The sequence below is a fragment of the Eurytemora carolleeae genome, unplaced genomic scaffold (genome assembly GCF_000591075.1).
Source record: "Eurytemora carolleeae unplaced genomic scaffold, Eaff_2.0 scaffold701, whole genome shotgun sequence".
NCBI lineage: Eukaryota > Metazoa > Arthropoda > Copepoda > Calanoida > Temoridae > Eurytemora > Eurytemora carolleeae.
Genome location: NW_019396597.1, coordinates 18,740 through 90,828, shown reverse-complemented (window position 1 = coordinate 90,828; position 72,089 = coordinate 18,740). Strand labels below are relative to the sequence as shown.

General features: G+C 31.5%; 3 protein-coding genes and 1 pseudogene across 6 annotated transcripts; 3 read left to right on the top strand and 1 right to left on the bottom strand.

The window, feature by feature from the left end:
* Positions 1–12,262: 12,262 nt before the first annotated feature.
* Positions 12,263–20,851, top strand: LOC111706087 (uncharacterized). Its single transcript, XM_023478852.1, has 12 exons — positions 12,263–12,461; positions 14,345–14,456; positions 15,201–15,334; positions 15,773–15,821; positions 16,468–16,555; positions 17,353–17,425; positions 17,928–18,078; positions 18,327–18,400; positions 19,086–19,198; positions 19,665–19,734; positions 20,085–20,128; positions 20,289–20,851. The coding sequence occupies exons 1-12, from the start codon at positions 12,300–12,302 to the stop codon at positions 20,845–20,847; spliced, it is 1,629 nt and encodes a 542-aa protein (XP_023334620.1). The 5' UTR covers positions 12,263–12,299; the 3' UTR covers positions 20,848–20,851.
* A 923-nt stretch (positions 20,852–21,774) lies between these two features.
* Positions 21,775–30,904, top strand: LOC111706085 (uncharacterized). Its single transcript, XM_023478851.1, has 11 exons — positions 21,775–21,981; positions 23,304–23,366; positions 23,937–23,984; positions 24,250–24,309; positions 24,904–25,000; positions 25,465–25,691; positions 26,641–26,713; positions 28,098–28,180; positions 29,033–29,139; positions 30,164–30,211; positions 30,795–30,904. The coding sequence occupies exons 2-11, from the start codon at positions 23,344–23,346 to the stop codon at positions 30,839–30,841; spliced, it is 813 nt and encodes a 270-aa protein (XP_023334619.1). The 5' UTR covers positions 21,775–21,981; positions 23,304–23,343; the 3' UTR covers positions 30,842–30,904.
* A 1,959-nt stretch (positions 30,905–32,863) lies between these two features.
* LOC111706084 (serine/threonine-protein kinase PAK 2) lies at positions 32,864–46,210 on the bottom strand. 4 transcript variants are annotated; one of them, XM_023478847.1, is made up of 25 exons: positions 46,130–46,210; positions 43,631–43,709; positions 43,470–43,538; positions 42,697–42,794; positions 42,586–42,619; positions 40,688–40,767; positions 40,523–40,618; positions 40,271–40,369; positions 39,845–39,945; positions 39,659–39,715; positions 39,554–39,600; positions 39,430–39,491; positions 39,298–39,370; positions 39,001–39,066; positions 38,826–38,891; positions 38,461–38,553; positions 38,206–38,277; positions 37,908–37,956; positions 37,436–37,543; positions 37,175–37,228; positions 37,026–37,072; positions 35,992–36,027; positions 35,663–35,722; positions 33,122–33,228; positions 32,864–32,979 (listed from the first exon to the last, which is right to left on the bottom strand). In XM_023478847.1, exons 1-25 carry the CDS (start codon positions 46,141–46,143, stop codon positions 32,889–32,891), a joined length of 1,758 nt encoding a protein of 585 aa, XP_023334615.1. In that variant the 5' UTR covers positions 46,144–46,210; the 3' UTR covers positions 32,864–32,888. The 4 variants fall into 4 exon arrangements, with proteins under 4 accessions (XP_023334615.1, XP_023334616.1, XP_023334617.1 ...); XM_023478848.1 differs by having other exon boundaries at positions 40,688–40,746; XM_023478849.1 differs by having other exon boundaries at positions 40,688–40,734.
* LOC111706090 (uncharacterized) lies at positions 41,926–42,081 on the top strand (annotated as a pseudogene).
* Positions 46,211–72,089: the final 25,879 nt, after the last annotated feature.

Sequence of the window (72,089 nt, the reverse complement as noted above, 5' to 3'; positions counted from 1 at the left end):
TTTGGCCGGCTATACGCAATATATATGAATGTCTTGTTTTGCTATATAGATTTATTTATAGTTTTAACTTAGTTTGTGAAGCTGAAACTTTGTTAGAAGTTTTATCTGTTAAATATGGAAACAGATATAGTTCGGTTCTAATCAATAAAATTCAAATTCATTTTGTCAAAAGAACTAATTTAACTAAGTTTTTGTCAGAATGAGAAAAACATTAAATTAAATTTCTTAATACTAAGACACAAAACAAAAGCAAAAATTACATTTGAGAGATGCAAAAAGAAGGAGGGACAGGCCATACGTTTTTTTATTTTTACTGAATCTCCTTCATAAAGGACTTATATTTTGGCCACAAATATATCCCATTATCCTTGCACAATAGTATCAAAGGAACCTATATTTAAATTTGGCGGCTAAATTGATATGTCATTACATTTTACCTTCTAAACCACTACGGTTAAACCTAGCATTAAAGGACCCTTTATACAGAGAAACAGTAACAAAGTAAAGACGAAAAAACTGTAAAAAATAGTTAAAGTTAAAGTATTTATTTTCAAACACAACATACACAAAATACTAATGTTTGATTGGTTCAGCTAAAAACAAAACTAAATATCAGCCAATTGAAAATATAATGTTTGATAATTTTGTTTTGCTCTGTAGTTGTTGAAACAAACTATTCATATGAAAATCTCAACTGAATATACATTCATTGTGCATTTTCAGGAATGCATTCATTGAACTTGTGAATTCATTGATTCAGCAAAAGTATGCAATGTATTCTTGTTGATTGTATGTAGTAGACTTTGACATCTCCATTTACAATGGGTTTGAACACAATCTCTTGTTGACTGTAGTAGACTTTGACAACTACCATTAGCCAAGGGTGTGAACCCATAATCGTTGACTGTAGTAGACTTTGACATCCATCATTAGCAAAGGGTTTGAACCCAATCTTGTTGACTGTAGTAGACTTTGACATCCATCATAAGCAAAGAGTTTGAACCCATTCTTGTTGACTGTAGTAGACTTTGACACCCATCATTAGCAAAGGGTTTGAACCCAATCTTGTTGACTGTAGTAGACTTTGACATCCATCATTTGCATTATTTTTGTAAATTAACTTCAATCTCTAAATCTTGCCTCTGTAGGTTAATTACTAGTCCTAACCATTCAGATTTGTAGTCTGTATAAAACTGATATATTTTAGTAAAAACACACAGGTAGCAATATAAACTGACCTAAAATCAAATCAATACAACATATACAACAGATTACAAAGATGATAACAATATGACAGTGTATAAATTACAAGTATAAAACCTACTGAAATTTTAAAAAGTTTGCAAATATTTCATCTGTTTGAAATTGATACAGTTTCTACATGTATATATATATATATATAAGAAATATAGAAACAGATATAGTTTGGTTTTAATTAGTAAAATTCCAATTCATATGAAAACTGAGAAGCTGTTCTGATTATTGCTTTATAGTTATACATATATATCTATTTATATATACATACATACATATATATATATATATATATATATGTTACTTATATATTTATATAATATATATTATTAACAAATAATACTTGAATATATAAAGGATTATGCCCTCAAATCCTTAATAAAGCTTTAATGTTTTTTTTATTTTACGGAAATTCTAGCAAATACGCAAAATATTTGGTAATATTAAAAATAAAGAATCCGATTTTTCTCTTAATTGTTTTTTCCGTAATGAATACAATGCAAAACTCCGATTCATTCCAAGTACCGGGCCCACTTTTCAGCAGAAAGTTGTGTACAGCACACACATACAGATTAAATAAGGAAAAACGGCACATTACGCCAAATCAATGATCTCCTTATAGTAAAAATGTATGGGAATATGTGACTATATATTTTTAGTCAGTATTTGAAATCTTTGTTAGTCCAGCTTTTAAACTATGGTTTCTGTGTTTCAGATTCTAATACGTCATTCCAACCATAAACAAACCTCATTTTGTAAACAACGTCAAAATTTTTTTTTAAAAATGACCATAAAAATTTTCTTTTAAAAATTAGTCCTCTACATAATAAAGCTCTTCGCTCCTTTTATTTATATATATATACATAAATTTTGAGGAAACCCCTGGGCCTGGGAGCCTGGGAGTAATATAGGCCCTAGCAGAAACCAAAACGACGGTATCGTTATGAATAATAAAACCAAATATTAATAAAACTGTGTTTTACGAATGTGGTATAAAGGCATTTTGTAGATAGCTCAATTTTTTTAATAAAAAATTTAATTTTAAATGGTAAGTTCTTATTTAGTTTTTAATTATATTTTTAATGTTTTATTATTAATGTAAATCTACACAAATGTAAATACCCCAAAAAGGAAACTCGAGGGGTTTTTGTAAAACTATAATCTTTCAAAGGATTTGAGTCTTTGCCACAAACTCTGATTTTCTAACCGCTATATCTTTGCTACCCAATGTCTGAGACCTTTGATATTCCAAACAATGAATTATGTTAAATTAAATAGATTAAATGCTGAAAGCCTTTGAAATAATTTATTGTATTACAGTGCTAAGGCCGACTGAACTTTGTTAATATTCCTCCCAGAGTAGAGTAAGTTCTGAAAAATTAGGAACCTATCTGTGTTACCTCCCCTCCCCACCCGGGGAGGGGAGGTAAAAGTATATTGTCTAATTCCATAAAATAAAAATGCAAAAATGAAAATTTATTTTCTAAGAATTTGTAAATATGTTATCCCTTGACAGAGTACTGCAGTATTGTTGGTAAACCCTACACCTTTTATTTCCCCTGCCGGTTTTATTTCAGCAAAAAGAAAACTAACTTTTCAATTTAAATAAACTTTTCTTGTTTACATTTACACTATTGTGGAAAGTGTGCCCTCAAGATAAAATCCTTTAATATTGTTTTAACTTGAAACTTTGTATTAAGTATTTCATTCAGATTAAATCTACAGAGTTGGACACAACAATTCCATCACTGCAATTTAGGGTGGTGTATTTTTCGACCTACGCAAATCCGCTATACTCCACTTTTGACCTACGCCAAATCCGTTATATTACATATCTGACCTAATAGCACGTGGTTTTGCAGCTGCTATATGGACTTGTGGCCGCAGCGCCCGGTCCCCTAGCCTATCCTAGCCGCGGTGCTCGACCCCTTAGCCTGTCCTAGCCGCAGCGCTCGGCCTAAACCCTCAAATAATACAAAAATAAACAGTTGGCGTAAGTCCAATATTGCAGTAGGTCGGAAAGTTAGTAGGTCAGAAGTTCAGTGGGGCGGATGTTGCGTATAGACGATGTAACATTACCCAATTTAGACAGTAGGAGAAGGTCAAACTTCTTGACCTCTTGGCTCCTCTAGTTGTGAATTTACGCCAAATTTTGGGAAAAGCTAATTTGTCCGCCGTTACATTTCAGAAATTCAAAACATTTTTTTTCTCCGTAATAAGCGAAGTTATAATTTAAAACATATAAGATTTCAAACTTACGCGAAATTTACTAAATATTTCAACATGCAATAGGAATATATTGTGCATTGGGTTTATGTTTTTTGTAGAATAGGATTCCGAGACGTGTCACGCCCCTGCTTCTCTCGCTAATTTAAGATTTTTATGTTTTTACCAGAAAGCATTTTTTTATTAGTACTTTATAAAAAAGTAACCCTATTATAAAGATTTTCTATTTCATTGCAGACAATTCTGTTTTCATTGTAGATTTTCCTGTTTTCAATTAAGACTTTCCTGTTTCAAACAGGTATTCCTGTTTTCATTGTAGATTTTCCTGTTTTCATTGCATATTTTCCTGTTTTCTTTTAAGGTTTTCTTGTATTCATTACAGGTTTTCCTGTTTTCATTGTAGATTTTCCTGTTTTCTCTGTAGATTTTCCTGTTTTAATGCAGATTTTCCTGTTTTCATTCAATATTTTCTTGTTTTCATTACAGGTTTTCCTGTTTTCGTTGTAGGCTTTCCTGTTTTTATTACAGGTTTTCCTGTTTTCCTGTTTTATTACTGATTTTCCTGTTTTCATTTTAGGTTTTCCTATTTTCACTGTAGATTTTCCTGTTTTCATTTTAGGTTTTCCATGTTTTCAAAGCAGATTTACCTGTTTTCATTTCAGATTTTCCTGTATATATTTCAGATTTTCCTGCTTATTTTTCAGATCTTCCTGTTTTCCTTTCAGATTTTCATATTATGTTTACCAATAAATGCCAAAAATTATTTCACAGATCAAAGACGACCTTCACGTCGTTTTTTTACATGTATCGTTAGTCACCCTGTATTTCTTATACAAACCTAAATAAACTTATAAACCTGATTGTAATACATACCTTTCTTTTACAGTTGGAAAGAAAATAAAAGAGAAAATAAAAGCTTCCCACCGCTTCATAAAACTCTGAGCTTTGAGTGGATTTAAAGTATTCTTTAAATCTTTTTACAGCTGAATTAAAACCAAAAAAATAACAAAACTCAGACTGACTCCTGTTTATCTGTTTATAACTGTTTATTCTCTATATTTCTGTTTATCTGTTTCAGCTGTTATAGATGAGAGCTCTATGAATTTAGTTAAAATTTCATGATAAAATTCAGGTTTGTTTTTGACAGAATAGAAGGATATCATGGAAAGGGGAAATGATATAAAAAAGGTTTGAATAGGACAGGATAAGGGGCAGGGATTGGGTGCATGGGGAGGGGATTGAAGATTGATTTTAAGTTAAAGGTGGTTGAATTAGAAATTTGTTATTCTACTTAAAAACACAATTTTAAAACGAAAAATTTATTTTTTTCCAAAAACATTTGTTAATAAAGCTCATAAGATTTGTGAAATTAGCGTTTTTCTTAACTTCTTCTATTGATTATGTTCGAATATGAAAGCAAAAGGTTATGAGGGGGGATGGAAGAATAAATGTCAAGGTTGGTAAAAGTATCAATAATTTAACAATTGAAACATGAAACCATTTCAACTATTCAAATTAATTTTTAAAGAATTAAATTCGATTAACTCAAAACAAAAATTCCAAAAAAGTTGTATTTAAATTTAAACGAATATTACCTTAAAAAATACGTAGCTAAGTCAGAAAATCAACTGAATCGTCATTGTTTCGATTCAAAATTATGGAGAAGAAAAGAACCTTTTTTATATACATACATAATTACACTCGGTTTTTAAACACTGCACACTAGACAATACTGAATGGTACAACTTAGTGACCTCATAGCGCCTTTAGTTTTGATTTTTCGCAAAATCTACAGAGCTGTAATCTTGTCTTTCTTTGTCAAAGGAATTGAGTATTTACCACAAACTCTATCCCTTTTACCTTTTAACCCGATTTCGAAGACCTGATTCTGAATGACGATTCAAACTTTTAATTCTGGTCATCTGGTCATATTCTGGTCTGGTCATCTGGTCATATTCTGGTCTGGTCATCTGGTCATATTCATATAGTGTAAGTTTCAAAATCTTAAAGGTTTACAAAATCAGGTTGTAAAGATTTAGGGGATATGAAAGTTAATGTTTGTGGCAAAAGCGTTAAAAACTATTATTTAGGCACAAAAATAACCTTATCATCATAATTGAGTTTTAGGTCGTCTTTAAAGTATCACCTTTTGTTGATAACCCTGTTTGTTGTTAATCACATCAAATAAGACTCTAGAGTAAGTCCGTATCTCTGGAAACTTTAAAATCCCAGTTTTAGATAAAATGGTTGATTTTATGTAAAATATGTGTTAAAAAATAGAACACTGTGAACAATTATCCCTTCAAATATCAAATTTTAAAAGAAAACAGGAACCTTGAACATTTTATTTTTCATGTATTAATATTTTATTACTTCTTCTCAAATCTTGATACTTCTCCATCCAGCTTTTGTATATTTTTACCAATAACAAAAAAGACTTTTCGAAAAATAGAAAAATTTTCCATTTAAAGGATTCCTTTTTAAACCATTTTCAAGGCCGAATAGAACATTTTGTTACCATTAAAAATTGAAAAAAAAATATTTTTGCGGCAAAAAGTGAATTAAACCATGTATCTGGTTTATGCCCAAAGATATTCATAATCAAACCTGGAAGAGTAAACTATAGGAGTACATTGCGCTAGTGAGGGGGTAATTGGGGAGGCACAAAGGGGGGTTGAGGGTGTCGGGAATTAAGAATATTGAAAAGCTAATATCTAATTGTATAAACTTTGACTATGATTATCTTTGGACATAAACAAGATACATGGAAGTGTTAATTCACTTTTTGACGCTAAATTTAATTTTCTTTCTGTTTGTACAGGTAACACAATGTTCTAGCTGGCCTCATAACACGGTTTATATAGGGAAAAACTAAAGCATTTTGAATTTATACAAGTAGATCTATAAAACATGAGTTTTCTCAAAAAGATCTCAATGAAAAAAGTTTGGATAGTCATTTTTCTCAATGAGTTTACTTATATTTTTAAACCTCCAACAATTTTTTTTGAGGCATTTCAGAAGTGTTGATTTTGTTCAGGCGAACTGTGAAGCATTAGTTAATATATTTTTACATTAAGATCTATATTTAGTATACTCTTTTATTTTAAATAAAATTCTTAAAAGAAAATTGGTCAAATATTTTCTCTTGAAAAAAATAAAGATAGCATATTTTTGTTTGTTTTTGTTGAACAGACAAGTTTACTTAATGATCTATTTTTAAGATCTAACAATTTCTATGAACGTATTGTTAATTGGAGCGAAGGAATTTCTTTCTAAAAGATTTTACTGAACGATCGAAATTTTTGTGTTAATTTGAATTCGAATAACGAACAAAAAACAAGTGAAATTAACGAATTCACAGTGAACAGTGAACAAACGAAAATAAATTGGAACTTGTTCGAAATCTTTAGAGGATGCATGCGATATCGATATTTATGATATATAAATATTATAAATCCTTAAACTTTTCTCTCTTTTCGCAGATATTTATAGAAACTATATTTGAATATGAATATCATTGATTCATCCTGACTCCTCCTGAGTCCTGACTACTGAGCCGATTTGACAAAAGGAATTGAGTCTTTGCCACATAGTCAAATCTCCATATCTTTGCAAACTAATGGTGTAAACGCTTTGATATCTCAAACTTAGAATATTTGATATCTATAAATAGAATTTAATTCCTTTCTTTGTGGGTCCGCAGTCGAGCACAGATAGCCAAGAAAAAGTTTATGAAAAACGTTTTAATCATAAATCAAAACCACCATTGAAAACAGAAAACCCTGCGAAATCTTTAATTGTTATGTTTTAATAAAAGCAAAGAAAAATTTTAAAGTTACAAGTTTAAGAAGCGCAAAGTGCCCTGGACGCCTATTAACAACGCGTTTTACGATATAAAACAAAATCAATTATTTTCTGTTCCTTGAAAATATTTCTAGAATTCCCCAGTCCTTGATGGATTAGTAAAGTTCGAGGACCAAACTTTAAACTTTTTCTGTCCAAAGCTTGATCCTTGATCCTAACTTTCAGGTTTACATTTTCATTTATATTTCTTTCCTTCCATATTATTCAATCCATGCACAGATTTAACAAAACGGTTCTTATCACATCAAACTGGGACGTTAGAAAAATTAAACTACAGTGTTTCGCCTTTTTTCTTCTTTACTTCTAATCGGCAAATGCGTTTTAAATGAAAATGTGAAAGATCTGAGTTTTTACTTTTTTTCCACAAACTGATTTTCATAATCCATTTATCTTTCCAACCCAATGCATGCCGTAGATCTCAGATATTTCAAACAAGAAATCGCATAAGCTAGTTTGTAGTTTGAAATAATCTAAGTTTGAAACATGACAGGTTTACACCATCAGGTTGCAAAAATATATGGTCTAGATTTAGAAAATTTGAGTTTTGACTAAGACTCAATTCCTTTAAAGGTGGTTGAATTATAGACCAATGCGTGATTGCTACTCAAATTCAGGCTGTACAAAGCAAAAATAAGATTACAAATTACCTTTTAGGGGCCGGGGGGGAGGGAGGGTATGCAGTTAATTTAACACAGTTAAATAAAGTTATTATAGGGGTAGGCAGAAAAGAGGAATATTGGAAATAATGATTTTCTGCAATATAAATATGTATCAATTACTAGTACAGTCGCTTAAAATTGTAATTTGTAAAAATGATAAAAAAACGCGATCAGATAAAAAAAACTAAACGCTGCAATTATAGCTCCTGGGTGAATATGAACCCGGAGAGAACTTCCTCATAATTTGTCTTTATTATCTTATCCCTCCTAATTTGACTTAATCACTTTATCTTCAGATAACAAATTGGCGTCAATAGGATCCCCCCCTTCCCCGTCGTCCAATAGTCCTCCATGCATATATATCATAGGACTCATCAGTTCTTTTTGAGAAATTTGCAGAAAGGTTCAACAAAAATTGTTTTAATATGCAAAAATATATTTCATATTCAAGAAAGAAAATGTGCAAAATTTCTTCAAAGTTTAAAGCTTTTTTTGTTATATGGTTTACCGAAATTTTACAAATTGTTGAAATCTAAATAAATGGTACACTATTAATATGAATGTTTAGACAGGGTGTCCGGGTCCCACGAAACAGCAGGAATGACAGCATGACAATTTGAAAAACGTCGTGATCTTAGAATTTATTTGGGATATTTGCAGCACTTAAGCAGTCGTAAACTCCGTAAACCGCCTTTCTTACGTATGATACTCTTGAAACAATAATCACAAAATTTTCCTGGTCGACCGGGCTATTCAAAATATGGTCTGCCTTTTATGTGCTGTCAATATTACAGAAGATATTGAAAATTTCGTTCACACTTGAATTTTATGAAATAAAAACACTATTGTCGAAATCTGAACAATTCAATCATATCTCCAGTAATTTTGAAAGCAGACCACATTTTGGTTATGCGCCAAGACTTTAAGGCTATTCAGTTCAGTGACCAATTATAAATCTCGAACTTCAGATCTACTAACTTTCCGACCTATTGCAATATCGGACCTTCGCCAATTGTTTATTTTTTATTATTTGATGGTTAGGTTAGGTTAAGACAATTCTGGGCCGAGCGCTGCAGCTAGGATAGTGGCCAGACGCCGTGGCTGGGGGCCAGGCGCTGCAGCCACAGTCCTGCATATAGGAGCTGTAAAATCACGTGCTTGTAGGTCGGATGTGTAGTATATACCGGATTCTCCAACAGGGTGACTTTCTTTGAAGAATTTCCGAGGAATTTCTCGAGAATCATTTCCTGTAACTGGTTCCTTGGAAATTTTCAAAAAATTCCCCAGAATTGGACCCTAAGATGAGAGAATTTTGGGGGATCACATTTTTGAGATTCAGTTTTGAGAAATTCTTTGTAACTTTTTCCCCACGAAATTCCTCAGTATTTCTCTGAAATACTTCTCCGGAAATTCATGAGAAATTCTTAGGACTTGGTCACCATGTTGACGGATTTTTAGGGGAATTTATTGAGAGAATAAGTTTCGAGAAATTCCTGGGAATTTCTACAGAATTTTACCTCAAGAAAATCCTGAGAATTTCTCCTGATTACTACTCCGGAAATTCCTGGGAAATTCTTAGTACTTGGTCACCAAGTTTACCAATAAGTAGGGGAATTATATAAGAAGTGTCTGTAAAAATCGATGTGAGTACAAATGAACATAGTTTAGTGGAAATGAACAAAAAAAGTTTAATCTAACTAAAATCGAAAATTTCACCATTGCCCATTAAATATTATTAGTACAAATGTACATATTTTAGTGTAAATGAACACAATAAAGTTCAATCGAGTTAAAATAAAAAATTTCACCAATCTCTCATAAAATATTATTGGTATCATACTAACCCAAAAACTTAAAAATATGTATTACATACGTATACAGGTATTTTTAGGTTTAGGAATATGTAAACATACATATTTTCCATATGTATGACATCCAGATTTTTGTAATCATTTCCTTGGTAAAAATACGTATTTTATATCCATAAAAATCTGTATTTGACAAACGTAAAAATGCGTATGTAAAAAACCTAAAAAATCCAATGAATCAGAAATTAGGTTTTTCCTATACATGACTTAGGTTTGAAAAAATCCTAACATTTCTTAATTTTTGAAATTTTTAGGTTTTACCTATATAATTTTTCAAGTTCTAAAACCAAAATGTTAAGAAGGGACTATAATTTTGCATGGGCATTGTTCAGAGGCGAATTCATATATGCATTTTGACTGTATTTTCAACAATTATGTAATCAGTATGTGTTATATTTAATACAATTACCATTATACCTGTTACAAGACTGTCAAAGTAAAACTTCTATAGCAATTTTGAAACATTGCATTTTCCAAAATGTATGCATTAAATTTCTTACAGAACAATTCTCTTAAAAAAAGTACAACATATTTTCAAATTCTAACTTAAAAATGCATTTTTGCTCAGTTGAGGTTTCGTGAATATATTGACACTTAGAAAAATCACTTGGTATGAAATTTACGAAAATATATGTATTTTTAAGTTTGCCTCAAACCTTCTAACTCTAAAAAAAAATTAAGGTAAGAAAAACACGTAAAAATTCATATAGTAAAAACCTAAAAACTTAAAAAAATTACTTGGTATGAAATTTACAAAAATATACTTATTGTGCATCAAATTTTTTAAAAATACAATTTTTTAAGTAAAGAAAAAAACCTAAAAAATACATAAAAATTCGTAAAGTCAAAACATATAAACCTTGAAAAATTTCTTGGTATGAAATTTACGAAATTATACGTATTTTTAGGATTGCATCAAACTTTTAAACTCTTTAAAAAATGCAATTTTTTAAGCAAAGAAAAAACCCAAAAAAATATTTAAAAATAAGTTAAATAAAAATCGAAAAACGTTGAAAAATTTATTGGTATGAAATTTACGAAAATATACGTATTGGTTTGCATCAAACTTTTAAACTTGAAAAAATACAATTTTTTAAGAAAAGTAAAAACCTAAAATATGCGTAAAAATACGTAAAATAAAAACCTACAAATTTAGAAAAATTATTTGGTAAAAAGTATACGTAATTTTTCGTATAAATACATTTCTTGAAAACCAAAGCATTTAAAAAAAATTGTTGGTATGATAAATACATAAAATACGTAAGTTCTTTACCCAAAAGTTTAGCATACATATTTACTATTTATACGTAAAAATACCTAGTAATACTTATACCTATATAGAGACTTTAGTATTTTTAGGTTTTCGGGTTAGTAGGGTACAAATGAACATATTTTAGTGCAAATGAACAAAAAAATGTTCAATCGAACTAAAAAAATCGAAAATTTCACCATACCCGGAAATTATAATTATAATATAATGAACATATATTCCAACAAAATTTTTTTGGAGATGTTCATTTGCACTAACGTTTAATTGGACAATGTTACAGAAAAAAATAGTCTGAACACATTTTTGTTGGATCCATGTTCATTTGCACTAACGTTCAAATGAACTTCCAGAAAAAAATTAGTCCGGGTTTGAACAAATTTTTTGTTGGAGATGTTCATTTGCACTAACGTTCAATTGGACTAATATTTACAGAAAAAAATTAGTGCGTTTGAACAAATATTCTTAGTATTCCAGATCAATTGCACTATAATGATCATGCATAGTAAAATATTCCTGCAATGCATGGCGCGAAAATAAATTATTCCTAACGGGAAAATAAAAATTTAGTCCAATTAAACAAAGCAAAGCTTGAATTTGTCCATTTGCATTAATGTTGATCGTACTAGAAACCGGTTACTGATCACCTGACTTTACAAGTGCAAATGTACGTTAGTTCAATCGGACATTAGTGCAGACGATATAGCATCTATAAAATATAACAAATTGGTCGTCTTTTTTTTGTGTTGAAAACAATTCTTCTCAAACGCGGCATTAATACATATGTTTCACGAATTGCGGGGCGCGGATATCCGATATATATTATTATGAAGAAGTATCTTTCGACCTACGCAAATCTGCTTTACTCCGGACTTCTGATCTATAACGCCAAATCCGCTATACTACACATCCGACTTACTTGCAAGTTGTTTACAGCTGCTTGATGGCAGGCCGGCCCCGGTATATTCCTAGAGAACGATTTTTGGACCCTCCATCAAGCGTTCAATTGGAAATTAACCATTATTACATATCATTACCGAAATGTTGAAATTTTTCAATATTAACAATTTGACGTACCAAAAACCTGTATCACAAAGCCTATAGGTTTAAAACACATAAATGAAAGTATTGTTACTTTTTCAGTTCTGAAAATTGTTTATAATGTTGGTCCTACGGACTGGTGTGGCCGAGCTGCACTATTTGGACGAGGATGGAACGGTTGTAGGGGATCCTGTTGACGTCTTCATGGTTCAAGATCAGATCCCGACAGCGCCAGAAGATGTCAAAATATTTTTCCAGAAAGACGCAATTACAAAAAAGCAGGTAGGGGGATTCTAAAAACTAGAACTTTGGATCCGGATCCGTCGGATCTGCAAGACTTTGGCTTCATGGATCCAGATGCGGATCCACGTATCCGGATCCTAGATGCAAAATATCGGTGTTGTGTCATTTCATAGATAGGTAATTCACAGACAGGACATTTCATTAACAGGGCATTTCATAGACAGGACTTTTCATTAATAGGACATTTCATTAATAAGACATTTCATTGATAGGACATTTCATTAACAGGGCATTTCATAGACAGGACTTTTCATTAATAAGACATTTCATTGATAGGACATTTCATTGATAGGACATTTCATTAACAGGACATTTCATTAACAGGGCATTTCATAGACAGGACTTTTCATTAATAAGACATTTCATTGATAGGACATTTCATTGATAGGACATTTCATTAACAGGACATTTCATTAACAGGGCATTTTATAGACAGGACTTTTCATTAATAAGACATTTCATGGACAGGACATTTCATTAACAGGACATTTCATTGACAGGACATTTCATTAACAGGACATTTCATAGACAGGACTTTTCATTAATAGGACATTTCATTAACAGGGCATTTTATAGACAGGACTTTTCATTAATAAGACATTTCATGGACAGGACATTTCATTAACAGGACATTTCAGTGACAATAAATTTCATTGACGGGACATTTCATTGACAGGACATTTCATTGACGGGACATTTCATTGACAGGACATTTCATTGACAGGACATTTCATAGATTGGACAACTTCGTATTTATCTATTTCGTTAATCAGAGGTAAACATTAATAAATAGCGAGATGTACTTGACCCTGCACGGATAGGAGAACCAGAGGATAATTTAAACATGGGAATTAAGTGACTATTTCTATATCGTCTTTGTTTTGCGAAGTATCATTACGTTTGCACATTTTTTGTAGTTAAGGCAGTTAAGAATCAAAACTTCTAGTCTTAGGAATTCCAAATGAGATATTAATAAATCTGTCCAAATTCTAATTTATTAAATCACAACGAAATCTTTTAAACGTGCTCCGTCCATTTGAAGATACAAAGAAGGCAGACCACATTTTCAAAAGCTCATAAAACGCGCGCTGAGTCTTTATTTTGCCAACTCTTTGACATATCAACTATTGGAAATTGAAGACGATTTTCAACTCGTCTCTTAATTCCCGTGTTTATTGGGACACCCTGTAGACAAGTTGAAGAGTAATTTCTAATATTTATTTCAGTTCTTGGCATACAATATTTTAGAATTGGAAATTATAAGAAACTTATAAGAACAAAACATTTGCATAATATAAACTTTTAAATCTACATACCATACCATACATGCTCTGGTGAGTCATTAGCTCCTCCATCAAGGGATCCAATACAACTGAATTTACAACTGTGGTAGGCGATAATACCACGACCACGAAGTCGACTTCTTCTTAAAGTTTTTATTGTTAAAAAGCTTTTTCGAATTAGAAATGAAAAAAATAATGAACTTCACTTCCAGCTCAATCATTTTCAATTATGATAATAGGGATTTCTTCATAGTCGAAAACTAGACAAATAATTAGAAGGTACCGTTGTAAATATTGTAAATCGAATATACCGATCGGGCCCAAATTTTCTGTGGGACCTTACATGATCCCAGGGAAGGTTTATGGATGCTCAAAATTACAAAAATCCGCGAATTTTTTGTCATTGTTTTATATTCTACAAAGAGAATATGTTTTCATATAGGGCCTAAATGTCTTGTATATTAAATTTTGATTAACACTAATAACTTTCCATCAACAAACCTTTCCGCTACATATCTCTTGACTTTTTTGTATTTCTATTAGAAAAGATATGTTTGATGAAAGTATTTATATATTTAGGCTAGTTTCTACTGCCTGCTTTGCCAGACTTACATCAATAATCTGTACGGTATGAAAGATCACTGTGCAGGAAGAAAACACAAAAACAATCTGGGGAAACTCGAGCAGTCCGGTAAGATTTTTGGAAACCAAGTTTTGTCACAATTTTTGTGGACTCTTGATTTTTAGGGTTTCATTATTAATTCACAACCATGCCCAGTTAAATTGATAATGTTTTTTTTCTACACTGGTAGGCGATTATATATTAATAAAATGAAAACAACTTTTTTATTCAAGTTTTAATTGTTAATAAGCTTTTTTTAGAATAATAAGTTACAAGTAAATAAAAAGAAGCTTTTTAAATTTTCTTTGTTTCCATGTTTTTGTGTATCCACGCTTTTTAAAAGCTTAATATAAATCAAAATTGAAATAAAAAGTAGTCTTCATTATATCTATATATAAATTTGGCTTGTCTGTCTGTTTGTTTGTCTGTCTGTCTGTTTGTATCCAATAAACGTCAAAACGGCTGAACCGATCGGGCCCAAATTTTTTGTGGGACATCTAGGGACCCCAGGGAAGGTTTATGAAAAATCAAAATTTCAAATATTTGTCTCCATCAAAATTCGATCGTCATTAAATTTTTAAAAATTTTGAAAATCCGCGAAATTTTTGTGAAAATCCGCGAATTATTTTTGTTTTGTTTTACGATGTACACAAAGAGAACATGTTCACAACTAATTTAGAAGATGGGCGCGAAGCGCCCTCTAAGGCTAGAAAGAAGGGCGCGAAGCGCCTTGAATTTCTAGTATTGATATAGTCGCCTACCAACGTATAGTCTACAGATTTGTTATCTCTCAGGTTACATGTGTGTGTTTAGATAAGCTAGAATATGATGGGTTGGTTCCTTCTACTTCAATATCAAGACTAGATACACCCTCCCCCTCAACCATAGAGCCCTCAACCTCCTCCTTACCCAGCTCTAAACCTCTGGAGATTAATCCCTACCACCAGGTATAGAACCCCCCCCCCCTCCTCCCTACCGAGATATAATCCTCTAGAGATTAATCCGTACCACCAGGTGTAGAACCCCCTTCCTTCCTGACCAAGATCTAATCCTCTAGAGATTAATTCATACCACCAGGTATAGACCCCTCCTCATCCCTACCGAGATATAATCCTCTAGAGATTAATTCATACCACCAGGTATAGAACCCCCCTCATCCCTACCGAGATATAATCCTTTAGAGATTTTATCCTTACCACCAGGTATAGAACCCCCCTCCTCCATCCCGAGATATAATCCTCTAGAGATTAATCCCTAGTGTTTTTTGGGTAATAATTATTAAAACCTTCCGTCCCAATTAAAGTCACTTTTTTTCAAATTTTCCTCCAAATTATTCTCCTGAGAATATACTCCTGGCTGTAGCTATATTTTGATGCTATTTTCAGGCATGGGCTGGAACTGCTGAGGATTGTTTGACCCTTGTATCTGGTCCTGGTAAGTGAAAATTAAAAATCTAAACTAGGCATTTAGGGCTTCACGCTTCGCGCCCATCCTCTATTAAACTTTTAATTATGGCTCTAACTGTGAGCAATTTTTTTTCACTGATAATTCAGTATAAAGGGTTGGATATTTTATTGACAAATAATTTCTCTTTAAATTACAGTTAAATATTGATAATTCAGTATAAAGGGTTGGATATTTTCTTGACAAATAATTTCTCTTTAAATTACAGTTAAATATTGATAATTCAGTATAAAGGGTTGGATATTTTCTTGACAAATAATTTCTCTTTAAATTACAGTTAAATATTGATAATTCAGTATAAAGGGTTGGATATTTTCTTGACAAATAATTTCTCTTTAAATTACAGTTAAATATTGATAATTCAGTATAAAGGGTTGGATATTTTCTTGACAAATAATTTCTCTTTAAATTACGTTAAATATTGATATGAAAAAATTAATTTTTATCGGTAAGCTTAAAAGAAAAATACGCCTAAATCTTTTCAAAGCTGTGCGATCAACTTAAGAAAAATTATCATTATTGCTTAAACATTTTTGTTTGGCAATCTAATCTACAACCGCTGAATTTATTGATGTAATACTTTTTTAATATTATTTTATTTTTTTGTTGTTGAAAGGAGTAGCCGAGTTTCGAGTAGAGAATAAAACTGTAGATGCGTATGATTTCCAGCAAGTGCATAAAGTTATTCCATTCGGATTTTTCAGGTAAGGTTCTAAGTAAAATATGTTAAAATAGTAGCATTTTATTTAGCAATGTAAGTGGTTTATTGCTACATACTGTTACAGTTTACTTTTACTACACTTTCCAAGCACTTAGCGTCCCTATTCTAGTAACAATTCTAGCTGTAAACTGTTGCTCTTCAAGCAGCCATTTTCTTTGTAAATGGTATTGCGCGGATTTTTCTGGTTAAATTTGCGCATTTTCTAAAAAAAAAATGTCGATATTTTTTCAGGGAGAAATGTTTCATCTGACACTGTTCAAATGTTTTGACTTATTAACTAACACATTTTCAGTCTTTCTTAAATACACATTTAGATTTTAAAAATGTTGCAAATATCTATGCATTTTTTAATTTTCTGGGTTCAGGGCTTTTCAAAAAAGTTTAATTTGTAATATTTGGCGCACTTTTTGTGTTTGCACATTTTTTGTTAAGTTGGATTTTGCATTAAATATTTATATTTTTTGAAAATTTTCTTTTTTTTTGCAGATTATTAAATTTTATGCATCAAACGTTATAGATTTTTATCACAATAAAGACTAGTTTTAGTAAAGTAAAAGGGTTAAACAATAACCATCCACAAACCTTCACTTGGGTCATGTAAGTTGCGATGATCTGTTTAGCCGTTTTTATTGGATAAAAAGCAAATAGACATGTAAGAAGGCAAATCTTATATACTGATACTCTGGATAACATCTCTGTAATTTCGTGAATAAAATATCTGAAATTTTAAGTTTGTGCAATTTTAGGATTGCTAAGATATTTAAATATGGACTGTTCTAGGAAATCAAGTTCTGGTTTCAACAGCAGCTTCCACTGTATCGTCTGTGATATATCTCTTACTGATCCTATTCAGGTTGAAAATATGTTTAACATGAGACAAAACAGGGGTGTTTACTTTTATAGAATTACCCCTCCCCCCCCCGTGAATGATTTTTGATGAATAGGGGGAAAAAATGAAAAATTGGCCATCGAAAGGCAATTTTTAACTATTTTTGATACATTTTAACAAAAAAATCATTTATTTTTCATGAAAAATTATTTATTTCCCCCAATTCAGCGAAAACTCAAAAAATTTATAATTTCTGGGGGAAAACAATGATTTTATCTAAGGGGGGGGGGGGGATAATTTTGAAGGAAAAAATACACCGATGGGACAAAATGCATCTTTAGAGACACACAAATAACAACAACTCCAGCATTTGGATGATTTTTTTCTAATTTTTTCCTTAAATATGGGGAAAGATACACATTTGGAAAATGACTAAAAAAGAAAAAAAATCATTTATTTTTTTTCCGAAAATTCGATAAAGAATAATATTAATAATAATAATAAAGGAAACATATTTGTTGTTTAGATAAAGATTCACTGTGCGGGACGGGAACACTTGAAGAATGGTATGGATTATTCCCGCAGGAAACTTGGTGTCGTTCCCGCTAAAGTTAAAGATGTTCCAGCGTTCCAGTCACTGGTGTCCGTGATGCAGTCTGCCAAGGAACCATGCATAGGTAGAATACTAGGGTATATTCATATGTTCCAGTCACACTATCTGTTATATTAGGTATGTTTTTAAGGGTTTAATTCGCTGAATTGGGGTGAATAATTGATTTTCTTTAAATATCAAAAAGGATTAAAATCTTTTGACGTCAAATTTTTTATTTTTTTACCAAGAGCATCAGAAAATGTTGAAAAATCTATTCTTGGAAAAAAAATGAATAAAATCTATTATTTGATAAATTGAATTATGTTATTCTAGGACTAGAGCATCTGGAAGAGTGGTGGGAAAGTAGTGGAAACGAGCCTCCTATATACACCTGTAAACTATGTGAGGTAGAGTTGGGGTTGTATTTATCTAGATAATAACGAAAACTTGAGAAAGTGCCCGGCAAAAAATAAAAAAGTGAGAAAAAATATTTTTTTCCCCTTTTTCCACATTTTTCCATGTTTTTTAAAGCTTTTTCACCAAAACGTCTGAGTCAAATACCAACTAGGTGCTTTAAACACCTGCTTGTTAGTCAACAATCTCATTACTAACATCAGAACGATGTTTAAGGTTTTTCAGATCCTTTTCCCCCTATTTTTCCCTTATTTTATCATATTTTCCACTTTGATAATATTTTCAGATTTTCCTGATTCATAAATTAATTTTTTTAACGAAAATAAAATTTTTTTTGCAAGCTTAAGTGCCCTGTGTGGCCCGTAGAATTAAAAAAAATCGACTTTTCAATAGAAGATTTTAAAATAGTAACCTTTCAAATATTTAATTTGAAGAAAAGCAACAATTTAATAAATATTTCAAAATGTATCTAAAGTTTATTCTTATCGTTTCCTGTCCTTACACTAATCCAAATGTTGACCCTCAGAATAGATATATATGCGAAAACGATCCAATTTCATAGTAAATCAATCAATTTTGACGCTGTTGCACATTTTATAGAAATAATGCATTCTACCTTGTTCATTTCCGTCTAAAGATACGGCAATTTGATACCTATTGTAGTATAAAATCTCGTAGGTTTGGGGTCCGTGTGCTGTGATTTACGCGCACACGATAAACGAGACGCATCGCCGGAAGCAGCTGATTTTCCGGTTTCCAGTCTTAGCAAAGATGATTTCCGCCATGGATAGGTATTCTTAGTAACTAACTATACAGGATGTCCCCAATTCTTAGTAACTAAATATAATACGGGGTGTCCTCAAAAAAGGCTTTTTAGGTTCTACGGCTCTTATCGAAATAATTATATTCCTCCAATATTATGTAAAACTATAAAATAGTTTTGCTTCGCAAATATATCCTTCTAAAGTTTTCGTTGGCTAAATAGTAAATATAAAGAGTGTCCTCAAAAAAAGTTTTAAGGTTCTACGGCTCTTTTTAAGTTTTCAAAATTTACGCAATATTTTCGATCAATATACACACTACACAGTCCAATAAGAGGTATGAAGCCGGAAAAATTAAGAAAATTTTGACAGTTTGAAAGATTAAATAAAATTTGTAATTGTTTTTAATGATTTTATGATTTATAATGTTTAAAATTTGATTTGATTTATTAATTGAAAAATGGAGGATGATTGATTGATTGTTATGTTTGTGTAGAATTGAGTTGTTAGAACGAGCAAAGGAGGAAGAGGATAAACATGGTGGATGGGAGAACAGAAACTACAAGGGACACATTTGTAAAATCAAAAACTAAAAGGATTTTCATGTTTATTTTCTATGCTTATTCAAAATTATTTGTCTAGAAACTAGATTTCTGAAGTTTTTTCTTTCAATTTTAATTTTAATTTTTGATTCATTGAATGCCATTGTAAGAGCCATTTATTTACCCCTTTTTAAACTTAAGATATCTTGGGTATTAAACCATTTTTTTTACAGTTTTGAGATGTTCCGTTGTGAATCCTTATTGACAGTATTAAATTGAATTTGAAGTTTATGTCTCCGTCAAAACAACATAACAATGACAAGTTTAAAAAAATACTGAAACATATTTGATTTTGAATTGTAACGTCTGTTAAGGATATAAAGAATAGAACAGATGATATTAAATATGCTGCTCTCAAGTAAGCATAATCTTATTTTAAATGATTTTAATATGAAACAATTACCAATCTTAACTCTTCCAGTTTATAAATGAAAAGTTTCCTGTACCATCAATGAGAAGGGTTGGGTCAAAATCATTAATTATAATTAATACGATAAAAATGATATTTTTTTTCACAGGAGAATGATTTCTGGAAGTTGTAACCCTGTTGGGAACCCATTCAGTGCTGAGGAATTAGAGGACGAGGTTGCAGACCTAGCTCAGGCTAAACGATCCTCCGAGCACATCCATTCAACCTCCGAGGTCGGCTTGGGCAATCCTGGGCCTTGGGAGGACAGAGGTCCTCGAGGTCGGGGGTTTTCAGACCGAGGTAGAGGAGGTTTTGTGGACAGAGGCAGAGGTTTTGGAGACCGAGGTCGGTGGTTTGGAAATAGAGGTCGAGGATTAGGACGGGGAGATTTTGGTCCAAGGGGATGGAGAGGAGGTCATCCTCGGGAAGTTCCACGTCATCCTGAACCTGGATTTAGTCGGGGAGGTCGAGGGTTTGTTCGTGGAGGAGCTGGACATATCTCTGGAACAGGTGAGGGTCCTCTGTATGGTAGAAAGATGAATGGAGAGTTTGAGAAGTATAACGAGGACACCAGGATACCGTCCTTGCAGGACAGGGACATGTTCGTTCAAGACAACTTCAGACACAGGGTAAATATTATTTATACAGAACTGTCAAAAATAGTTTAAAATTATCATTCTAAACTGGCGTTTAAATTTAAATATCGTGGCGTTGAATATTAAGATTTGAAAATATTAATCTCAATAAAATGTTATTGATGAGAGGGAATGGAAGGGGGTTATTTATTTTTAAGAGAAACTCCAGTCTGTTTAAAATTAAATTGAAATTTTTTTATTAACTGGTGAGCCCCCTCCCCCCCCCCCCCCNTTCCGTTTTGAAAAATCGCTATGGTCAATTATCTGATCCGAGTAAAATTTTAGCTTTGAGTAAAACAAACTTGTCTAATTTTAAACAAAAATTGATTGAATCTTAGATTCTTTTGAAGCCTTTAAAAGCCTAAAACCTTTAAATGATTAAAAAAGGGCCTCAAAACAATTCCTCTCAGTTTCTCTCTTTACATAAAACAAGTTGATAAAAGTATCGTTTGAAGTAACAAATTGATTTAACTCTTCTATTTGAAGAACATGTAGATTTTTAAGCCACTTAACTGAATTCTCTTTCCTTTTCATTTTTTTGGGGGAAGAGAATTTACTCATGGAACTTATTGAAAAAATTCTTTTTCCGAGACAATTTCCTTCATTTGTTTTTAAGAAACCTTAAGGGAAGAAAATTTAAGCAAAAAGAAATTCTTTCTTTTTTAAGTCTAGTTTTGGGGAAGAAAATTCAAACCGAATTTTTTTCTTTTTTCCTCTCTTCTTTCAAACTTTTTCACTCCACGTGTAAAGAAAGAACGTTTATTTCCGTTTTGATTAAAGTGTGTAGTTTCTTTTCAGGTTTGAGCAATAGCTTCCTTTTGTCATTTTGATACGGATCCATGGATAAAGAACAATATGTTTACGAATCCAGATCCAAGAAGTTTAAATTTTTTATCTCAATCCCCTGGGCCTTGATTTCAAGTTTTTAAATGCGGATAAAGATAAAAAAATTGAAAACTTTTAAAGATTGGTTAATTTTTAGGGCGTGAAAGAGTCCGAACGGTTAGACATTCAAATCGAACAAAATTCTTATTCTGAAGGGGACCCTCATCAGAGAGACGATTTTAGATCTGGAGATAGAAGTGAATTTAGGAGTGATTTTAGGAGTGATTTTAGAGGCGGTTTTAGGGGAGGTTTTAGAGGAGACTTCTCATATGGTGATTCTAGGTTAGAACATTTCTTTTGGTGGATTTTGAATATTACTTTAACACTGGTTCGCAAATATATTTTACCATTCAAATATTTCAATTTTCTCTTGAGTTTCTATTAATTTTGAAGGTATTCTGGTTTATATTCAAATATTTCATTTTACTCTTGAGTTTCTAATAATGTTTAAGGTATTCTGGTTCATTTTCAAATATTTCATTTTACTCTTGAGTTTCTAATAATGTTTCAGGTATTCTGGTTCATATTCAAATATTTCATTTTACTCTTGAGTTTCTAATAATTTTTAAGGTATTCTGGTTCATATTCAAATATTTCAATTTACTCTTGAGTTTCTAATAATTTTTAAGGTATTCTGGTTCATATTAGGCTCGGAGACGAAGGGGGTCTGTATGTGTGTATATGGTGTATTAAGTGCTATATGGATTGAACTATAAGCTCAATAATCTAACGTTCAATTATATTTTTTTATTTTACGAAAAGAGCTCTTAAATTTCCTCTGGGTCAGGAATCATGAATTGCTAAATTGCAAAACAGGGTGGACTTCGTCATTTCTTGCCCCCCTCTACAGGGAGGGGCATGCCCCCCCCTTAATCAGGCTAGGGGGGGCCTGCCCCCCCTCTAGTTGCGCGCCTGAGTCAAATATTTCATTTCACTCTTGAGTTTCTAATAATTTTTAAGGTATTCTGGTTCATATTCAAATATTTCAATTTACTCTTGAGTTTCTAATAATGTTTAAGGTATTCTGGTTCACGTTCAAATATTTCATTTTACTCTTGAGTTTCTAATAATGTTTAAGGTATTCTGGTTCAAATTCAAATATTTCAATTTACTCTTGAGTTTCTAATAATTTTTAAGGTATTCTGGTTCATACAAATATTTCAATTTAATCTTAAGTTTCTAATAATTTTTAAGGTATTCTGGTTCATATTCAAATATTTCATTTTACTCTTCAGTTTCTAATTTTTAAGGTATTCTGGTTCATATTCAAATATTTCAATTTAATCTTAAGTTTCTAATAATTTTTAAGGTATTCTGGTTCATATTCAAATATTTCATTTTACTCTTCAGTTTCTAATAATGTTTAAGGTATTCTGGTTCTTGTACAAATATTTCATTTTACTCTTGAGTTTCTAATAATTTTTAAGGTATTCTGGTTCATATTCAAATATTTCATTTTACACTCGAGTTTCTAATGATGTTTAAGGTATTCTGGTTCATGTTCAAATATTTCATTTTACTCTTGAGTTTCTAATAATGTTTAAGGTATTCTGGTTCATTTTCAAATATTTCAATTTACTATTGAGTTTCTAATAATGTTTAAGGTATTCTGGTTCATATTCAAATAGAAATATTGAGGTTCGGATGAGGAAACATTATGCAGATAGGTAAATATCTCAATAGTATCACAAAAGTTTACATTTTAAGACCCCCCCCCGCTCACGTTTTTCGACTTAATAAACTGTTTACTTTTCCAAAAGGCAGTACACTTCATAGCTTTTGAGAGCATAAATAATAAATTTAGCTTAAAACCTTTTTTTCTTTCCATTTTTTACTTTATACTTGCACAATTAATGATGAACTATCCTTACATAATTTCATAGTTTTGTTTTCCCAGAGTTGAAATATTCAGCGATACCAAACTTGAAAAATAAATTGTGAAATAATTCATCCGCCGAAAGATGGTTAAAAAAATTACATTTTTATCTGTAATTTAATAATCGTACGCCCATCTTCTATTTCAACTTTTGGCTCGATCGGTTCAGCTGTTTTGACATTTATTGGATGCAAACAAACAGGCAGACAGACAAGAAACGCAAAGTATATATACAGTAGTAAAACCATAGATTTTCTCATAAATACTTGGATCAAAACAAAAATAATATCTAAGAACTTGAGATTCTATTAGGATTTGTATTCCTCCCTCCCCTCCCGGCCCTAAACTTCAGTTATTCCAGGTATTACGGCCCTGAAGAGGGGGATAGTCAGTATATTCGGGAACAAAGGTAAATTCAACATCTAAAATTGAATTGCTGGTTGATTGGTTGGTTTGTTGACTGACTGACGGATTGATTGATTAATTGATTGATTGATTGATTGATTGATTGATTGATTGATTGAGTACATTATGCATAAAAAAACTAGATAAATGTAGAAATTTACGCTTCTAGTGTAAGCCGNCCCACCAACGTGTTAGGATTAACTCGTTGAATCAATGACACTGGATTATTTGGTAGAAATTATTCGGATTAATAAACTAATGTATTGCAGAGTGGACAGTGGATCATTTGGAAGAGATTATATTCTTCATAGAGGAAAAAGACCAGACAGGTCAGAGTACTTTAAATGTTGGTGTATTTTTCGACCTACGCAAATCCGCTATACTCCACTTGTGACCTACGCCAAGTCCGCTATACTACACATGACCTACTAGCACGTGGTTTTACAGCTGCTTTATTGATTTTTTTAACAATTCAATTAAGTTTATGGTTGTCAGTATGTAAATTTAACATTAACATTGACTTTAAAAAAAATTGATGTTTATTTATATGTTAATATATGTATATATATGTATATATGCAGCAGGTCGGAAAGGTCTAAAAGTATCAAAAATAATAAAAATAAAGTAACCATTTGCAGGTGTCAAATTTTTCAGTTTTGCCCCTTTTTCATCAAAGCTCATTCGGACCCAGGATCTGTTAAAAATTTTAATTAATTTATTTATTGAAAATTCTTCTTCTTCTCAGCATTTTAAGTATCAGTATTATAAATCAACACTATTGTAAATGATTTGCGACAGTTTGTGAAGAGAAAATATCTCGTAATAGAATCATTTCCTATCTATTATAGTTCTGAGCTGAACAGAAAAAAATAGTGAATAAAAAATCACAATTTTCGTAACATTCATTTATATTTTGTTATCAGATATTTTGGACCTGAGTCTGGGATTAAGGAGAAGAGGTTTAGAGCAGTACATGATGGAGATGATCAACCCTACCAGGGACCAACTATATTCGATAAGGTAGGGGAGGGGGGGATAGGGTTTAGAGCAGTAGGTTTAGAGCATGACATGATGAAGATAATCAACCCTAGCAGGGACCAACTATATTCGATAAGGTTTAAACATTTTTCAACTGTTAATAAATATATACTTAACTAGTCTGTTTGTTTGTGTCCAATGAACACCATAACAGCAGAACCGATCGGAAAGGTTTATGGACCATCAAAATTGAACAAAAATTCGAATTCGAATTTTAGGATGCGTGAAAAAGCTAACTTACTAAGCAAAAACATAGCTAAAATTGTTTAATGGAATAGAGGCGCGAAGCGCCCTGCCAAGGTAATAAAATGTCCAATCTTTGTATCTTTGAGACCTGATGGTGAAAACTTTTGACTTTAATAAGTAGATTTTAAAGTATTAAGTATTAAAGGACATCAGTTAGTACAGCATTCTCAATATTAGATCCAAACTGTCAATTGTATCAGGTGTTCAGACAACACAGCCGGAAATCGTCGACGGACGAACCTGTTTCGGTATCCCGGTCTGTATCGCCGGAGATCCGTAAACGGAAATTTCCCCGCAGTCCGGATGACGAGGGTAAAAGTAAATATAAAAGTCGGAGGATGAGTCCGGATTCGGATGAGGACAAAGCTAAGGAGGAACTTGAGGCTGAATGGTTGAAGTACAAGGAGAAAACCGAAGCTAAAATTAGGTAAGCCGGCCGTAAGGGCTACATTGAAATTGGGTTAAATTTTTTAGATTCACTTTTTGTTCACAGGGTTGCAGGAGTGTATATTTTCAGAATTACACCCCCTGGGGAGGGAGGACAAATTAAAAATGAAATAACAAAAGGCAAATTTTTTCATTCTTTACATACTTTTTACCCACAAAATCATTGATTTATCCTGAAAATTAATTTAATTTACCAATACGGCGGAAAACCCCTAGCATTTTTTTGCCGCTCTGCGCAACCATAACGATTTTTTTAGAAATTATACACCCCTCCAATTCCAGGGTTGATATCTTATCGAGCAAAGCTTGTAAAACTAAAAAAAAACTGCTACTACTACTACTAGTGTAAGTCTTCTCCCTAGGGTCACCAGTTCGGTTAGCCCATGAATACGTTTCGGCGGCTAGGAGCGCCGACCCCTATTTCCTTGAATGATGGGTTGTCCTATAATAATGATAAAGTTCATTCTAAGATGGGCAATGGGCATTAGGGTGTCCCCTAAAATTTTCCACCCATACTTTTCTTTGTATCCTAAGTTTCCCTGTATCAAAACAAAATATTCTGACCACTATTTCAGATTTACTCTGATTTAAGATACTAACCAAAACGATTTTTCAAAACGATTAGTAAAATTTGTTCAGTTTTGAAAAATCGCTATGGTCAATTATCTGATCCGAGTAAAATTTTAGCTTTGAGTAAAACAAACTTGTCTAATTTTAAACAAAAATTGATTGAATCTTAGATTCTTTTGAAGCCTTTAAAAGCCTAAAACCTTTAAATGATTAAAAAAGGGCCTCAAAACAATTCCTCTCAGTTTCTGTAACTCGTTCAACCACCTCTTTCAATTCATACATCCCAACTATGTTCATTTGCTTGTCATTTTTTCTTATCTAATTCCAAAATATTTTTAATGAAATAAATATTTTTTTAGAAGAGAGAAAAAGAAACTGATGAAATACGAGGAAAGGATTAATCATCTAGAGAACCTGACACAAAATGAACAGGTTGGATTTGTGAAATACTCATTGGATGTCTACAGGCCCGTAGCTTGGAATTTGTAATGGGAGGGGGAGGTGGGGGGGGCACAAATGTTAAAACCCCAAAGGGTCAAAAATAATGACTGAAGACAAAAAAACTTGATTTTTTACTTTTTTAACACACTGTAGTTTTAAATTACCATGGATATTTTGACTGTTTTGCATTATGTTTAAGTTCAATTGAGAATATATTTGCATCAACATAAAATAACTCGAGGTTTCAGATGTAGAGATTTAGGTTTGAAAATGATTGAATCATGAATATCCAATATTTAGTTTTAATACTGGAAAAGTAAAGAATTTAAATGCCTGTAAAGATCAAGATTAACTCAAGCATAAAAATCTTCAGTTTTCCCAAAACTAAAATTCGAAAAAAACTTCCCTCTAAGCTTGATGAGAGTACAAACAGCTTCTCCTGAACCTTGCCATTAATTATATGTATAATTTCAATTTGTTTCCATCTTACTTTTTGCTGTACAATTGTTCATTAAAATCATCTAAGTCATTCGATATATTATTTAAGGAAATATTGAGTATTTACGAAAGAAATACTAATTAAACCTTCCGGTTTTTTATGTCGTCTTTAGGGAGACACTTATTAGTTTACTGTCGAAGTTTTGTAACATTTTTCATCGTCGTTATCGAATAATTAAAAAAAATGTTCCTGAAAATTCGGCCAGAATGGACAATCCCGGAGGATTTTAAAGATTAAATTTGCGCTCTTGCTGAACTATCATACCCCGTATGAATCAAATGAATCCTGAAAAATGTCGTTACAATGCTGCAATCATGTCTAGCCGGATCCCCCTGATTTACGTTAAAGTTCGTTAATTAGATCGACCCCCCACCACTCCTTTATACACACACATACATCTAAACAGTTTGTTTTTAATCTTCCTGACAGAAACAATCTCAAGCAATAATAATTTTCTTAAAACATTTTTTAAGAAGTGAATATTTGAAAATTATCTTTTTTCTTTCTCATGATCTGATTTCGTTTCCCTTATATGTCCATTTGACAGACCAATTTTTAAAAAAATCTTTTTTGTTCGTTAATTTTCTTGTGGTTTTAAACAATTTTTTATTTATTGATTTTGATGGTTATTATACCGTTAGAACTGACGAGGGTCAACTCAGACCGAAATATATTTTTAGTAAATGTGGAACTAACATCTACTTTTTTACTCAACAGAGGTTTAGTCCATCACCATCACCGAATTTTAAATTTAGTTCTGCTATATCAAAACTGTAAGATATTTGGATCCACCAAGAAAGTATATCTGTAATTTCTTTTATGGAAAATGAACAATATCTTAAACTGTTAATTATTAATTGACATTTTGTTTCTCAGGTTCGGTTAAAACCATTAGACATAGAAAAATATGAACGTAGGAAAAGAAAATTGGAAAGTTCAGGAAAACGGAGTAAATCAAGGTAAAGCTAAAGCAACTTCAGTTATTTCCAGGAGTGTACAGTGCATATTTTCAAGAATTACACCCCCTCCCCCGAAGATTTTTGAATATTTTTGAAGATTTAGTGAAATACAAATTTTCTAAAGAGGGTCTGGGGGGGGGTGTAAATTATTTTTGTTCATGTAAATATTCATTATATACACCCCTGATTTTTTCAGTGAATATTGAAGTTATAATGGTACAAAATGCATCGCTCCAATAATACTTTAGTCTGTATCAATCCAGATACACCTCTCTCTGCATTCTTAAGTATGTATCGATCCAGATACAACTCGCTCTCAAACTCTTTACTCTATACACAATAAATAATACATCTGACCGTAATAAAACAGAGCTCATATCCAACTGATCTATATTTTGGGTTTAATAGTTCAGTTGAATAGTATGGACCGATAGGTCTGTTCAGAAATTAACGAAAATAGTTATTAGGGTTATTACAATATTATTACATGATGTAATACAGTTACCATTTTATTTCATATTTAACACTCTAAGTGGAAAATAAGATTAGGAAAAAGTGGATAGTTATGACTCCCAACTGATCCCTAATGTATAATAAATAATATTATTTATTTATAAATATATTATAAATATATTTTTTTAACATCATGTTTGTTTTATTGTATTTAGCTATATGTAACATTAATTTGAAAATTAATTTAACATCTCTTGAAAATCCGCGAAACATCTGTGAAAAATTCTCAAACCATTCATACTGATGATTGAATAAAAGCATGAAACAATTTGTTTATGAATAAAATATTACAAGAAGATTGTTCCGTTTCAACTGATATATTATAAATATATAATTCAGAGGAAGAGATTCAAGTTATGAACCTGATCCAGTAATATCTAGATCTCCTCCTAGATACAGGGGTACACCACCTCCTGGAGCAGATCTCAGACCAGTTCTTATTGAGGGTAATTATTTTTATGATTTACGATTTGCTAAGAAGCATATAATGTTTAGAAATTAAGCAGTGCTTAGGACCCGGATTCGTTGGATCCACAAAATTTTGGCTTCCTGGATCCGGATCCGCTAAAATATGCGAATCCACGGAAACATATAATGGGCTTTTTCTTAAAATATTAAATCCAGGGAAAAATGAGCCGTCATAGGTAGTTTGAAAGCAGTTCTTAGGATCTATTACATTTTGTTGCAGATCAGGGTCCTGGATCCTATCCTAAAGATCAGGACCCTGGATCCGATCAGAAAAACGGATCCATGAACATTTCTTGAAGGTTTACATATTTTTTTAACAAAAGTAGAATTTTTCTTGTTTTTTGTTTATTTTTATGCTGTAACTTTATAAACCATTCAGAAAAAGAGAAATTTAATATAACATATATCGTTTTTTTAACAGTTTGGGTTTTATGAGCAAAAAGTTTTTTTTTACAGTTTTCGGTTTTTTTGCCCCTTTGAAATATGCGGATCATTTCTAGGAAGCTACATGTTGACTAACCAACGGATTCGAATCCTAAGCACTGTTTAAAACTAGTTTTGTTGGCGACGTTTGTAGCTAAGTTCATTAAGAGTCTACAAGTTTGAACAAATGCCATGTGTATTGTGTATCAAAAATAAGTGACAGGTCTAGCTATTTGGTACAAAAATAAGTGACAGGTCTAGCTATTTGGTACAAAAATAAGTGACAGGTCTAGCTATTTGGTACAAAAATAAATACGATGTTAGTTTATATTTAGACAATTTTTATGTTATTTAACGATACAAATTTGTTCACATCTTTAAATATATTTGATTTCCCTGGAAGGTACATGTTTTTAAATATATTTGATTTCCCTGGAAGGTACATGTTTTGACTGTAATACAACTAAATATTGTTCATGTAAGAGAATATCACTTGGTCACTCCTTACCTCCACTTCTAATGGACAACCGGTAAAATGAGTTATTTTCAAACTCCAGGCTGTAAAATTTTATTTTCTAGGTGATGGTGAATATATATCTGAGGATGAATATGATTCAAACTATTCAGGAAAACTTGCATTCATAATTTAATTTTATCCTGAAATGATACGATTAAAAATGTCGTCTTCTCCTGAAGTATTTTCATCGTTTTAATCTCTGTTCTCAATGTATATTATTGGGGGGGGGTACTATAAAGCTTTTTACCGCCTTTTGACCAACATCACGGACCTATGGTTCCCCCAACAGAGGAAGGTTAAGTTATTTAACGTCCCTTGGGACACTTATGAAAAATAACCACACGCTCTCCAAAGTTCTGTAAAAAAATCGCGCATTTTCATCTCAAAAGACGATAAAATTGTGTACAGCTACTTTTTCGGAAATTTAGAATTTTACCTCACCAAGGGTTCCCTCGACCAATTTTGTCTTAAAGCATCCCGCTCTGCGCTCTGGATGTTTTGGTCTTAGCCAAAATTGGTCTTGGGAGCCCTTGGTAAAATAAAATTTACCTTTTTTTCCCTTTTTAAACAGTTAAAAAAACAATGAAATAATCTTAACGTTAAAAATTCCGCTCTCCTCCCTTTCAATGACCAAACACTTTCTTGAGCAAACCCACTTTTTAGAATTGATTAGTTATGAGAGTTTTGTTACAGACTATAAACCTGCAGGTCGAATTCATGATGCTTATAAAAACTACTAAAACTAGGTTTATATTAACATATCTTGGCATTATTTAAATACATTTATTTACTATTACACTCTTTACAGGAGTGCTCAATATATGTTCTAATTATTGACTGTCTTGTATTTATGTTAATAATGGAAATAACGGATTAGCACAGGGAAATTATTTAATGAGTATAAACATTGCAAATGAAATTTTTGGTTTTAAACCTGACGAATTAAATCATCTGGATACATGGCGAGTTAATTTATCTAGAACTTAAACATGGCGACAGGCGAATGAAAATATCTAAATTTTAGACATGGTTAGTGAAATTATCTAGATTTTAAACATTGTTAGTGAAATGATCTAGATTTTAAACATGTTTAGTGAAATGATCTAGATTTTAAACATGTTTAGCGAAATTATCTAGATTTTAAACATGGTTAGTGAAATTATCTAGATTTTAAACATTGTTAGTGAAATTATCTAGATTTTAAACATGTTTAGTGAAATTATCTAGATTTTAAACATGGTTAGTGAAATTATCTAGATTTTAAACATATAATCTATTGACTTAATTATTTATAGTAGAATTTCTGGATAGGAGGGCTAAGGACTCTTCAGTCATTAAAAGCTCAGAGAGAAGGAACTTTTTTTTTTAATAATGTTTTGCGGCAAATAATTTATATTCGCAATGGTAAATTTTTGTTTACAAGACTTGTCTGTTTAAATCTGATTTATATCCCCTCAGAGGCAGTACGCCTGTTTTTTCGGAAAGAAAAATGTTTAAGATGTTGCTGATGAATTTAGAAACTTTAGGCGTTGTAAGCCGCTTATTGATGAGAACCAATTTAAATGTCGAAGCTTATGACTAATGACTCTTCATTACCCCTATCCTGATTGGGCTATTGTTGCCCTTAGAGTTGAGATAGGGTAGCGTGATACATCTGCTTAGTACAACTTTTCTAGGTCTGTTAATAAAAACTTAGACCTCTGGATGAAATGTCAAGGGAGGATTTTTTAAAAGTTCAAAAAGTATGTAGAAAAATTTTCAAAAATAGTTATTTTTACTATTTACAAATATTAACGTATAACAAACATGTTATTATATTCATTTTTCAATGGCTTTTTAAATATATAAGTCTTTGACCTGTATCGTAATTAATAAAAAAAGTTATTAACCATTTTTGACTTTTGTTAAACCCCGACCCGTCATTTGACCGTCCTCCACTCCCTCCACCCTACCTTGTGCATAACAAAAAATTAGCAAATTTGTTCACAACTTTTATGTATGTTAAAAAAGTTTTAGCGTTCTAATGTCAGCCGTTATTCAAGTTATACAAAAGAAACCATAGGGCGGGGAGTGGACCCCCCTCCCCCCATCGTGATAGGGTTAATATTGTAACAACAGCAATATTGAAATTATTATTATTATTATTTGATAAGTTGGGACTCTAAACTTCTTATTAGATATTGAAAACTTGAATATCGTTAACAACCTTTCTTAGTTGCTTTCTTATGTAATGGTTGACGGAATAATGGACAGAAGGACACAACTCAATTGGGTCTAAGAGCTCAGCCATTATCAAATCAACGCATGAGTCTGTTAACAATATTTTCTTATTGTCCATCTCAAATGAACAGTTCAGATTAAGAAAAAATGGTAAGCTAGATCAGCCCGCGTATAACAAGTGCTCACTATGGTTTATATATATAGGGTACACCCATATGTTAATTTTTTAATTATAAGGCAACGGCGTGACACAAAACCTTGTATTCAGTCTTGTGCAAAGCAAATAATAGAAAACTAACTGGAAACAAGTTTACTGACATGCAGTAATTTTGTTTACATGTGCTTACGCCCGCAACCCTTAATTAAACATAGAATATTTTTTAAGTTAAAAATGATATTGAAAACTAATCCTGCATTAGATTATGATCTAGTGTATGTTTGTTGGCTAAAAGTTTAATTGCATCCTGTATCATNCCCCGTAAACAAACATAACTATGCTTAAAGTTTTTTTTGGTCTAACTCATCTATATTCATTAAAAGGGTGTTTTTTCTTCTGTATTACATGTTTCAAATTTGCATAACCATTCTCAATCCATTCTTCTCTTCTTCCTTCTTATTTCGTTTCTTTCGGGCAGCATAGATATTAGGCATTATAGATCTAAATGTGCATATTTTTAGAGAGAAAAAAATACCACTGCATAGAAATTGTTTAAACATGCTGAAATCCATACCATCTATGGGATAACTGAGATGAGATGAGATGAGATGATATTTTTTTTTTTGAGGAATTCTAGCAGTACCTGAGCTTGGCAGGATTCTGAAGGAATGCATGCTGGAGAAGAGTGGTTGCTGAAGCTCTGTTACTAGGATTCTTTGCTAGGCAGTTATCCAGGAATGAGTTGAAGTTCTGAAATTGTTATACTTTTTCTACAGGTTGTCCCACATCATATTAGATTGTCAATGGGTCTTTTTTACAAGTGTTTTTTTATAACTTATGCTTATATTTTTATAAAATGAAATGGTACATGGCATAGTTGATATTTTCAAATGTTCATATTTTTTCTCCTTTCTCCGTCTGCATGTCTGCATGTTCTCTTTTTCTTGCTTCCCTTTGCCCGTCCTTTTACGGCGCTGCTTTTGAACGATTATTAACGAGTTGCTGTCTTTGCGCCAATATAAGACAGTGCAGGATCACCCTTTCATTGAATAGATATCCCCCTCTCCGTTTTTTGTTTGTTTTGCTTAATTTTAATTGCAGCCTCAGCGCTGCACATTCTGTCTACTTGAATTTTCTGAAGTTAGTAATTTTCTTGAACCGCACATTTTTACTTTCCTTTAAAAGGACCATTGCCATTCCAATGATGGAAAATCAAGTGACCCGCTCAAAGGTATTTTTGTTGTAGGATCCAACAGAGAAATGTCCTCAAGTCTCATTTCACTGTTACGAGATGATTAGATGGTAGGTACAGGGTGGCCAAAATGTACGGATTGTATGCATTTTTTTGTAACCCTAAAATTGTTCGGATTGTACGTATTTTTTTCTTTCAAATTGTACGGATTTTTATCCTGGAAATACACCGGTTTTTTTTAATTTTCACTCATTTCAGCAAATTTTTCATGAAAATAAAAAAAATTCTAGTCAAAATAAAGTTAGTTTAACTTATTTTCTGCATTCTAAATAATATTAGATTGATAAATGTTTCAATTGACAATCAAAATTCTTTCATAATTTTCGAGGTATGTTCCAATAGTGTTAATTTGAAAATGTGTTTATCTATCTGTCTAGCTATCTGTCTATCTGTCTAGCTATCTGTCTAGCTATCTGTCTAGCTATATGCTTGGCTGTATGTCTAGCTATCTGCCTATTCATTTGTATATCTATTGGCATGTCAGTATATCTATCTTTTTATTTATCTGTTTTTATATCCTATCTGTCTCTCTGTTTATCTATATGTCAATGTGTCTATCTGTTTCTCTGTCTATTTATCTGTTTATCTATCTGTCTGTCTGTTTATCTATCTATCCGTCTCTTTATCAGATCTGAGAACATCCTCTCAGGTTTCCTCCGTTTATCTGTAAATCTTTTCATTTTTAGTTTAATATTAACTTTCTTTTAATTGAGTGTGCAACCCATGTACTACCTCCCACCACGCTAATTTTTATTATATTAGATCCTAAATCTACACTCCACTTTTTCTAATTATAACTTAATCGTTTGTTTGTTGAATGGCCTAATTCACTCCAATCTGAACAGTTTTAAAAATTAGAATCAATTCTGTTTAGTTCTCTAGTTCCCTGGTTCTCTGGTTCTCTGGTTCTCTAGTTCTCTATTTTCTAGTTCTCTATTTCTCTATTTCTCTAGTTCTCTGGTTCTCTGGTTCTCTGGTTCTCTAATTCTCTAGTTATCTGTTATCTAGTTCTCTTGTTCTCTTGTTCTCTAGTTCTCTGGTTCTCTGGTTCTCTAGTTCTCTTAGTTCTCTAGTTCTCTAGTTCTCTGGTTCTCATGTTCTCTTGTTCTCTGGTTCTCTGGTTCTCTGGTTCTCTGGTTCTCTAGCTCTCTAGCTCTCTAGTTCTTCGCAACCTTATGTTTGTTATTATAAGCTGTGAATTCTGCCAGATTAATTACTAATTAGGCTTTGATTTCAGGTTGCAAAGATAAATGGATTTTAAATGGAATAATATTTTCAAAAATGGTTTTATTTTTCTTAAATGCACGGATTGCAGGGATTTTTTCGAAAATTGTACGGATTTTTAAAAAAAAATATAGGGATTGTACGGATTTTTTTTTCGAAAATTGTACGGATTTTTTCTGTAAATGAACGGATTTTTGTACGGATTGTTTCAAAAAAGTTTTGGCCACCCTGTAGGTAGAGGAGTGTGGAGATGAAGACAAGGGTTTGTAGGAGTGACGTATCAGGAATGTTTTATTAAAAAATACTTCATTTCTCCACATATACTGTTTCCCAGTCCAGTGGAATTCCTTAGAGAGTATCGCATTAAGTGTGCACTACTGTATCCAGAATGCAGAGTTGTCTCTTTTTGTCATCTGTGGAGCAGGGCCCTTCCAGATAGGGCTCTGATTGATAAGTGGAGGATCATTTTGAAACATTAAATAATGCTAATGCATAAAATTTTTTGCGCAAAAGGCTAGGTTCTTTGAGTTTTGTGTTTATTTGGCACTAAAACTTGGCGACAATAAAATTAGTATGGGACGCTCTGTATGTTGTGATTAGTAATATTCTGCCGTAGCTATAATGTGATTTTGCCTAACATTATTCCTCACATTGTTGAAATAAAATCTTTATGCTGTTTTAGCTTGGAACTTGTCTTCAAAGAATTACCTTAGATATGTTCATATGGTTCATCGCTGGTCTTCCTCTTGTTCTGATGAAGTACATGGCCTATCAAAACATCTTAAATGTAGGGTCTAATATGTCCAATGATAAATTTCAATGTGAAATTTAAATTCCTAAGTATATACTATATATACATAGTATAGGTTACCCTAATGACATTGAAACTGCAAATATAAACTGAAGTTTTAACCTGTCTTAAAAATATCATTAAAGGCAACACCCTTTTCCAATTTAAAAGAGCTGTAACTATATTCAAGTTAATTTTACTTTAGATATTCCTTGAAGTTCTTAATTCATAAGTAGAACTCTAATACCTGTGTAGGGGTCTCATCAAAAAAAGGAGGTTTACCCTAAAATATTTCTGTAGATAAAGAGTGAAGTTGATATTGAAATTAAAAAGCATTAAAAGTATAACTGGATATCAAGAAACAACTGAATTTAGTAAGAGGAAACCTACATACTTTCTGGCCAGCGCATGTGATAGATCTTAACCCTATTCCTGCTGGGGGGGGGGGGCTCAATTTGACCCCCCCCCTCGTAGTTTTTACATAACTTAAAAAGTATTGGTTTGAGGCTGTTGAAATTTTCTGACTTTTCCTACATACCCAAAGCCCCTAAAACCGGGCTTTAATACTAACTGCCTGAGTCCTCAGGCACACAGCCTGAATGACTGCTTTTTCCTGTAACAAACTAAATCTTTGTTTTGACCCACTTCCACTTGTCAGATTTTGATACAATTTAGCTTTTTGGAAAACCTTTGACATAAGGAAACGAATTGCACAAGTTTTGCGAAAAAAAAAGATCGCAAACAACCTGACAAAGGAAATTTTTTAGTTTTGCTTGATTAAAAATCAAAATTTTGCAAAAATGTTTGCATATTTAAAATCGCATGGTCAAGGGCTTTTCAAAAATGTATAATTTTTCATTTTTTGGACTAATTTTTTTTTGCAAACATTTCGCGATAAAAAATTCAATTTTTGCAAATTTGCAAATTTTTTGCAGATTCTAAAAGTAGAGCACAAGAGCTTTCCAATGATGTATCATTTGTCATATTTGGACATCAAACATGGGATTTATAGGGGGGGGCAAATTGACCCCCCCCCCCAGCATATCCTGGTTTTCAAGTACCCCAGCAGAGAAAGGGTTAAAATATGTTTGGTTTGGCTAAGTAAAGTTAGTGAAGTTTGGAGGAGTTATATAAAATGGAAAGATAATTTCAAGGCATAAAATCGCAGAGCCACAAACTTTCTCAAAATGTATTTATAAAAAGTAAATAATAATAGTTTTGAATATATACTAGAGAAGTATAGGTTAGTATTGTTTTCCATCCTGAGATAGGTTTTCTCACCTCATGCATTTCAATTGCAAGGATTCCAATGGACCAGATATCAACGCCTTATTTATTTTTTGGTTCCTACATATTTTCCATGTTGCCATTAAAATGAAAAAATGTATATTGTGTAATTTGGAAAAATATTTTCATGAACCAAATGTTCCCTTTTCCATAATGTTGGTTTCCAATAACTTCTGGAGCCATCCAATATGGAGTTCCTAGTAAAAAATTTGCAAGGTTAATCTGCCTTGTACAATGTTCAAGTCTAAGTGTAATTGAAAATTACTGAAATTGTGTTAATTTGAATACAAATCAAAACATTTTATTCTGAAAATTTGCCTTACAGCTAATTTTTGTTAATTCATGGTTATAAGATGCGGTTTTAATCTGTCCTTCTCTGATGGACTTGAAACACATTTTCTGACCTGCAAATGTTTTTCTAGTCCTATTCCCTGCAACATTTGCCGCAAATCCAAAATCTGTCAGTTTAACATGTCCATCCACTCCCAGAAGGATGTTGTCTGATTTGATATCTACAATATTTAGATTAAGCTACAGGATTATTATTATCTGTTAAGATCAAACATTTAAACAAACAGACATACAGAGAGCACTTCTTTATATATATATATATTATATATATTATATATTCAGAGAGTACTACTATATATATATATATATATGATATATATTATATATTCAGAGAGTACTACTATATATATATATATATATATGATATATATTATATATTCAGAGAGTACTACTATATATTTATATATGATATAGATTATAAAGTAAATTGGAAAAGAAAGGTTGAAGCCAAGCTCTATTCTAGACAATTTTCATATGCCTGGTTTTGACTTTTTTGCAAAGCAATAAATTTATCTGTTTTATTACCTCTATGAATAATTTCATTTTTATGCAGAAACTCTATTCCTCTGACGACCTTAGATTATAATGTTAGACAGCCTTGCAAGTTTTTATTCTAATAATTGCAAGGCTGTGTATTTTATAATCTTTTAATGTTTAATTTAGAATTTATCTTGTTATTATGAAGTTTTGGAGGAAGTAAGAAAAATGGTACTTTAACATGCTAGTTTTTTAGATTTATGAATACTTTCCTCAGAAGTTTATTTATATTACCATAAAGTTAATCTTTACTCTTACCGTATCACTCTTTTATATAAAGCAATACCTCTCTAGTAACTGCAGCAATTTGAGGTTCTGATAGTATAGTGTAAAGAACTACATCAGTCAGAGCTCCCCCCTAAGTAATGTTTGTTTAGTGAGAATTTCTTCAGTTGTTTACAGTACTTGTCTTAAGTTATGTACTTATCTTTGCATTTATTCAGTCTTCTGTGTGCCTTTAACTGAACCTAGAATTCAGTGTGCTTTCTTGTCACTTCCCTTATTATGAGTTTTGGTAATTTAGAATGTTCAATTGACTTACTGAAACTAATTCCATAACCAGCATTAGATAGTTTCTCTCCAGGAACAGTTCTTCATAGTTTACAAGGTTTGGATGTTCAAGCTCTCTCAATACCTAAACAGTTCAAATTTAGTCAGATTCAGTGTGTGACATCCTCTGTAATCTTGTTTAAAATTTTGAAAGTCAAAAACTCCTGATGGTAAAAAAGATAACTTAAAAACTTCAAAAATTTTAATTAAAAAAAAAATATTTTGATTTCTATATTTATCTCCAAAACTATATCTTTTTACCAGATACATTATTTTAACTTAAGAACAAACATTTTATCATTAAATAAAGTTTTTGATTTAAAGAAATAGTTTGAGTGACTAAAAAATTAATCAAACCTTTATTTCCATGAGTAAATGGTCTTTTCTCTCTTGGTCAGTGATGTCTATTGCTTTTACTGCTACCTTAACATATATTTCATTAAGATTTGTTGTCAATACCAATATAAAAATAACATAATAATTATTATTGAATCATAATGATTAATTGATAAATTTAATGAATTTTGTAAACCTCTTTTCCTGTACGTTTATGCATAGCTAACATAACCTTTCCACTTGCTCCTTCTCCGAGCTCATACTAAATGTTAGACATTTTAATAATATCCTTTTTAAAATTTTCTGTTCTAGAATGATCAGTCGTAAATTTCAAAATTTTTAATGATTTTGCATTCTTCACAGCTTTAACTAATAGAGGAATTCAGGCTTTTAACTAATAGAGGAATTCAGGCTAAGTTAGATGAGATGCAAAAGCACCTACAAGGAGGTGCATTATAAATTTTAAGTGTGGAAAGTTATTATTAACTCAAACCTTGAATTCATACACAAACTTAATAGATTCCTTGCTGCACATTTCTCGGAAAGCATTCATAATTTCCATATCACTAATAAATGAAATATAATTAATTTTCAATCAATTTGATGATCTTTTTTTGCATTATACTTTAGTTTAGAGATGGCTCTCAAATGATATGCTGAATCTTCTTTTTGCACCCTCAACAGAGCCTAAAATAATTTTTTATTAAGACTTTAAAAATGTTATCATTAAATGAATTCAAAGGTTAAACCTTTTGTTGAGGTTTTGCTCTGGTTACCCCTTGAGTGTTCAGTATTCCTTAAAAACAAATTTGTCAAATAGTTTTTTTAATTTTGTAGATTCCACGGATCCTTACCCTTGTTTTTTAAAGAAATATGATCAGGTCTTGGTGGTATGTCAGGTTTAGCTACTCCTGAAATTTTGAAATGGTTAGTTTAAACCGCCTCTAGTGATTATGATAAATGATAGCAATCAAATGTATTTTATTTCATAAAGTTGCACTAAACTGATTTGGTTTGTTCATTTGATTAAAATGTTTAACCTTGGTTTGAAGATGAGTCTCTAGAAAGCAATCTATTTAGATCCAATGCCTCAGTGTTGAGATCATGATTATTAGAAGTATCTGCTTCAGCTTCCTGTTTTCTGAAATAACAGGGTTGCATTCAGCACATTATGTTTGTTTTTAAATTACTTGACTCCCTAAAAAATACTTTTAAAAAAACTAAAATCCTAAAATTTAGAAATTTTTAAAAATAAAAACTATTTTAAAAAATGCAGGCATATTTGAATTAAAAAGTTATCTTGCTGAAAAAGTTGATTGAAATAAATTTTTCTTGGTTTTCTAATCAATTGAAAAACTCCATGTTGATTAACTGTATTATCAACTTTGTCTTTTGAATTTTTTATGCTTTTTTATTCTTCCAAAACAAATTCAGGGAAATATACACCCCTGGCTTTGCATTATCACCTTAGTGATGATTCTGATTTACATCTTTGTAAGTTTCCACCATCCACTGAGAGCATTTTGAAGTATGTATTGGTGACTGATGGAGTACATAAATCATCACTAGATAAATAGAATCAAATCCCTAAAGCACGAGATTGAGAAAATAGTAATCCAAAGTTTTAAATTTTTATTATGAATTTTGTCAAAGGTTGATGCAAATTGCATAATTTCCATTGCATTCTAAAGGTGTAAATCAAAGGTAATTAAATCGACCTGTTTAATGAATCTGAATTTGTACGCTTTTTCTGCTTTTTGGTGTAGAGACCATAGTTTGAAGAGTTTAATGTTGGGTTCCTACTCTTTTCATATCTATCATATTATCTAATTCAATTTATGCTTATAATATATATGAAAAAGATTTCTGCTTTTTAAACTCACCTTTCATCATCCAGAGTCAGAAATCCTCCTTCATTGATGTTCAAATCCTTCATATTATTCTTTAAAAATGGATGTTGCATCTAATTTGAAAAAAAATTTCACACAATGTTTTCAGTTCCATTTTTTAAGACAAATATGTGCACGTGAAATATGTGCAAGCTATTCTGATTTCTGAAATTTTTCTGCCTAATTTTTTGGCAAATATTTTCTACCCGAGTGGACCATCCGGGACTAAAAAGGAGACTAGGACAGTCCTTGCGACTAACTTAGGCACTCTTTTGTTTAATGTAGCAAATTTCAGAGAGCGGAGATGATCCCCAGCATGGGGTCATTCAGAAAACAAGCTAGAATGAGACTAAAAATATGCCTATTTGAGATATTTTTTTTTCCCACAGTTTTAAGTTTGGGTTTATGGGGGGAGTGTCCTAAGAAAGAGAGGTAAAGAATGTGTTACTATCTTCCTGTCATTGTCTTATCTTTCTATCTATGTTGTGAATCTATAATCTCAACCAGATGTTAAAATTATCAGAGACCTCCCCTTCCCTGTCTTCTCCCCCTCTCCTCCCTCCATGTCATATAAGCTGTTAGAGGCGGATCTTGTTTAGGCAGTTTTTTAGGCAAAATTAGCCTGATGTAGTTTAAGCTGTTTCGATTGTGAATTATTTTGACTAAATGCAACTTAAAATTATTTTTTGTTGTTAAACAAAATTTTATAAAAGTTTATCAAAAATTTAATGTAACAAAAATATTTTAAAATTTTTCAAAATCACATTTTATTTTTTTCAAGTCTTATAAAATACAAAAAAATAAAAAGTTTAAAATTTTTGTCCAAAACATTGATAATCCCTTTTTTTTGGTTGGGGAGGGGGGGGGGGTAGAAGTTAAGTATATGGCCGGAAGAATATCACATATCCCTATTTACCAAATTTTGTATTTCACCAACGGTGCGTAAATATTTTCACACCGAACGTAGTGAGGTGTGAAAATACTTTCATTTGAATGAAACTACATTAGATGCCACTAGATGGCTCTAGTAGTGCTAGTTTAAAATCTATGTATGTATGAATGTATTTAAGTTTTTACAAATTTTTCTTCATAATATTTTCTAATTTACATAAAGCTTTAATAAACTTAATTATCTGTTTAATATTTTTTTCAATTGCATCTTATGTGAATATACTCACAGACTTGGGAGGGGGGTTGAATCTTTAAATGCTCAGAGCAAGTTGTTGTTAATTATGAATATACTTCACAGGATCATTTCTGTAGCATGATTGACAAGTTTCCTGTCTGAAACTTGAAATCTTACTCAGCCATGATGATGAGACACATGGTCTGTTCAGAGAATGATTAAGTTACTTTTTTAATCTGAGCATAGACAGGATTTTTATGGTTGGGGGGTACCTTGTGAACGCCCCTGACCTGAGAGAGCTTATAAACAATATTTTAGGCACATATTTAGTCCTATTTTCAGTTTCCTAATTAGGCGGGCAATCCTATTTTTAGTTGCCTAATTAGGCGGGGGTTGGACGCATTGCCAGCTGCGCCAGCTGCCTTCCATGGTAGCTGTAAATGCCACAGCTGGGCACACAGACACACACATACGGACAAATATAGCGAGACCCCCTGTTGGGATATTGAACTTGTAACCCCACACCTTTTCCGTTCTGAGCACTGACTAAAAATGGGCTTTTCAGTTGTATTTAGTCGTGATCCTCTTGATGAATGATAAGTGTCTCAAGGCGCTTAAATAATACTGACTACTAGTCACAAATAGTCTCTAAAATTTGCGACCTTGGTCAACCCGGGTACGCAATGTAGAATATTCGGCCTATGATTTTTCCATTTTGGGGAACCCTAAACACAATGTTATGAAACAAAATAAAATGAAATATAACCTTTGATTTGTGTTCAGATAGAAACTCTTGAGACCTGAAAATTAATCAATTAAAAAATAAATTTACTTTGCCACTGGGTTTTCAAACAGAATTTATTTAGAATATTATAACCTTTCCAGAAAATCTCTGCTGAAGTTTTTAAAGAACTCCATAACTTGATTTCCTGCTTCAACTGCTTTTGTATCACCATTACTTAAATCTTCTTGGATCTGACAAAAATTAGATCTTGCTAGAATGTGCTTTTATTTTTTCAATCTGGGCATGTATTCAGTAAAAATCAGAAGTAGTTAACCCAGGTACTGGTTTAGCCAGTTCTTTTGTGCACCAGGGCAGGTTGAATGAAATGGTTAAATTTTAAACCTACACAGTTCAACCACTTCTTCTGTTACATCTAGGCCCTGATTTTATAATGAAAGAGTTTGTTTCAAGCAGTACACATCTTCCATACATGTACAACATGCTGTACAATACATGACTTTTGAATTGGCGGGTACATGATGGTCTCTTAATGACCTTGTACTCACATTAACAATAGAAGTTGTTCTTGATGGCTCACAAAAACTGAGATTGACAGCTGTCTAAAATTTATTTTGAATTTTCTGTGCCATTCCTTAACACTTTTATAGTAAAACTTGATCTAAAAGTATTAAACCATTGGCTGGTTTTTAAGAGAGACACAAGGATTAATAAAGACAATAAGCTGTCATTCTGAGCAAGATTGACCAAATCCAATAATTTGTTAACCAAGTAGTCCTGACATGCTTGAGTCACTGTGATATTATTTTCATTATGATTGGGTGATAATTAATCCTTTCCAATTCAAATGTCCGGTACTGTATTGTAAGTAATTTTGTAATGTGTGTGCTTATTGAATGGATATTTACCATGGCGTTTAGTTTTTCAGCCCATCCCTCTGGTAATCCCTCATAAGTGCCATCTTTTTGCTTGGAGACCTGAATAAAAAAAAAGCTTATTTTATGCTAAGAATCCATGCTATAAAAGATTTTAAGAAATTTTCAGACAGAAATTATTTTAGTATGCTAACCTTAAAGTTATGTGTGACAAGAAATGGAGACCCAATTTCCATAGAACTTTTGGAAGGACGCTTAGTGTATCCAAGATTTCTACAGAGGCAAAATATTTTTAGGGCCAATTAAGTCACAAACAGTTATTATGAACCAATATTTTTAGAGAAAATTATGACAGATCCAATGACACTAGAGCATACAATACAGACAGTGTTTACAATGCTATATTGAAATCTTTAACCCCATCAGGGCGGTGGGGCCTGAACAGGGTTTCCATTTTGGAAATGGAATGATCCGGAAATTGTTGTGTAAACAGAAATTCCGGGATAATTCCGGATCAAATGGAAACAGGAATGTTTAAGGTTTACATGATGTAATCCAAAAATAACATAAACCATAAAATTTCCTGTTTCCATTTTGTAAGCTGGAAATTTTAACACAATGTAATGTTAAATCATTTCAAACCTATTAGTTGACATACATTAAATAAGCATTTTAGTTCTATAATTATATGTTCACACTATAGTTCATCATGACTACTTTACAGTTTTTATTTCACTCACTGCAATATTTTTTGACAATCTAGTTTTTAATTTTCAAGAGAGTCATCAGATAGGTTAGGCCCACTACCCCCTCTGTATTTGATCAGGATAGTATGAATTGAACCATAAAAATAAGAGTTCATAAAAACTAGGCTTTAAATTTAAAATAATAATAAATTTTGATATTTTTCCCATACAAATTTTTAAACCAGGTTTAAACCTTTTATAAATAGAGTGAGAACCAGAAAACTTTTAGACTTAAGTTATGACTTTAAATAGTTCAATGAACATGAGACACAGCGATTACATAGCGCATATACTACACTGGATACAGACCAATTTAATAGTGATTTTATAAGTTAATATTTAACCTATTTGCTTTCTAACAACATCAAATAGACTAAAGGATTGCTATATATGTCAGTTTTCTGTAGACAAAATTATTTTGAAAAATGGAAGTCAAGATTTATATTTTATGATAATTCACAGTAGTATTACTTTAACTACAGCTAAATCAGGCGCACATTCTATTATTATGTAGATTGTAGATAGTATAGCAGAGCTATGATCGTTTTTGATTTTTCAGCAATCTACTGCTCAAAGGGATATAAACCCAATCTGTATATATTCAGTTATTATTATAATGATGCTAAATTTGTAGTTATAGATAGACCAAGCCACGCCAAAATCTGGGATTAGCTTCTACCTGATGCTATCCCTTATCTCAGAGTAGCGTGGTGGAAGGGGCGTTGACCCGCTGAGCCAAGGAGGCTAGGGATGGATCCCCGGCAGGAGATGGCAGGTCAAAAGAATGCTTGCTGATGAGGCAGTTGTTGATCAACCCTTTCAGAAAGCAGTGGGAGTGGAATAAAGCTGTTTTCAATCTAAATTGATCCTTGCTTCGATTGCTTATTTGATCGTATAGTATTGGTTTGTATTTATAAGTTAATAAATTATAATTTCATACTCTAGAAATATCATTAGTATGAGTTGTTGATTTCAGTCCAAAATATATATCCTTCAGTTTACTTTTATCATATACAACAATAGTATCACTTACTGGTTTTATATTTTACATAAGTTTAAGATTTTTCTGGAACCTTTTCCTGGAAAATTTCACTGTGATTTAAATATATCATGCCCTCAAGAAAAAAATGGTGAGAACTTTGCCAATAACATCCTAAAAACCGAAGCTAACAATAAGTGCTTTATAGTGCTAAAATGTATAGAAAAGCACAAGTAAGCCTTAAAATCAAAGCCCAAGGATTGGGACATTTCTAAGGAAACCCTGTCTTTAAAATTGTTTCGACTTTATTAAGCTGCAGGCTTCATTTATGTGATGCATAGTCTGAAGAAAAGGGTCTAACAGTAAAGATATGGACGGGAGGTGCAACACATGATAATTGATCATAGGTGTATCAAGAATGTTATACTCTGTGTACGTATTGAAACCAGTTCTCTTTTGGCGGAATTTGTAAACAAGAATAGATGCATCAGTGTTTCGTTTAGTATCCGAGGAGGTTAAAAGCATTAAATTTTGAAAATTTTGATAATTCACATAATAGTTTCCTTTGACCAGAATATTTCATCGATTTTTTATGTGAAAGATGGATCCCATTTCAGGCTTCGACATCTGTCTTGTGTTTACATTACCGCCCAGAGACAGTACACTGTAGTACAAAAGATGTGTACACTTCTGAAATAGCTTTCCTTGCCTTACAATCCTTGAGTTGTATGGTGATATAGGGTCAAAAATGAGAGTGTGAGAGCAAAAACTATAGCATCATGAAACAAGAGAAAAAATCTATCTATATTATTAACAGTGCACGGGATTTCTTATATTACACAATAAATATAGAAATGTAATTCTAATGTTACTTTTAAATTAATTATTTAGGTATCACGAAACTTCACAAATATGCATACAACACCACTTTAACATCTGTGACTCTGAATTCTAAATATTTTATGTTCCTGAATAGTTCCATGATTTATGCGTGGTTATATTATATTGAGATATGCCAATCAAACTGAATATTAGAAAGCAGCAAGGGCTTCTATTCTTATCAACAGGAATATACTGCATTCTTGATAAACATTCCAGGGGCTGTCCTACTGTCCTTTATACTTACTTTAGCTGTTTGTAAATTCAAATCGTATCTTTATTTATTCTTTCTTGATTATTTTGTTCTTCATTCTAACTGATTGTTCTTCACTTCCAGTTCCAGGGTTTGTATTTTCTTTTAATCAATTACCTCCTCTCTGCTTCAAAATAAGATATTTTTTTAGTGTATTATTAATGATTGAGTAAATTGCCATTTTTGTATTGCGTTTTACATTTGTTCTAAATTTATATATTAGCTAATTGTTCCAACAATTTTTTCTTCATGTTTACTATCCTAGCATGGATCACATTCATTTTGAAAAAAAGATAATGTTATTATTTTTTTATTTTTTTAGAGTAAAAATATGATTTTTGGATTATTTATTTAGGTATATTTATCTTTTCTTGATCCCTGATACATGCAGTAGAGGTACTAGAGTGAAAATATGAAGATATCTTGGTGTACTAATGCAGATACTCAGATGATAGAATAATGAAGATGGAACATTATGCTACCGCAATACAACGAGGGTCAACAGTATAAAGGAAAGATAATCAGAAGTATATACATGTATCAAGGAAAGATAATCAAGACGTATATACATGTATCAAGGAAAGATAATCAAGACGTATATACATGTATCAAGGAAAGATAATCAAGAAGTATCTCCATGGATCAAGGAAAGATAATCAAGAAGTATCAAGGATGGAAAATCAAGTAGTATCTACATGTATCAAGGGAAACAATCAAGAAGTATATACATGTATTAAGAAAAGAATAGTCAAGAAGTATATACATGTATCAAGGGAAACAATCAAGAAGTATCTACATGTATCAAGGAAACAATCAAGAAGTATATACATGTATCAAGGGAAACAATCAAGAAGTATCTACATGTATTAAGGAAGGAATAGTCAAGAAGTATCTACATGTATCAAGGAAGGATAATCAAGAAGTACCTACATGAATTAAAGAGTATCTAAATGTAACAAGGAAAGCTAATCAAGGAGGATCAACAGTATAAAGGAAGGATATACATGTATTTAGGATTATCTAGATTCTACTTGTATCAAGGAATTAAAAAGGAAAGCTGAAAAAACTACAAATATCGACATGTCTGTTGAATTTATTATAATTTATGTCTGCAAAAAACTTCTTCTTCTCATATTGCAGACCTAAAGTTCTTGCCGTACCCTGATATCAACTATTCTTGTCTATCACTTATTTATAGAGAATTCTTGCCGCAACCTGATATCAATGACTGGAAATCAACTATTCTTGTCTATCCTTTATATCTAGTTAATTCTTGCTGCAACCTGATCTCAAGTCTGAGAATGAACTATTCTTGTCTATCCTTTCTATCTAGAGAATTCTTGCTGCAACCTGATATCAAGTCTGAGAATCGACTATTCTTGTCTATCCTTTATACCAAGAGAATTCTTGTCTTAATCTGACATTAACCCTTGAAATAAATGCTTGTCTATCCTCTATAGCTAGATAAGTCTTGCGGCAGCCTGCCATCAAGCCTGGAAATCAACCATGCTTTCCATTTAATAAGAGTAATTGAGAAGCCTGAAGCACCAGTGATTAATCAAGCATTCCTTTTGCAGTAGAGATACCCTATGGAGTGAGGGAAGGCAGACGGCCATGAGCCACCACTATTTCCTCGTCCGGGCCGCATATTAGCTATTTTCTTTTCCGGCAGCCTTGAGCCACCGCTATTTCCTCTTCCGTACCACCACATTTGACTCTTCCCGGCAAAACTACTTTTTTAAATGATACATTTAGGGCCTTTAAAGTGTGATTTTCAAAAATCCAGCCATTTCACACAAAAAATATTTACTTTAATCTTTATATTAGAGTGTTAATATGAAAAAAGGATGATTCCTCTTAATGTAAACTGCAAAACTTTTGATTGCAAATCTAAATTCTGACTTTCATAAAAAATGGCTTGTTTTTAAAAATCTGTAACGGGTAAGTAATGAAAGTATTGTGATTTTAATAATATTTTCTTATTCTTTGGACTACTCTGAACAATTTTTCTCTGCTCCCACAATACGAAAAATTACTTAGTTTACCGGCTAAAATCTAAAACAATCGACCTCTTTTTTATATATTAATATATTAATATTATGTAGAATTAAAAGTGGGTTTCGTTGTGCTGTTTTCGGCGTGTTGCCGCTGGATTTTTTACAATCACACTTTAAAGGCCCTAAATGTACCATTTAAAAAAGTATTTTTGCCCGGAAGAGTCAAATATGGTGATAAGGAAGAAGAAATAGCCGTGGCTCATGGCTTCCGGAAGAGAATAAGCTACTATGTGGCCCGGAAGAGTAAATATTGGCGGCTCATGGCCGCCTGCCTTTCCCCAGCTCACCCTAGACTGTCTTTTCTATACATTCATTATTGGTCAAGATTTAGTTGCATTAGGATTTGGGCCTAAATAAAACCGGTGAACAAATATTTTTTTTTAATCTAAAAAGTCTTTTACTCTAACTATATTAAGTATGTATCACAAGTGACAATATACTTTTAAATAATACAGGGTGTCCCAATAACATCACCATAGTTTCAGTAGTAGTAAATATTTTCATTTACTGATAGCGCCGATTGAAGGATTTATAACTCTGATTGGATAATGAGATAGATAGAAAGATAGATGTTACCGCCAAACTAATTCTATTGGTTCAGAATAGACATCAAACACATCACTGAACCCTGATTGGATCAAGCGCTAATGGACTCGGCATACAGGAGTGACATTGGAATGCTGACATTTAAATTCTATTTCAAAAAGACTAATTGAGGACAACTTTAGCATGAAGATATGTTTTACGACAACACTGATTTTTTTCTCCAAAATATTCATATTTTACTGTCGTTGTTCTTAAAATCTAGGAGAAATTTAAAATTCAAATAATTTTGTCAAATTCTGCAGTTCATTGTCACTTTTGAATGTAAAAAAAGGCATACTGAAACTAGGAAAAGGAGCGTGTTTAAAAATGGATTCCCAAATTTTTATGAACAACCTTCAACTTTAAAAGAGTTTTAGTTTATACAGGAGAAAATTTAAAAATTTAATTTCTCAAATTTTTTTTTCATAATAATTTAATTCAGGTTAAATCCGGATGGTTTAGGTTTAGAGCTAGTATCTGCTTTATTTAAGTAAGTACAAATATTATCAATTCTTTGGTAATATATATTTAAACAAGGGTAAATAACTTGTACAATACCTTTAAATTCATATATTTGAGAATGTAATGTGAACTCTGAGAATTCCATTTTCTAAAGTTTATATTAGCTAATCAAGAATTCTATATATAAGTTTATTATATTATAAACTTCACTGAAATATTGCTCCCTTCGGAGCCAAACCAAATAAATTTCCGCCATATTGTACAGCTGGACTCAGCTGGTGAATCATTTGGATAAAAACCTAAAGAATTCTAAATTTCAGGACACTTGAGGGGGGTATACAGGGGGGCAATAATTATACTCGAACTTTTAACGAAGAATGGAGGTGGGTGGGTGGGGGGGGGAATTAGTTTTTGTTCCCCTCCTCCTTATGGAAAATTCTTCATGTTTTTTTGCTCTAACGAATAAATTAATATTTGTTTTATAAAAATTGGACATTTATCATTATCACAGTCTGTATTACCCAATTTTTGCAGATTGGTGTTTACAATCCCCCCTTGAATATACTGTTTGAAAAGTCCCTGGTCCCTGGTCCACTTTATGGCAATATTTGGGTTTATCCTCATGTTAAAATTTACTTCTTCCACTTGGAAAAATTAAATTTTAAAATTAAAAAAAAATAATTTAACAATTCAGAAAGAATATTTATCTTTAAGAATTTCATTAGCTTAGATATAGTCAAATATGACCTTTAGCTTTTCACCTTGTTGACAAAACTGCATAGTATATATCAAATTTGTTTCCATCTACATATTAATATTTTTTTAAAGATCTGTTTTCATGTTTCCCCCTCCATTTCCTTCCCCCATTTACTTGCCCCCCCCCCCGGCCCCCCTTTATTTTTTTAGTCTATTTGATCTAGCACGCGGAATTTATTTAATGTTGATGTCAAAGATCCTTAACTACTGTTATCTTTTTATAACGTTAAATAAAAAATTTAAAATTTACTCCCTATTGACTGTTGGTTTGTGGGTTCATGAGTAGAACTGCCAAGACCAGAGACAGAGCTGGAATCTATAAAGACCAAATTTATGCCCTAATAACAATTTATAAAACGGGAATATCATTTTATAATTCTTCTTTATCAGTTTTAGATAAAAATATAAAAATTATGCATTTATATTTGGTCCATGGAACAAAAGGTCAGGGTTTCTTAAAAGCAATTTGATTTAAGAGTTCTTATTTACAGTTTAAATGGCAGATAATAAAATTGCATTTAAGAGATTGGTTTAATTCTAAGCGAACTTGTACTTATAGAGAAGCACTCCCTATTCACAACAGTGCCCTTAGAAGCCTTGTCTGGTAAAGAATGAATAAAATATTAATATTTGTTTTCTTACATAATGATTTTATCTGTGGTCTTTTTCTTAACAAAAGTAACATTAGGATTTTCATACAGAAACAATGTAGAGCTTCGCACTCGTATTTATCAATACAATAAAGACGACTTTTCAATTTTATTACTACTAAGCTTTGAAGCAAAAAACGCTGACTACTGTAGGATCACTTGGAATTAAAATATTTATCTTGGCCCTTCAGAAAATATGTTTTATGTGGGTTCATTTCCCAAGGCAAAATATACAATTGGCCGGCCAATCGGCTTCATGTTGCCAAGGGTTAGCATGGAGTTTGATAAAAATGAAAAATTTAAAAAACTAAAATTAGTATAAATATATACTCAAGGATGTTCCATTGTTAGTCGCAGTCTAAGGTCCACAATAACTTTAAGAAACTACTAATTGCAGTTCTTCAAATATTATTATGAAAATGTTTTATAAAGGGAGACTAAAATCTATTGCCATACCATCGTTCCCCCCCCCTTCCTTTCTTCTTTCAATTCAGTATCACATAAAAATAGATGAAGATATGGATTGAAAGGATCAGAGATAAATTCCCCAAATAAATACATACACTTCAGCATCATGGATTCAACCAAATGGAAATTATTTCCAGATTTCTGAAATCATTTAAAACAGTCATATCAATTAAATGCATAATAAGCAGTAACATTTACAGTAAGTTTTCATGTTATCGTCGATCTGGTAATTAGGAAATTAGTTTTTGGAAAATTAGTTTACTTCGAAATTAAGATTGGAAATTAGTAACTCTAACAAAACTTAGATAGTGTTTGTTCTTTCTTAGATAGTGTTTGATGTTTGTTCTTTCTATGAAAAGTAATTTTCATCCGTGAAATATCACTAAATTAACGGTTTTAACTGTTTGTTAACGAAATCTTCCGCTAATTTTCAAAACCTGCCGTTAGTTATCGGAACGCAGTCCAGTCCTAGATATGCTGAGGGCTCGGAGAAATGTTAAAAGAATTGGGAAACCAGTAGCTAATGGGATGTAATAAAAATTATTTGTCCGTAAAATAAGTTATTTAAATTAAAAATGTGTTAATCCTGGATGTTGGCTTCTCTTGTAAAGATATCTGTATCATTTATAACCATCTTGTCCAATCCCTGTCTTCAACACGGTTTTTTACTTTATAGAGCTCGTTTCACTGTCAAGGGTTATACTTTCGTGTCACCCGGAATATAAAGAAAATTAATTTTATTTTCTCTTTTTATTTTCTTCTTGATATATTGTTTTGATAGGATTAAACAGATTAGCTCGAATCTAAATCTGATTTGAAATCTTTAACAAAACAAATTAAATCTTTGATACAACAAATACAGAAGATTACCTTTTTAAAAGTGAAATATCTTTCTTTGACTTTGATTGCTTGTACATATTTAGAGAGTTACCTCATGAAGGATGAGACTGTAAAGACGACCGAAAACTCTTAAAATATGACGATCCAATGCAAGTTTAAATTTAATCTTCTTCCTTAATTAATCTAATGATTCGGCAAAGAAACAAATTTTCAGTTGCAGGGAATCATGAATTTAAAAATTCCCTACAGTCGTCTCTGAAGTTTTATCCTTTGTGGGTAACCCTATACAGTGTACAGTGTACAGTGTACATATAACATGCCAGAGAATTGGTAAATTTTAGTCATTCCAAAATGGCCGCATTTTTAGGTTCTTTTTGCAGATTTTGATTCTTCAAAATACAATTATAAAAGATGGAGTAATAATCAATCAGATTGAAAGAATTAATTTTAACTGTGCATTATCAAACATCTTAAACCAAAAAATCCCGGACCCAAAAATCAGAAAATTAAAAAGGATGGAATTTAATAAATTAGAGAAAGGCCGGTAGCTAAACTACCTCCCGCTGGTTCAAATCCTGAATTACTGAATCAAAGTCAAAGATACAACAGAATTTGAATCCGTGATCTTCAAAACTCATTCTCAGGAATCATAAGTTGGCAATTTCATTTCACAAACTGTTTTACTTTCGACTGGGAGCAGGATCTGCCAAATGCACGAACCTTATCTTCTTTACATCCTAATTAGTCTTAACAAACTTAGACAAAACAAACTTAAATTTGCTTTGATAAAAGTTCGTTGAAAGGACTTTAGTATATACACATTCTTGATCATTAATAAATCATCATTATCGGAGTAATATTGAAGACCCCACTGGTTGACTCATCAGAGAATCCAAGTTTTTAGCAGACAAACAAATTAGGGTCTCCGATGATGAGCTGGGTGTATCCAACTAAAATCTGGGACTCTAATTATGACATTGGCATGGGCCTTTCATCATACGTCCCGAAAGAATTGATTAAAAAATATTAATCAAAAGGTTAATCTACATTTAATTTTAAAAGAAAAACAGAAAAGCTTCCTACAGATATAAATTAGATTTTGAGATTTCTGATAGAATTTTGCTCCAGCAATATATTTTCAGGGTCTTGTGTCTAGTTTCTGTTTTGAAATTAAGCATTCGATCTTATTCCATTTTTTACAAAATAGAATAAATATTTCCTTGTAATGCGCGCTCCTAAACGCGCGTATGTGGAAGTATTTTCCTGTTGATATTTATTATGATTGATTTGTGTTTTTTTTTTAAATCAGCCAACCACCCACCGGCAGGGGTCCATATAATTCCCAAAATAGCTGATTTTCTCGATACCAAAATAATTATTTGCCTCCAATTGTAAAAAATGCCCCCAATTGTAAAAAAAATGCCCACAATTAAAAAAACATATTCAAATTCCACTAACACATTGCCCCCAATTTGAAAAAAATGCCCCCAATTTCCAATCAAAATAAATTTCAAATTCCACTAACACATTTGCACCCATTTGCCCCCAATTATAAAAAAATGCCCCCAATTAAAAACATTTTCAAGTTCCACTAACACGTTGCCCCCAATTGCCCCAAATTGGGAAAAAAATTGCCCCCAATTGTAAAAAATGCCCCTAATTAAAAAAAAACATTTTTATATTCCACTAACACAATTGCCCCCAATTGCCCCCAATTTAAAAAACATTTTTAAATTCCACGAAAACATTTGCCCCAAATTGGGGAAAAATGCCTCCAATTATAAAAAATGCCCCCAATTAAAAAAACATTTTCAAATTCCACTAACACATTTGCCCCCAATTATAAAAAAATGCCCACAATTACAAAAATTGCCCCGAATTAAAAACATTTTTAAATTCCACATTTGCCCCCAATTTTTTTTTAATTATCATTTAAAAAAAAAATTGCCCCCATTTCTTTCAAATTTGTCAATCCCAAATGGGATTGAAAAAGGAATAATATGGACCCCTGCCCACCGGAGGTCATTGAATTTTTACTTAAAAAAATATTGTAATAAAAAAAATTCAAAATCGTCCATAGGGTTGCGAATCGACGATTTAATATTGGAGAAATCGCCGTAAAGTCTAACAAAAAATATTTCAAAAAATTAAATATGATACATAATTTTCTTGGAAATTGCATGCTGAATTCAGCATTTTTCCAAGAAAATGATGTATGACATGAAAATTTAAAAAAAAATTCATGGCCTTACGATGAATTCTCCTATATTAAATCGTCAAATCGCAAGCATATAGACCATTTTGAAATTTTTTATTGCAATATCTTTTTTTAAGTGAAAACCTTTGAAAACCTTTGGCGGGCGGTTGGCTCAATTCCGATATTGATCACCCCTGGTTGATATTGTTTAAATCACTCTCTTAATAGATGACACTCGTGTAATTTTAATAGGAAATCAGTATACAAATTTTACTTTTCAATGTTATACATATTGTTGCTTATACTATCTTATTTGTTTTTCAGTTAAACTCCCCCTATCATCTGTTCTATAATTATCAGCATCAAATAAAGAACTGAGAAGGTTTAAATTAACCATGAAGAGGATTTAATTACTATAGTTTCCCGTAACGTATAAAGAATTTGGACGAAAAACCGATTTTTTTGTTACATCATACAATATCCCTCTTCTCTAAGTTTATATTTCAGGAAACTTATTTTCAAGTTTTGACCACTTTTTCATTTTCCTTTGTTATCACAAAATCGAAGTTGGAAAAAGTTTGAAGGTAGGTTTATATACTGTACAGATAGATTAATAAGAATACAGATAGAACACTTGATGTAGTCTTTTCAAGATTTAGCAGGTTTTCGTTTACAAGAACCCTGAGTGAGAAGCCCAAAGGAGTTATGCGCATGCCGCGTTGACTTATAAGACAGAGAGAGAGTCTGTTCTAACTCCTTTAGGCTTCTGCCTCAGGGATATTGTGAACGAAAAACCACTAAATCTTGAAAAGAGGACATATAATGGTCTATCTGTATTATTATTAATCAATGATTCTACAGATTTTCCAGCTGCTACTTTACCTCTATACAATATCATACCAGTTAATCAACATTACCAGGGCTTATTCAATATTTTCTTTTAAACTTTAGATATATTAGGATTTTATTCTTTACTTTGCCTAGGAACTTTCTCTATAATGGCCGACCCTCTAAACTTAAACATTTTAAATCAAGCGAAGAATTCCTGCAGTTGGTCTTCTCAGTTTACCAATCAAAATTTGAGGCAAAAGAATGGATATACAAACAGACATGGCTACTTTTTACAAATATACACTATTTTGGAAACCAAGCATTGCCTAAAAACTCAATTTTATCTATAATAGTCAACCCGCTCAACTTAAATTTTTTTGCCTGCAAAATAAGAACATTCCCGTGGTTCTTCCGATTTCGCGAATCAAAGTGAAAGAAATATCCTTCAAGGGGGTCATACTCATAGCTCCTTAAAGATTGTTATAGATCAAATAGTTAGGCTGTGACAAGCAACGTTTACGGGCTCCAGGAGGAACCTAATTGCGTCCAACATAATATCTGATCGAAACTAGCTGGTCAGAAAATTGAACCTGTATAATCAGGGGGGATGATAGTTGACTACCTGGGCAGCTTTTTAGCTTCATTGTACACTTAAGACGGTTTAATAATAAAAGATATAAAGACGTTGGGGCCTAATCTTGCAGTATACACATCGAACGCAGTACGCTTTCGGAGTACAAGTGGTTGGGGAGATTTTGTAGCTTAGTTTATTCAGAATCGTTAAAGATTGTTTTAGCACGTTTATTTGTGAACATGTTTTATTATATTTCGTAAAAGAGCAGTGGTTAACCCTAGTTAAATGAAAACAAATTCTTCAAGCCTTATATTCAATCGACAGTTTGAAAAAAAGCTATTGAAACCCCATGGGAAAAAATTTATGGAACGATGCTATGCAGATGAGAGAGTTCAAACGATAAAGGGACTGTAGATGTAGTTTCATTCACAGCAGTATCGCTTAAACCTCTATCTAAGGGCAAAGTTAAGAAGATGTAATCTTTTTATAGTGTTGTATTCAGGACTGATTCAGAAAAGGTGAACAGTCCCTTGAATATACTGAGGGAAATAGATATGTGTCAGGTGCATATGAGGGATTTCAAGTACATTAAAGTCTATTACAAACATATTTAAGAAACTTAAAAACCCATTTCGCTACTTTAAATGGTTAATTTTAAGTAGAATTTTCGTATTTTCTATTTTTCCAAATTCTATTTATTATATCAACGTCTCGTCTCTTATGCTATTTTTGATGGATTTTAAATGACGGATTAAAATATGTCTTTCCATACATGTTGTACTTTGTTGTAGTTAGTTTTACTAGCAAAAATTTTGTTTTAAGTGTATATGAGATTTTGGTTGCCAAATTTGCGCGTGCAAAAAAAGGTATTCTTTTATAGAATTAAATTTTTCACCGAATTAAAAAATATCTGAAATGAAAGAATTTTCAAATATTTCTATCTTTTATCTTTCTTTATCTAACCCTGTAATTCAAATTCATCCTACAGTTTACCGCCCTAATCTATTTCATTCATCTCTAACCTTCTTCAAAAAATTATTTAATCATAAGGATCACAGGAGACTTTGTGAACACAGCTTTAAGCTATAAAAGCTCTGCTGTTATGATATATTATTACTGCAGAAAAATATATGTATGATTTTATTTGATTTGATATTCTAGAGAAAAAGTAAATATTCATTTAATCAAATGTTTAACAAAATTCAGAAAATTTACATAATCATCAGAAAATAGCATAAAATGATTTGCAATTTCTTCCATTTACTCAATTTCGGAAAATGAAGATAATATTAATGTTTCCTGCTCAAAAGTTTAAAAAATGTTTTTTAGTAATGACAGATGCTAAATTCTGTTTTTTATTAATTTGACTATACAAATTAAATCGACGTAGGATCGATCATACATCTGTTTTGTAGAAAGATTGAAATGTTTCTAAAATACTTTCGCCTGAATTAGCATTCTATGTTTGAAGGCCCAAGCAGAACTTTTTTTTAAACTGTTCCTATCTGACGTATTTTTTTTAAACTGTTCCTATCTGACGTATTTGATATAGTTAATGGTAACACTAAGTTTAAAATAGGTTTTAAAATGTTTAGATAATTTAATATGTTTTTGTAAACCCTTGTTTCATAATTAACTGTGAATGATAATCACTATTTGATTTTATCACACTAAATCGTTATTTATTTATGTATTTATATGTCCCCCCCCATGTCCCAAAAACTAATTCATGCTAATTTTTTTCTGTTCCAAAAGTAAAATTGTTTTGCTATTTTGAAATATGCTTTTAAAGGATTAATTAATTAATTAATTCCCCCCAAATACCCAACATCATAAATTTCAAACTATTTTACATTTGTGAATAATTTCGCACTTTATACAAAATACATCAAAATATATATAAAGTAGGAATCTATGTCTGTTTGTCATAACCCAGGAACCCCTTAACCGATTTGCCTCAAATTTTGACTGAGGAACTTGGTAGAACCCCAAAAAATGTCCTCACTTTGATTTAAAAGTTCTGATTTTAATTTTTTTTTAAAGTTTGTTTCCAGGCAAAGCTGGGTTCCTGCGCTAGTTAATTGTAAGATAATGATAAAAACAATCAATAGTTTTGGTTGCCTGCGCTTCTTTAAAAACGATAAACAATTGTTTTAACATACGGGGATACAAATTAACGCTCAGAGATATCCATAATTTTCGTATAAAAAATATTCTTTTTAATTCTCGTTTCTCTAGATTTCTGACTCAGTAACAGCAGAGTAAATTGTTGAAAAAAAAAACACTTTTTAGCTAGAAAAACTATGAAAAAACTGTCAATTTATTTTAATAGTTATTGTGAAATTTGAACGGATGAATATTGTTAACTATGAACATTCAACATTGTGAACGCAATAATATTAAAGACAAAGAAACAAACGTCAAGGAGTGAAGTCTTTGCCACAAATTCAAATTTTATAACCCCTATACCTGTGCAACATGATGGTGTAAATTCATAATATTTCAAATTTTATAACCCCTATACCTGTGCAACATGATGGTGTACATTCTTGATATTTCAAATTTTATAACCCCTATACCTGTGCAACATGATGGTGTACATTCTTGATATTTCAAATTTTATAACCCCTATACCTGTGCAACATGATGGTGTAAATTCATGATATTTCAAATTTTATAACCCCTATACCTGTGCAACATGATGGTGTACATTCTTGATATTTCAAATTTTATAACCCCTATACCTGTGCAACATGATGGTGTACATTCTTGATATTTCAAATTTAGATTATTTCATCTGACAGAACTCTTAGTTTGAAATATCTAAGGTCTACGACACTGGGTTGCAAAGATATAGGAATTTAAAAATCGAAGTTTGTTGCAAAGAATCAATTCCTTTGAACTAAACTAAAAAATTGTAATTTTAACAGCTAAAATTGATAAAAACCATGCCCAGCTTTAGAGGTAATACAGTCAGAGGATGTAGGAGAGGTAAAATATAAAGTTTTCAAGTACTATATATATAATTCAACCTAACTTTAATTTATAACATTATCAAAATGGATTTAATTACAACTTGAAGATTAGAATAATTGAAAATAATGGGATTTTTCTAAAGTAAAACATTTTGGAAATGTTGTTAAAAGTAATGAAGTAGAATCTAAAGCATATTTTTTTCTTAAAGGGACTGTGAAGTAAAGAGTGGCAATGTCCGATTTATCTCAGAAACAAAAGATATTTTAGTGTTTCTTTCTCGAAAGTTGATGAATACTGACGATTTTCTACATTGTCTTGAGTCAATCGGACAGAGAAACCACAATTAAAAAATAAATCAGTATTTGACTAGAAAACACGTGGATATCTCATTCTTTTTTTTACAAAGGTTTCCATGGCACTGTCGTGAATCAGGCATGATAATAAGGATCAGTTGTAATTACGTTAACTGTCCCATTTAGATCATGCTCATTTTCCCTTTAAAATATAGAGTGTCCCACTACACATGAAAGTTGATGAATAGTTTTAAATGTCTTCTTCCATTTACATAGATATTAAAGACTTTTTACAGTTTATTTCGTAAAAAATGTTTTACTCAATTATATTTTACTTTGAAATCAACCTAACCTACGACTGCCATATAATACTTATTCTTTTTGATATCAAACAGCTTAACAAATTATGAAAGGAGACATTTTAAACTATTCACCAATTGGCATGTTTCGTGGAACACCCTGTATTTTCTACAGCAGCTGATTATATTTAATGACTAATAACTAAATTGTTAAAACTAAAATTAAAGTTAGATTTAAAAGTTTGATATTATACATCTTGATGAGCCCAAGCCTCAACTTTATAGAATTATTCCCATCTGGGGGAATATGTAAGGGAATAATAGAATGGGAGGGAATTGGAGGGGAATATATATTTTGGGTGAATTCTGTTTAGAAAAAGTGTTCTTTATTAAAGGAAGGAATTTCAGTAATGATTAAAAATGTATATTTATATGTACCGTTTCACGCACCTCTGACCATTTAGCAAAAGTAAATTCAACCTATAAAGTCTGACCGCGTCAACCTTGTTGCACCGGCTAGTCCCATTGTTTATCTTCTTGTGATTTTTTACATTTTTTTATTTTTTTTATCGATTTTGATGGTTATTATATCGTTAGAACTGACGAGGGTCAACCCAGACAGAAATATATTGTCAATAAATGCGGAACTAACATCTACTTTTTTACTCTACAGAGGTTTGGTCTCTTTGGTCCATCATCACCATCACCGATTTTTAAATTTTAAGTCTGCTTTATTTACCCTATTTCTGGGTAATACAGTACAAACTGGGACCGGAAAGGTTGACCCGTCTCGGAAATACAAATTTAAAGAATGTCAATACAGGACTGTTTTTAAAACTTTAACAGTTTCTGGTGCAGTGTAAGTATCAGGGAAACACATAAAATATTTTTGCAAAAATATTTGATTAATACATGCAATTTGAATGCTTCATGAGTTAGTTTTTTTCATGAAAAATAACAAAGTATCTTTGATCCGGGTTCAGACCAGGGAAAAGCATTTGATCCCTGTTAGTTTATTTTAGTAATCTTTCAATTTTCTATTCATATGATTTATGCAATATAAAATCCAAATTTAAAAAATCAAATTTAGAAAGATGAAAAAAATCTATCACGTCTAAAAGCTTATTTGTTCCATTATTTGTATCTATAGTAATATGTAATAGATGTTAAAGGGATTATAGGCTTTATTTCAATTATCCCTCCAGGCTCCAACTAGAATAGAATATTATAGGAATTATAGACTTTATTTCAAGTATCCCTCCAGGCTCCAAATGGAATAGAATATTATAGGGATTATAGACTTTATTTCAAGTATCCCTCCAGGCTCCAACTAGAATAGAATATTATAGGAATTATAGACTTTATTTCAGGTATCCCTCCAGGCTCCAAATGGAATAGAATATTATAGGAATTAAAGACTTTATTTCAAGTATTCCTCCAGGCTCCAACTAGAATAGAATATTATAGGAATTATAGACTTTATTTCAAGTATCCCTCCAGGCTCCAAATGGAATAGAATATTATAGGAATTATAGACTTTATTTCAAGTATTCCTCCAGGCTCCAAATAATAGAATATTATAGGAATTATAGACTTTATTTCAAGTATCCCTCCAGGTCTGGCGGATATGAATGTCGTCTTCCGGAATACTTCTAGAGAAATCCAAGGGGGCGTTTACAGATCAGCTGAGTCAAACATGTGATATATATCCAGATATTTTTACGATATAGATTTAGAATTTAAATAAAGTTAGTCGTTTTGAAACTCTTTTCCTTTCAAGTTGTAGCACGCCAAACAGGCTCCAAATGGAATAGAATATTATAGGAATTAAAGACTTTATTTCAAGTATTCCTCCAGGCTCCAACTAGAATAGAATATTATAGGAATTATATACTTTATTTCAAGTATCCCTCCAGGCCCCAACTAGAATAGAATATTATAGGAATTATAGACTTTATTTCAAGTATCCCTCCAGGCTCCAACTAGAATAGATGTTATAGGGATTATAGACTTTATTTCAAGTATCCCTCAAGACTCCAAATGGAGTAGATTTTAAAGGGACACTTGAATTTACGTCTATAGCCTAAAGCTACCTTTTTTGGACAGAAAATCTTTAGATCAGAAATGCTTTAGGTCAGAAAACATTCAGGTTCTCTTAAAAAAAAACATTTTCGACAGCATTCATAAACTTGTCTACCAACAAAATTTGAAATTAAAATTCACAAAACTCAGATTTATTAGCGTAAAGTTTCTCAACAACGATTGTTTAAAAAAATAATCGATTTTTAAAAATGAGTTGATTTCGTTTTTTAAAAGTTCAAAACGAATGATTCTTTTCCAAAAAACGAAAAACAAGTTTTTTCGAACGGGTTTGAAAACGATTAACAACCCTCATACTCATCAACTTTATGACCACTCTTTTTTTTTGGGGGGGGGGTAAAAAACTCTCAAAATTATGGTTTAATTTTTTGTAAATGTGGGGGGGGGGTCTAGACGTCGGGAAAAAAGAAATTACCAAAAATGTTAATTTAATGGATTTTAATTTGTGTATTGTAATATTGCAGATTATCCTTGCAATGTCTTTCTTTTCATCATAACATCCTGCAGTTTGCACAATATTTGCAAAACAAGTGTTGGCAAAGATGCAATAACTGGCGAAATTGCTTCTTTTATACATATTCAACTTGTAATAAACTTAGAGCACACCGTCGAATCTATTTAAAGGGATTGTTTGTTTATTAAGTCAATGTATGCGGAACAAAGGAGACTTTTTTTAACTTTGAAATTGTTTTTAAAATTCGTTTAAAGCAGATAAGTAAATAAAAGAAATATTTTTTTCTTTTTTTCTTTTGTTTTGTAAAAAGAAAAATTCTGGCTTCTTTCTTGCTTGCCTCTGTTTCATATATTTGCAAGTCACTTTAAAAAGAAACAGCACTAATTTGGGCACAAAAAGAGTTTTTTTTGGGTTCCATGGAGTTTATTTTTTTATAAACTTGTTATCTTCAGAATTACATCAGTCCCTTGAAAACGCTTAATGAAACAAATCAGAATGAGTTGTTATGCTGTAAGGTAGAAAAGGTAGCTATTTATATAATTTGCATATTTTGTAATTGTTGAAAATTCTAACTTTCTTATTCTTTTTGTTCTCAGAGAACTTGCTAAAGTTAATTTTCTTTCTTTGGTTTAGAAAGAATAAACTTGAAAAAAAAAACTGATAAATGTTAATTTAAAATGTGCAAAAAAAATGTGGATCTTTCTACAAGCCTTTAAATATAATTGAAATAATATTTACATAAAAATGTTGCATATTTTCTTGAACTTCTCCCGGGTGGATAAAATTGGGTTTGATCGGTTCAGACGTTCTGACGTTTATCGGATACAAACAAACTCTTTAGAGTCTAAACAACTTTAAAAAGTCAGACAAAAAGAATGTTTTTATCCAGGGGTGTATATTTTTATGTTTTTAATCAGGGGTGTATATTTTTATGTTTTTTGTATATTTTTATGTTTTTATCCAGGGGTGTATATTTTTTTGTTTTATCAAACAAAAAACAGTATCAGAAATCCTTTCAAAAAATCTGAGGGGGGACTTAGAAGTTGTTTTTTTAAGGGCACCAAAACGCTGCATTATACTACAAAAATCCAAATATTTTCTTTGAAGTTTGCGTGGACTTCAGAAACCTGTAAAATACACCATTTTTTGTGTCGTGGATTTGGGGAAAAATATGTTTTTATCAAATAAATAAATTTTGAGAATAAAAAATTCTGTTTATCTTATTTTCAGATAAATTATTCTATTTTAAAAACATAAAACTGCAAATGCACCGGGCCGAGATTTGCACTGCACACCTTAAGTTAGAATATTTGCTTAAAATTTGCAAAACTTTTAAACAAAAACTTCTTTCCTCTATACACTTTTCAATATATTATGTCAAACTATAGGTTAATGTTTTTGATCTGTAAATCCTTGAATCAAAGATGTGCTTCTGATCCCAATAAGCTGCACATTTTTTCTTCCGCTTTTCTCCTAACCTAACCACATACCAGCCCCCCAGGAAAGCAGTATTAAAATATATGCTTTTGAAATTTTGTCATTTACTGTTCAGAATGTACACCGTGGTTCCCTTGTATATTTTCTTTTAATAATATACAAAATACACATAGATATGTTTATATGTGTATAAATTTTATTTAATAAATGTGAAGTTTAAAAACTGAAATATATATATTAATAAACTATTGAATAAACAATGGAAAATGTTCTGAACTTATTTTAAGAAGATATAAATATTTATATATGTAGGATGAGTCAAAAAAATTGTGATTTGCGGTGCCTGGTGCAAAATTGTACCTTTTTTTGTACCTTTTCTATGGTGTTTTTTCAATATTTTTTGAAAATTTGTAATTTTTTTTGGTACTCCAATGGCCCAAAGAAAATCCGCGAACCTTTTTTTCTTTCAAAATCAAAAGTTCAGGAAAGCAAAAATGTGCATTCATATTATTTCTCTAATTTTCGCTAATTTTTAAGGAAAAGTTATTTAAATTCTCTAGTTCCTTTCTTAGTATATTCTAAAGTATTAAATATACGCTCTTTAGTTGAAACCTAAAGCATCATTGAAAAACAATTTTTCCTTAAAAATTATACCAGAACTGAAATTTGCGAATTTTCTAATTACAATTTTGCAAATTTTCTGAGATCTTTTTAAAATTTTAGATTTCGATTGAAACAATTTATTTACACATTTTTGTTTTTCTAAACTTTAGATTTTGAAAGAAAAAAAGGTTCGCGGTTTTTTTTCGGAACAAATTGAAGTACAAAAAATACAAATTTTCAAAAAATATTAAAAAAACACCATACAGAAGAGTTGCACAAAAAAAGTTACACTTATGCACCAGGCGCCGCAAATTACACTTTTTTTTTGACTCACCCTGTATATATATAACCTGAGCTATAAACTTTAGAATGGAATAGCCAAGTATCCCGATCGGTTAATTAATCTGGAGTTCAAAATAAGAGGAGAACAAGCATTATTTAATCTCGAGATTTGGAAAAAGAGTGGATCAAACATTAATCCCGAAATCCACCATTCAAAAGTTCCGAAATCTGAGGATATAAATACTTATATATGTATATCCTAAAGAATACATAGGTACAGCATGAAAGATAATGTTGACGCAATAAAAACGCAAATCATGTGTTAAATACGTCTTTTCTTTTATATATATCACATTTTATATTAAAAAATGTGTTGACATTGATAGTCAAGAGATTTGGATAAATACGTGTTTCAGAAATTGCTATGGAGTAGGGCATTTATTACATATAAAGAATACATAGGTACAGCATGAAAGATAATGTTGACGCNATCAGTCCTATATATATATAAAACAGTGGAAGGTGAGAGGGGGGGGAATAAGGAAAAACATGAAATTATATTATTATATATATATATACAATATATAAATCCATGTTTTGTCCATACAATTAAGCTAGTTCTTGTGTCTGATAACTACCCATCTATATAAATATATGTTTGTTTTTATGTATATCATATATTTGTCTGTCTGTTTATGTAAAGATATTGTACAGATATTGTAAAGATATTGTAAAGATATTGTAAAGATATTGTACAGATATTGTAAAGATATTGTAAAGATATTGTACAGATATTGTAAAGATACTGTAAAGATATTGTAAAGATATTGTACAGATATTGTACAGATATTGTAAATATATTGTAAAGATATTGTAAAGATATTGTACAGATATTGTAAAGATATTGTACAGATATTGTAAAGATGTTGTACAGATATTGTAAAGATATTGTACAGATATTGTACAGATATTGTAAAGATATTATATTGTAAAGATATTGTACAGATATTGTAAAGCTATTGTAAAGATATTGTGAAGATATTGTAAAGATATTGTAAATATATTGTAACATATTGTAAAGATATTGCAAAGCTATTGTAAAGATATTATAAAGATATTGTAAAGATATTGCAAAGATATTGTAAAGATATTGTAAAGATATTGTAAAAATAATGTAAAGATATTGTAGAGATATTTTAAAGATATTGTAATGATATTGTAAAGATATTGTAGAGATATTTTAAAGATATTGTAAAGATATTGTATAGATATTGTAAAGATATTATAAAGATATTGTAAAGATATTGTAAAGATATTGTAAAGATATTGTAAAGATATTGTAGAACTCTATGTTTTCTGCTTCGACTAAATTTGCCTCAATAAAGAATAATAGTTTCCAGTTCTTATTTATAGTTGGTGCTGTGGGTTAATCGAAAACAAACTCAATATAAATATCCGACCATTTTTGTTTAGTTTAGAGCTTATGGCCACCATTTTATTTTAAGATTGAAACTCTTTACAGACACAACTCCTTAAAGTAAGTATCAATGTATTATAGCTAGATTTACCACTGTACACTTATTTAAGTACTGAGTGTCCCACATACATGATAATTGAAAGACTACTTGATTGTCGTCGTTGATCTTTAAAATGATTTGCGGCATTGATACGTCAACCTACTTTTACACTTATGATTCTTGAAACAATAATAGAAAATTCCAGAGTCCTGAGATTTCCAAAATGTGGTTTGAAAATTGTATTGACAAAAAATATTTTTGCTGGATCAAGGACTGGACAAATGCAATGGCTTTTAAAACACAAGTGTAAATTTGATACTTTTTGCTTGATTTTTGGTTTTGCACTATTTTCGCGATACAACTTACTACACCAAAACCCTCTAGTTCATTCGGTCAGAGTACTGCAGTACGCGCCGAAAGTTTAGTTTAGGGTGAACTGGATTTCGATAGGAATGATCAAGGTTATAGGGCAAGGAAAGTTAATTGCCGTATACTCTGCGTACATATTGAAACCAGTTCTCTCTGGGCGTAATTTGTAAACAAGAATAGATGCATCAGTTTTCGTTTAGTATCCGAGGAGGATAAAAGCATTTAATTTTGATAATTTTGATAATTCACATAATAGTTTCCTATGACCAGAACATTTTATTATTTTTATCTGGAAGATGGATCCCATTTCAGGCTGTGACTTCCGTCAGAGACAGTACACTACAGTACAAAAGATGTGTACACCTCTGAAATAATTTACTTTGCTTTATAACCTTGGAAATGATTGTAATTTTACTTTGAAATTTTTAAGGATTAAGCTTTTCATAAATGAATAGAATGTAATTGATTACAGTATCAATAATAAAATGAAAATAAAGGAGTTATTTTGGGAAATGAAATATCAGAAGGGTTAGATTTAAAATGCTAAACCTTCATTCTCTAATGCTAATTTATAATTTAAACACATTCTTAGTTTTTCTCATTCAAATTCTTGTATTGTGGATATCAAGATCAAGATCTTTTGTTAATCTGCAGATTAATTTGAGAGATTAAGCAATGATCCTCGCATTAAAAGTGTCCACAGTAGATATTGACAAAAGTTACCAGCTTAGAACTGTTTTATTTTAGATGTTAAATATAATTGATGAAAACTGCAGGACGGAGAATCAAGCAAGAAAATAATAAGTATGTTCTAAAATATAACAAATAAAAATATTTTGCCTTTAATATCTAATGCATTATATGGAAGACGACATTCATAAAAATTTATCAGCTGTCAAGTTTCGTGGGACACCCTGTTTATACAAATGTCTTGTTTTATTATAAAGATAGAAAAAGTTTGCTGCAACACATCTATTTCCCAAAATTTTGACCAGGAAAAATATTTTATGTAAACAAAATCTATCCGGGGTTTGTACCACGCACCTCTTCTGCCCCTTTAGTAAAATTAAATTCTACCTATATGAAGCATAAAGTCTGACCGCGTCAACCTTGTTGCACCGGCTAGTCTTGTCCATAGAGCTAGGTACAGTACAAACTAGGACCGGAAAGGTTGACCCGGCTCGAAAATTTAAATGTACTACGGCTGCTCGTGGTACATGAAAAACAAATAAAGCATTTATAATCTTTGTTGAATGTCTACATGTAAACAAACATAAACCGGCATAATTGTATGTGAGGATGTACATACATAAACATAAACTAAAGTATTGATCTTATTTTCAAAGATATGGAGTAGTAGAGTTGGAGTTCTATGTTTAATAGATGTTGTTAAAAAGCATATAGTAAATTAGATAAAATTTGTCTGTGTGCAGTGTACACAGAGCCAGAAATTAAAAGAGTTTTATGTTAAACGAAACTCTCGTGTTTCCTTTTTTGGGGTCCAAACATGTGTGTAGATTTTCATCAAGAAATAGAAAATAAAGAGAAAAATTACAAACTTCCATAAAAAATAATATTTCTAAACAAATATTAAAATCTACAAAATTGCCGTTCCCCATTCGTGAAACCCTGTATCCGATACCGAGTTTTTATAATGATACCGTCTTAAGTTTTGGGCTCTGTTTACTGTACAATTTTCATCTTTGATTTTATCATATACCCTAAAGTCTAGTGCAGTCGTCGTTTTATTCCATAGTTTTATAGGTCTACTGTAGGGATATATTTGTCCTTACAAAGAGTACAATATTATTATATATATTTGATGATTAAGCAGTTTACGAATTGCACGAAGGACAAAGGATATAAATGCAGTGCTCGAAGGATTCATTACATTAATAAATTGTAGAGGCAAGATCTTTTTCTTTTTACTCTACAATAGTCATTTAAAGTATTATTAAAGGGACTGTACAGGAAAAATGAAAGGGGGTATAGGATGAAACCTGAGAATCTCAGGCGTTGAACGATACATATAAGACATCTATCTGATGTTCCTGTCTCGAGAAAATGATATAACACTGTGTCAAAATAATACGAAAATTTATATATGTATACAATTTTTGTATAAAAGTAGTAGGTTTAAACAGATCATATTCAGCAAATGCGAAACCAATATAAACACGATAATATCCCACAGGAGCCTAAGCATCTCAGGTTTGCTCCTATTATAATTTTTTAATTTTTATTTTTGCATAGTTACTAGATATAATTGATAATATTATTACATATAGTCCGTTTTACTTCACCAGAACTTCAGCCAATGGCCGTGCAGTATACTTGTCACGTGATAGACTCATTTTTCCTTTACAGTCCCTTTAAGTGATCCTCTATATGATAGAGTAAGAGGGCCGATTCACAACGATAACCTTAAAAGATTTGAATGATTAAGAATAAATAAGATATTCATGTTTTTTCTTTGAAAATGCATTTTTTTTAAATTTCAGGTTCTCTGCGTTTAAAAGCGGGTTTTTGTTACAGAAACAATGAAGGAAACTGTCAGAACTACACATTTCCCAAGCTAGAAAACAATAAACAATGTCTGCCATTTATTTAAAGGGTGCCTTTCAAAATCGGGTATGCCCTTTATAAATAGTTACATCGAAATTCCCTTACAGAATGATTATTTTTAAAATTTCCATTCTCCACACTTTTGCAATTAAAAGTCAGATTATTTGTGTTGTAAAGGAATTGAGTTTTTTCAAAAAACTCTGAATTTATAATCCTTATATCTTTGGAACCCAATGTCGCAAATCTTTGATATTTCAAACTTTCATTGTTTGATCTAACAGAATTCATAGTTTGAAATATCTAAGGTCTACGACATTGGAATCCAAAGATATAGGGTTAAGAAAAGCAGAGTTTGTGGCAAAGACTCATTTCCTTTCGGAATCAACTGCTGATCTTATTCAGACCTAGACGGATTAATTCAATTCCTTTCCGAAATAAAACTTTTTTTAAAGCATTAAGGTCCTGTGATTGAATAATACTGCCTTGTAACCCTTCCCCCAAAAAATCTATTTTTATAGTTTGAAAACAAAGTGTGAATTTTCATGAAACGAATGTTATGTTCAAAATAATTTTTTTAAAGAATTTTAGACAAATTATGAAAATGAAAGACTGACATTTTTTGTACGCCTTTTTTATTTTTAAGTGATCAATTCGTGGAAAAAAACTTGTTTTTTTGAGATCTTACATTACCTATATCCGTATAACCTGCACACTAATATGAGAATTATTTAGTACTTTCTAAAGAGATTAACTAAAGTTGTGAGCTCTGGTTGCCTGCATGAAACTATATCTGATGGTGGCTTCGGAAGATTTAGTTCCATAATGTACAATTCCTTACAAGGAAGATTTACCCTATTAATCCTTGGGCCTGGGAATATGGTAACCGCCAAAAAAGTTCTCTGAAATAAAAAGTCTCTGGAATAAGTCCTTGAAATAAAAAGTCTCTGGAATAAAGTCCTACCATTTTGAGACTTTATTTTCTAAGACTTTTTTCAGTATGATTTTATACAAAAAAGTCCGGAAAAAAGTCCTATTATAGTAGAAAATGCATGTGAACAAAGGATGTTTACAAATATGCAGAAAAGGGGCAATTAAAGTTTAAAACATCCATAGCTATATTGACATAATAACATGATATTTCAATGCTTGGGTCTAGAGATATTCAGATAGTTCATATTATCATGATATTTCAATACCTTGAATTGTGAGGTGATATAAATTGGTTTACAGCATTATGATATTTCAATTCTTGGGTCGGCCTGGAGATATTGAGTTGAATCATAATATCATGATGTTTCAATCCTCAACCTGGAGATATTCAGTTGGATCGTAATATTATGATATTTCAATTCTTGGGTCGGCCTGGAGATATTGAGTTGAATCATAATATCGTGATGTTTCAATCCTCAACCTGGACATATTCAGTTGGATCATAATATTATAATATTTCAATTCTTGGGTCGTCCTGGAGATATAGAGTTGAATCATAATATCATGATATTTCAATGCATTGATCTGGAGATATACAATTGGTCCATAATATCACGATATTGCATTGATCTGGAGATATACAATTGGTCCATAATATCACGATATTTCAATCCTTGAGCCTGGAGATATAAAGTTGGTTCATAATAACATGATATTACAATCCCTTTTGGGTCTGGATAATACAGATATTATCATGCATGATATTTCAATCCCTTGGGTCCGGAGATATACAGTTGGTTCATAATATCATGATATTTCAATCCCTTGGGTCTGGGGATATGCAGTTGGTTCATAATATCATGATATTTCAATCCCTTTAGCCTGAAAATATACACATACATACGTTCAGTAATCAGTATTCTTTATAATTATTTTGTGTTGTACACAGTTGTGAAAATTATGCATCAACGATTGATATCAGACCAACTGTTAACTCCTCACTGCGCATATCTTGGGTAAGCCCTTGCAACCTACTTTTTTGTAGTTCTGGCTATAAGACAGTCTTAAAAGCTGAAAGCGCAATTATTTCTAGCTTTAGTTCGGTAAAAAACAGAATTTCTTGTCAGAATGAATTCAATTTGCATATTTTGGTATTTCATAATGTAAATCCTATCACCTTATTTCTATTAAAAGGTTTTTATTAATTGTAGTTTAAGATTGACTTAAATCTTAATTAATGATATTGGAAAATTCCCAGGCGTCATAAAAGTCTGAAGCCTGGTTAACAAACTTAATAGATATTTTTATAGTATATTTATTATACAGTATACAGTGAAGAGATTTTTGGGGGACTCTCCCATTCAGAAGAAAAAATCTATATTTTTGCTAGCTTAGTCTTTTCATACTTAATTTTTAAAAGGTTCATTAGGCCTAATTAATATCTAATAAGTGCAGATAATGGATTTATACTTAAACTTTTTTCTTAACTTTTAAACTTTCAATAAGCTATTGAAATTTTTTTTTCTTTTTTACGTACATTCTTTTGGAAAGGGAAGGAGGAGAAAGGAAGGGAAAGGAAGGATGAGTAGGGCAGGAAGGGTATAATGGTTGGATAGGAAGGTATGAGGGAAGGATAGGAAAGTACGAGGGAAGGATAGGAAGGTATGAGGAAAGGATAGGAAGGTATGCATATGAGGGAAAGGATAGGAAGATATGAGGGGAGGATAGGGAGATATGAGGGGAGGAATGGAAGGTATTAGGAAAGGACAGGAAGGTATGAGGAAAGGATAGGGAGATATGAGGGGAGGAATGGAAGGTATTAGGAAAGGATAGGAAGGTATGAGGAAAGGATAGGGAGATATGAGGGGAGGAATGGAAGGTATTAGGAAAGGATAGGAAGGTATGCATATGAGGGAAGGATAGGAAGGTATGAGGGGAAGATAGGGAGATATGAGGGGAGGAATGGAAGGTATTAGGAAAGGATAGGAAGGTATGAGGAAAGGATAGGGAGGTATGCATATGAGGGAAGGATAGGAAGGTATGAGGAAAGGATGGGAAGGTATGAGGAAAGGAAAGGAAGATATGAGGGGAGGATAGGGAGATATGAGGGGAGGAATGGAAGGTATTTGGAAAGGATAGGAAGGTATGCATATAAAGGAAGGATAGGAAGGTATGAGGAAAGGATGGGAAGGTATGAGGAAAGGATAGGAAGGTATGAGGGGAGGATAGGGAGATATGAGGGGAGGATAGGAAGGTATGAGGATCGAAAGGATAGGAAGATATTAGGGTAGGATAGGAAGGTATAAGGGAAGGATAGGAAAGTACGAGGGAAGGATAGGAAGGTATGAGGAAAGGATAGGAAGGTATGAAGGAAGGTATGAGGGTTTGAGGGGAGGCCGGGTTGGACCGCAATATAGTGCGGAGAATGGTCGGAGAACTGTCTCCGGTTTAGTTTAGGTTCTACCTTGGTTTGTGGAGTACCTTGATACGAATCATGGTTACATCTAGATAAATCATGCATCTGTATATTATATTGATATAATGTATTAAT

Coding starts and splice junctions, on each gene's coding strand:
- LOC111706085 (XM_023478851.1), top strand. CDS start 23,344: ATGAGGAAACATTATGCAGATAG. Junction 25,001..25,464: donor GACCAACTATATTCGATAAG/GTAGGGGAGGGG, acceptor CAATTGTATCAG/GTGTTCAGACAACACAGCCG. Junction 29,140..30,163: donor CAGACCAGTTCTTATTGAGG/GTAATTATTTTT, acceptor TTTATTTTCTAG/GTGATGGTGAATATATATCT.
- LOC111706087 (XM_023478852.1), top strand. CDS start 12,300: ATGTTGGTCCTACGGACTGGTGTGGCCGAGCTGCACTATTTGGACGAG. Junction 16,556..17,352: donor ATTCCATTCGGATTTTTCAG/GTAAGGTTCTAA, acceptor GGACTGTTCTAG/GAAATCAAGTTCTGGTTTCA. Junction 19,199..19,664: donor ATGATTTCCGCCATGGATAG/GTATTCTTAGTA, acceptor ATGTTTGTGTAG/AATTGAGTTGTTAGAACGAG.
- LOC111706084 (XM_023478847.1), bottom strand. Junction 40,619..40,687: donor CTGACTCTGGATGATGAAAG/GTGAGTTTAAAA, acceptor ATAATATGATAG/ATATGAAAAGAGTAGGAACC. Junction 39,601..39,658: donor TATTTCTTTAAAAAACAAGG/GTAAGGATCCGT, acceptor TTTGTTTTTAAG/GAATACTGAACACTCAAGGG.